Source organism: Pocillopora verrucosa, chromosome 6 (assembly GCF_036669915.1).
Source record: "Pocillopora verrucosa isolate sample1 chromosome 6, ASM3666991v2, whole genome shotgun sequence".
Taxonomy (NCBI): Eukaryota; Metazoa; Cnidaria; class Anthozoa; order Scleractinia; family Pocilloporidae; genus Pocillopora; species Pocillopora verrucosa.
This window is the reverse complement of record NC_089317.1, coordinates 8,118,964-8,181,384: the sequence shown is the minus strand read 5'-3', so window position 1 is coordinate 8,181,384 and position 62,421 is coordinate 8,118,964. Positions and strand designations below refer to the sequence as shown.

At 37.6% G+C, this 62,421-nt stretch overlaps 5 protein-coding genes across 5 annotated transcripts; 3 read left to right on the top strand and 2 right to left on the bottom strand.

Annotated features, from left to right (window-relative positions):
• Positions 1 to 3,301: 3,301 nt before the first annotated feature.
• LOC131799873 (putative glycerol kinase 5) lies at positions 3,302 to 19,930 on the bottom strand. Its single transcript, XM_059117563.2, has 19 exons — positions 19,870 to 19,930; positions 19,529 to 19,671; positions 17,283 to 17,376; positions 15,687 to 15,762; positions 15,355 to 15,448; positions 14,366 to 14,455; positions 13,877 to 13,918; positions 13,503 to 13,578; positions 12,887 to 12,948; positions 12,490 to 12,563; positions 11,260 to 11,320; positions 10,300 to 10,426; positions 9,440 to 9,544; positions 8,649 to 8,699; positions 8,045 to 8,088; positions 7,524 to 7,627; positions 6,456 to 6,518; positions 5,037 to 5,170; positions 3,302 to 4,493 (listed from the first exon to the last, which is right to left on the bottom strand). Exons 2-19 carry the CDS (start codon positions 19,658 to 19,660, stop codon positions 4,342 to 4,344), a joined length of 1,581 nt encoding a protein of 526 aa, XP_058973546.2. The 5' UTR covers positions 19,661 to 19,671; positions 19,870 to 19,930; the 3' UTR covers positions 3,302 to 4,341.
• Positions 19,931 to 19,978: 48 nt separating this feature from the next.
• Positions 19,979 to 22,488, top strand: LOC131799881 (uncharacterized). The gene is made up of 2 exons (XM_059117575.2): positions 19,979 to 20,414; positions 21,335 to 22,488. Exons 1-2 carry the CDS (start codon positions 20,057 to 20,059, stop codon positions 22,222 to 22,224), a joined length of 1,248 nt encoding a protein of 415 aa, XP_058973558.2. The 5' UTR covers positions 19,979 to 20,056; the 3' UTR covers positions 22,225 to 22,488.
• A 50-nt stretch (positions 22,489 to 22,538) lies between these two features.
• On the bottom strand, positions 22,539 to 31,219 carry LOC131799891 (NF-kappa-B-activating protein). Its single transcript, XM_059117584.2, has 11 exons — positions 30,973 to 31,219; positions 30,489 to 30,536; positions 28,811 to 28,891; positions 28,465 to 28,517; positions 27,833 to 27,938; positions 26,740 to 26,804; positions 26,540 to 26,590; positions 25,660 to 25,738; positions 24,619 to 24,768; positions 23,841 to 23,903; positions 22,539 to 23,731 (listed from the first exon to the last, which is right to left on the bottom strand). Exons 1-11 carry the CDS (start codon positions 31,122 to 31,124, stop codon positions 23,626 to 23,628), a joined length of 954 nt encoding a protein of 317 aa, XP_058973567.1. The 5' UTR covers positions 31,125 to 31,219; the 3' UTR covers positions 22,539 to 23,625.
• A 65-nt stretch (positions 31,220 to 31,284) lies between these two features.
• On the top strand, positions 31,285 to 35,679 carry LOC131799900 (ankyrin repeat domain-containing protein 39-like). Its single transcript, XM_059117596.2, has 3 exons — positions 31,285 to 31,807; positions 32,468 to 32,674; positions 33,775 to 35,679. The coding sequence occupies exons 1-3, from the start codon at positions 31,589 to 31,591 to the stop codon at positions 33,913 to 33,915; spliced, it is 567 nt and encodes a 188-aa protein (XP_058973579.1). The 5' UTR covers positions 31,285 to 31,588; the 3' UTR covers positions 33,916 to 35,679.
• A 1,845-nt stretch (positions 35,680 to 37,524) lies between these two features.
• On the top strand, positions 37,525 to 60,334 carry LOC131799946 (uncharacterized). Its single transcript, XM_066167977.1, has 10 exons — positions 37,525 to 38,206; positions 47,748 to 47,801; positions 48,146 to 48,208; positions 48,604 to 48,978; positions 51,259 to 51,510; positions 52,046 to 52,150; positions 52,595 to 52,687; positions 56,090 to 56,290; positions 57,264 to 57,341; positions 58,059 to 60,334. Exons 1-10 carry the CDS (start codon positions 37,624 to 37,626, stop codon positions 58,223 to 58,225), a joined length of 1,971 nt encoding a protein of 656 aa, XP_066024074.1. The 5' UTR covers positions 37,525 to 37,623; the 3' UTR covers positions 58,226 to 60,334.
• The last annotated feature ends 2,087 nt before the right edge of the window (positions 60,335 to 62,421 follow it).

Genomic DNA, 62,421 nt, shown 5'->3' with positions numbered 1-62,421 from the left:
TCACAAAGTTTCCTTTTGTTTTATTTGAAAGTATATTATCTGCAGTATAATAGTAAATCTGATTTTCAGATCTCCACGTGCTTTAATTCCCGAAAGCCATTTTTAAAATTAGTTCCATTCTCACCATCGAGTGACCCAAGAATTAAAGCACCATTTTGGTCATGTTCAGCTTTGCGGAAGTGTCCTTGTGGAGTCAAAACAAGAAATTCATAACATGGCTCTGGAAAAGGTCAACATTTGATTTAGAAGCGACATGCAATTTTCTAGGAAGTTTCTATGCCTTTGTTTTGATTAACGCTCTCGTCAATTCTTTTATCTAAACACACACTTAACACATGAACTCGAAGTCTCACAGTTCAACCGCCTCTGACAGGTGTTTGTCAAACATGCATGAGGATGTATATGTCAGTTGACAAGAATTCCACTTCTATGGTGCCAATAAATAACGCTGTCTCGCTTACACTAGACTACGAGCAGTCCTTCCTAATCTGTGATGCCGTCGCGCGAGTCATAGACAGTCGGCCTAAAAATAAAATTGCTGTTGGCGAGTCGCGCGGAACTTTGAGCTTGCTACATCAATACATTTTCACTGTTTTTTTTCATTTAATTCGCGCGACGGACTCTGTCAAAAAGAATGGTACTGCTCTTAGTGAACGTTTACACGGCTCAATGTAGCCTGCAGGCCTGCAGAAAACCTCACAACCGCGTGCAGCTTTGGAAATCAACATATCCTGCTATTTTCGTGCCTGGATGCACTTCACTCGGACTTCACATAACTGACGTAAATAAAGTGACGTTCGTTCCTTGCATGAGAGTGTCTGGCAAAATTTGACCTTCAAAACGGACTGATAACAAAAATAAAAGTACACCAACCTTAGATGATGTTCTTCTTCACGTATCAATTTTTGACTCCGTGCAAACTGCGTGCTTTTAACTTCTTGAAAAGAAGTGAATATATGACATGACGAAAGAACCGAATATTTTATATCCGATTCACGGTGTACGTGTTACTCCAAATTACATCATTTCCTTCTATAAGTTTCATTCCACATATTTCTCTGATTGGTAAAAGGCAGTTAAATATTTTATCGTCCGCCTGTTGATACAAGCCTCATTTTAATCCTCTGCCAACATAGTTATTTGATAGACAGGTTTAGTAAGTCCACATGATTTACAGCTTTCAATACTTCGTAAATTAAGACAACAATCGGCGGCGATAGACCACCTCAGAGTCAGGGTCACACCACTTTAGCGGTCATATTCTAACTACCAGATATCCTGAATTTCTCAACTTAACAGACTGACATGTTTCATGGAACAATCATATTCGCTTTAGTGGGAGATGAAAGATTCTTTGGTTAATGGGAATCGTCAAACCTCCTTCCGTTTTACCTCAGCCGCCGATATACTATATCTTCGCTTTATCGCAATGTCTTAATATTACACTCAATATCTGGTTCGTAATGTTTATTTTTAGAATGAAGATATTGCGCATACTAATGTACAATAGACTTCAATCTGAGATAGAGTTTCCAATGAGCGGAAGCCATCAAGGTTTTACGACGAAGGGCACATTCTGCCGTCAAGAACTTACTTCTGCTAGTATGCGCGGACTAGAAATTGTACAGCGTATTAGTCATGTGAATGCGCGTGCGTTCTACTCATAGCAAAATTCGATCGCTTTCCACTATTAAAATTTAATACCTGTATTGTACGTAAACTTCGAGTCATACTAACTTCCATATAACTTCCTTGGTTTTTTTTTGTCCATGATTCAGCTTGAATACGCGAAATTGATGAAGTCATGCACATCGCGATTTTCTGTTCTCATAAATCACTCTTAAATATAAATATTCGCAGAACTTCCCTTTCGAAACTTATACTTAACTGAAAAAAGAAAAAAAAAAAAGATAGCCGCTAGACTTCCCCTTTACAATATTCCAATGATCCCTCCATGTTTTTAAACAATATCTCCTCCATGAATACCGCAAGTTTGTTGTGAGACTTAGAAGTTCTTCAAGAAATGCGCCAAAGCTGCATGTATTCCTTTAGGGTACTACGATGACAAAAATTACTGCTTACATCTTAGCAGTGAGGTCATTAAATATCGAAAAGGATTCATAATTGCTTACTCTTCATACTGTGCTGATATGAGCGGGTCCCAAATATGAAAGAATTTTATGAACCGCTTGCTTAACTAACTTGTTTGTCGAGTTTCTCGGTTCTATAATACGCAGACCCACCCCCCAAACGCAAAAACCCCTCCCCCCCCCCCACAAAAAACAAAAAAAATTCCTACAAAGCTGCAGAAGAGCTCAAAGGATCAATTCAATTGTAGCTAAAAAATATGCCAAGTAATTATCGCTAACCCTGGCCAAGGCCAAGGAAGACCTGAGGCATTCTACAGATTCCTCGCTTTCCGACCTGTTTGCCAATCTTGTTTCCGAGAGCGCGCCCCTTCACCCCAATGACGGAATATCGGGATATCCTTAGGTATTAGGTAGGTGGGGATTTGTTTCGGAAAAATAACTACATTTTAGTAAGCAAATTTGAGACGGACAGAAAAAGGAGCAATCTCTTACTTTGTAGGAAATGTACCTAAATTGTGCCGAATTCTGTTTTCTTATAACAGATCTTATGATGAACCTGATAAAGTTTGTTTCTAGAAATTAAGGGCGCAAATAGGCTTGAAAGAACCGAATTTGAACCAACTTGAAGAATACAAAACTTTTGTTCAACGAGAAAGAAAATTACCTTAGAGGAACAAGCATGGCGAAGTGTGAATAAGAAAAAAAAAACAGTAGAATGCATCACATCAGACTACGTCTTTAATTTTTCCGCGATACCTTGATCCCTACGTGACGCAAGGGGATAAGTTAAGTGATTATTCACCGGCATGCGTGCAGGATGCACGTTTCTCCGCTCGCGGGAAGATTTAAGACAAGTCGGGGAGAGGTTTCCCAGTGGTGTGACTTTATTTTCAATGCCAGACCCCTTGCATACCTCTCATCGGCTCTCGTTTGTTTTCAGACCTCTCGCCGGCTTTCGTTTATTTTCAGTACCAGACCCCTTGCATACCTATCGCCGGCTCTCGTTTATTTTCAATGCCAGACTCGTTGCATACCTCTCGCCGGCTCTCTTTATTTTCAGTGCTAGACTCCTTACTTCCCACAGCTAGGAAACGCTCGTGCTGAAGCACTAATTAATGAGGGCCTGCTCGTACGCGATTTTTTTATCACTGAGTGTGATAAGGAAATGACACCTTGTTAAGAGGAACATAGCAAAACCTTCCTAGTTAGTCAATCGTGTCATTTAATGCTCTGATCTGATTACAAATATATACATTAAATAATGATATAACTTATGGAGAGAAACTAAATAAATGGCACAATTCATTAAACGTATATTTCTCCAGGATGAAGTGTGCAATTCCCTGCACAATGCAGAAAAACAAGCGAGAACGTTGAGGACCGCTAAACAAAATAACACACTGTTGTCCAAAACCTTATATCTATTAGTAAAGCTACCTACGCATCTTTTATAATAGATATGACACTCATTACATAATTTTCCGAAAAATCAATACAACAAAACAAACCAGTCTCTGGTAAAAGGAAAGAGTTCAAGAAAATTCAGAAAAATTAAAACACTCAAACATACCCTCGTTAAGTTCTGTTGAAACACCCCTCCCCCTGCCACTTTTTTTCTTTTCTTTTAGGCGGTCCAATTTTACCATTCACTGAGGTAAGGAAGAAATGTTTTAACAGTTGTGACAAGGTTTGTCTGTGGAGTGACACAATGACGTGACAGAATTGTATTGCATGACGTGTTCTTAATTTAATGAAGTAAATCAACCTTACGTGAGTTTGAAAAAGTTCGAAATATTGAGTATAAAATATGAGCAGTTGGGCATAGAAAATGTCCACGATAAATTAATAATCGCTTCTTTTTCATATCCCTCACCGCCATCAGTGTAATAATTAAAAAAAAAAACCATGGCTTAATCTTCCCAAGATCTGATTGTTAATTCTCCCCTCGAGCTGCCAAACATTTCCTTGTAAAACTTGTCACGAGAATTTGGTGCTAGATCAAGATAACAACTTCTACTTTATAAGTTTGAGTATTCTCACTACCTGTTTGCTGAATAATGTATGAATATTATGGGGAGAAGTAACATGTTAATCACTTTTGAGAGTTCAAGGGTCAAATAGTTTATATAGCCTAATATGCTTCACTATAGCTACCCGCGTAACTCAGCCGCAAATAGTAACAGTTTTAATACTATAAGCTATTTACGATGAAATAAAACAAGACGAAATTCTCTGCTGTACCAAGAGAAAATCAGTCCCATTTGTACCAATTCATACTCCTGTGCAGCGCCTCTTTCCATTCGTCAAAATTCTTCAGGAATTTATCCCGGATGGAAGCTTTCGGTTGAAAGAGGGCCTGGGAACAACGGATTGCTTTCAACTCGTCACGTGATTTCCAAACTCCTGGTATACAAATGAAATATAGCAGATAAATAGAGTGCTAATTGATTGTCATAACCGCAAAACTTTTAGTTGTAAAAGAGGCCAGTCATAATAGAGGGAAGTGCGACACCGAACGAGCCAATGAAAATTCAGAAGAAAAACACGGGAACTGATTGGAGCGCGGAAAAGCTCGTGAACAAGTCGCGATTGGTTGCGGTTTGTTTCTGACTGTTGAGAAAATTGCACGAGTTTTCTGAGCCAATCACAGAAAAGTAAATGTAACGAAATCCTTGACTACTAACGGCAATAACAGAAAATTACTTTAACCTCAAACTAAGGTAGTTTTTTGATTGAGGTAAATTGGTAAACTTGCTATTGTATAAATTCGCGAGTTCTACACACAAGACTTTCTGGTGAAAAGTGAGGAAACTCTGAATATACAAATGAACAAATTTATGGCTCAATGAATCAATCATCAGTTAGCGAGCCTCGCACAAAAATTTTACTTGAGCCAGCAATGCGGGTGACATCATAGCTGAAGACTCTTCACATAACAAAACTTACCAGCTGAGAGACCAGCCAAGAAGGCTGCCCCTAAAGTGGACATGTCAGTCTGAGAGGGTCGGTCTATCGTCTGGCACGTTAAACTGCTCATTAATTCCAGTACAAAGTCGTTGTTAGAAATTCCGCCGTCAACTCTGTAAAGATGAAAAAAAGAAAGAGAAAAAGACGCATTACCCGTAGAACTCAGAAAGCTGAAAACTTTGTCTACATCACGAATTCCTTTTTCCCTTTTTTTTATCTCAAAGCTGTGTCATGTTAATGCAATTTCCAGGTGTTTCTGTTCAGAGGTGGAACCTCCACTAACAGACGCATTCCTTGTGCAGCCTCGAAGTAATGGTCCCAGCCACATAAACGTGCTCTGTGATTGGTCTAGAAAACTCGAAACAACCTCGACCAATCAGATGTTACTTGGTCACTCGTTTTCCCGCGCCTGAAGCCAGTTTTATGTGCTTGCTTTGAGTTCCGATGGATTTCATTATTATGTTCATCTCTTTCTTATTTTACGCTTCAGTTCATTTGGTTTTTCTTTTGCGAGACTCAGTCGAAAAGAGCTCCATCCTACGTTTTACAAAAAACTCACTCTTAAATGGCCATTTCCTCAACTTTGAGTGTTCGACAATTACAAGGCTGTAACTAAGGTGTGTGATTCTCAAACTGCCGGAAATCGCGTTTCTGATATTACTTATTGCGATGGGTATCAACCCTAGCAAATTTTTGAAGTTTTCCGCGCTCTTATTAGACCTAGATAATCTTCCGGATATCTTTCAGTTTCTACTAAACCTACATTTGGCGTATGACTTAAAAGGTCGCTTTCGCGCGCACAAACAAAAATCTCATTCAAAAGACCTGAAAACGCATTACTATGTCAGTTCAAAACAAAATAATTTCTCACGACTCTGAATGAAAAACTTATTTGTGACCATTCAACTTTATGGCAATGAATAGTAATTCTCAGATTTATTACACCCATTTTGAAATCACTGGTGGTCCTTGTAATCTGATTGGCTGTAATTGGTGCGATTTATTCCCGAATCGCACCATTTTTTGCTTTGAATCGCATCTTTTTCCCAGCCAACGAGGAGGCTACACTAAAAACAAAACAACCGATCAGATTTCAAGGCTTTTTGAAAGTAACCAATCAATTGCAGGAAAATGAAAGACAAAGAGTACCATGTGGCAAATTTTGCAACTTTTGTTTCCCAAACTCTTATTTTTTCCCCCCAAAAATTGAATGAATTTAATTTCAAACCGGCTCAGTATTGCATCAATAAAATATTTAACTGACCAAGTCCTGTATTTGGGCAATTTCAAAATGGATGTAATTGAACCTTGTGTCGTGCAATTTTGGTCTGAAATCATACTTGTGATTTTTGGTGACTTTCGATTTAAATAGAAATTTAAAATAAATTTACAACTTACTTGACTGAAGACATTAGTGGAATGTGCGTCTCTTCCACCACAGTTTCATACAGCTGAGTAAACCTGAGTGAATCGTTTAAACAACTTGATTATTAAATTTTCCAGTATGAAGAGCCTCTAAATTGGAATATTGTAATTCCAACCTTTTGGCTCAACTCTTAATATTGATGGTTGTTCCTCTTTATTACAAGTTCTACCTGAGAGTTGTGATAGTTTTTTTGAGAATTGCCAAATTTCAGTAGCCTGCTCGTGTGCGTCAATTTGATACTGTTCAACTTCAGGGATTACCCTCGCAAACTATAGGCATTTTCCCTTGCTTCTAAGGGCTGTCCATCGAAGACGCCTGAGAATCTTAAAGGGGGTAACTTTCTAGAGAAAATGTGGTGCTGCGTCGGTGGGAGAGTATAACAAGGTAATTTGGTATTATCAACTCAGTTGATAACGTAAATTGGCCACTGTAAAGAGTTTCAAAGCTGTAGTTTCGAGTTTTAGCCCTTCGTCAGAGCGAATGGAGGAATTGTGGGTTGTGTGCGTGTCTATATGCAGAAAATAGAGCTACGTTATTGGTGCGAATATGGTGACGAAAAAGCAAAAATTTCAAGTGCCGATTTGAAAGATTAATTTTTGTTCTAGAGTTTGGCGACTTTCCGAACTGCCTAGATGTAGGGAAAGGTCGAAAACTGCCTACCAGCCTACCACCCTTCCCTTTTTCGTTACCAGTGCGATGTTTTTTATCCATTATCTTGTTGGTTTTTGTTGATCGTCGCTACAACATTTTCACCTTTCAACAGAAATAGGAGATTAGTTGTCTAAAATCCTTCCGCTAAGTTTGGAATGGCCGGGCACAGATAATAAGCTGAAGTTCCTGTCTTTGTGTTTCACTACTTCCGTGCCTTGTTAAGTCGAGTAACACTTCTTGCCTGACAACTCAATTTATTCAACGCTTTTATTCACCCTAACTGCGAAGCCAGCAGATTGTGCAAATGTGGAAGAAGAAAAGCAAGAATCCTCGTCGCCTCCATATTTATTGAACGTACATAACAACCAGCTTTGCAAACTAACATTTACCTGAAGGCTATAGATTCCAAAATAGCTCTCATGATGTGAGCTTTGTTAGTGGTAGATTTTATTCCCATCAGTGAAACACAAGCTTTGTTGTCATTAATTGGAGCCTAGGGAGACAAAAGGAATAACTCAGTGGAAAGCAAAAAGAAAAATATAAGTTAAGGAAACACAATAAAAAAAATAATAATAAAATAAATTAAAAATTAAAAAAAATGGAAAGAAGCAATGTTTCTCGAGCTAGAGGTCAAAAGGGAGGTCACTGACTACATATATATGCATATATCTTACAGAACAGCGGGGTATTGTGACGAATTAAGGTCGGCATCCAATGTTTTTTTTGTCGCAGAACCCAAAGTTATGTCCCAACCAGAGCCAGCTATGATGTTAAGGTCGATGTTACATGTTCAAACAGAGAGTAAACAAAAAGAGTAAATACATTTCATTTGACAGGCAACATGCAGCACACACACAACCTTGTCAATCACCCACACAACCTAAAAAGCGAACACTACATCACTACTTACTTGTAATCCATTGAAAGCGGGAACAAAGTAAACTCCACCTGAAGCTATAAGAGAAAAACAGAGTAAAATTGAATTATTTGGGATGGTTTGCGGCGACGTGGGAAATTTTATGCAGGCGAGGTAGTCGAGTGGTCATGGAAAGAAGGTTTAGAATCTGAAGGTCCCAAGTGAAGCGAAAGCCAGTCCACTCTGCCACTGAACTGGATTTGTTTCTTGGCCGTCCCAAGTTATACTCCTCCACACGCTTTGAACAGGATCGCAACGAGAAATAAGAGATAAACGATCACTGTGTGAAAAGCGGTAGGATCTGGTATCACATTCCATGGAAATGTGCTTGGCAGAGATTGACAGAGAAAGGTTTCAAAACGTCGTAACTTCGTGTGCTTTGTAAATAAACACCTGGTTCGTCTTTAATAAATTTTGTTTTAACAATCTACGTTCTCTTTAATATTACGGTTAAAAATGTACATTGTACCGATTCAACACAGAGACGCTGAATGCAGCAACCAAAGCTTTTCATTCATAATTTCCTTAAGTTTATGAAGAACTCTAAGCAGAAAGAAACAAACGAACCATAGAGGTTAGTCTTTATTATTGAGCTTACTTTCTACAGAAAAAGCCATGTCGCTCGTCTGCGAGACATCGTCGTAAAAGCCTGCCGAGAAAGAAATATTTACTTCAAGAAATGATACTGAGCTGATGAGAAAGTACCTTGCATGTGATTCGTGATGAAAGCGGAGCGAACCGAGGCGAGATGGAAACGAAATTAATCTGGAATTCGGATATGAATAAGACTGGGCACTTGGCTCGCTACTGAGCGTTCGGTCCCGTGACGGACTGGATGGTCGACTGAAAAAAGATCTTATTAACTGACTGATTGTCTATAAATAAATGGCCTATTAACCAGGTGACTGCTGACTTACTGAATAAACGGTTGACTAACTGACTGATTGGCTACCCAACTGATGTTGTAGGAACGTATGGACGGACGTGCGGGCAGAAATATTGATGAACAAGTCTGACCGGCTGACTAACTAACTGTCTAACTGACGGATGACTGACTTCTTGGCTGACTGATGAACTGACTGACTAACTGGCTGACTGATGGACTGTCTGACCGGTTCTCTGACTGACTGACTGAATGACTGTCTGACTGACAGACAGACTGACTAACTGGCTGACTGTTTGACTGCCTGTCTGACTGACAGACCCACTGATAACTGGCTGACTGACGCACTGGTTGACTACCTGGCTCACTGACTGACTAAATGACTGACTGCCTGACTGTCAAATACAAAGGGTCAAACCAACAGACCAACTAACAAACCAAAGGATCACCCGAATACTGATAAACTACGCTAATTTGCTTTACAAAAATCGCAAAAAATTACCCACCCATGTTGTGGGCCCATTCCATGGCTGTTCCACAGCCTGCAGCATTGCCCTCTGCTAGATAAACAGTCTCCCCTCCTATCTTCCATCCGACAATTGGATAAAGTCCTATTGAGGGTAAATTATAAAATCATCACAAGTACAAAAAGATGCATCTCACTTTTAAGCCACGAAATTGCCAAAGTTTGGTGAGATATAATGTGACATGGACTCTGAAAACTGAGCCCTGAAAAGCATTCGGTACGACTTTGCCGCCCTTTTCCACTAGTTCCATCTAAAAGCTGTTCCTTTCCATTTCATTCCTATTGAACCAATTCTTAGAACCCTATAAAAATCTTGACTATACCATCACATTACAGTATTTACAGTTTTCTCGCAAGACTAGGTTCCTTGGTTAGTGCTCTGAAACCGTATGGGTGTGCGATTTGTCTAGAAAACTTGCACCACAACTTCATCTTGTCATGTACAAAACCAAGTCCAAAAGACAATCGGTTGTCCCCGTTTTTTCATCTTGGGTATTTGCTTTGAGTTCTAACTGGTTATTCGTGATGTTAACCGTCGTTGTAACTAACACGATGCTCGAAGTTATGGTTTTCACGCCCTTAAACCCTAACATCAATAAACAAATTCTCCATACTGTTCTCAATACATTTCCTAAGGTGCTGACGAGGAGAATTTTATTAAAAATTTAGAGCTTCTATCGTTGGTTATCATTTCCTTTTTTACGTGACCTTTATGTGTGATTTTGGGGATCATATTGTAAGGAGAAATTAGATGCTAGTCACTCTCAGGGGTTTTTAATAATCGATATTCGCTTCATCAGTCTTTCTTTCTCAAATAGATCTAGTACAGATCTATTGTACCTGCCACAGACGCATGCGGATACGGGCCTGTATTTATATCTATAAACGATCCCGTTCCCATTGTACAATTTACATCCCCTGCGTCAAAACAACACTGTCCAAACACCGCGGCCTGTTGGTCTGCAACCTTGAATGGTGAACACAAGCAAAAGGTAAAAAACCAAATGAAAGTTTGATCAGAAGAATAAAAAACCAATAACAAAACACACGATTTACCCTGTGAACAATAGCAATGTTAGGGGAAGTCAGTCTAAAAACGCTTAACCTTATCTTTCAGCGAGATTTACTTTCTCATATAGCTCTTTTAGTGCCGCGCATAAAGATGGGTTCAGCCTTGGTTGGTCAATATTTCGTTTAATATGACGTTTCAAGAGGTGTTTATAATTTTGCTGTCGAGCGCTTCTACCAGAGAAACCATTCTATACAATAGTAAGCTTGCTTGGCGAGGATGTCTGAAATACTTCGCGGTATTGACCGTCAATTCAACTTACTGTATTCCATTTTGACCATTAAAAAACAAAATACTTCTGAGCTATCTGGCTCCGATTCACTCGGTCCAGTCCGCTCAGTTGTAACCTGGTGCACCACATTTTGTAACAATTTATACTTTCACGTATCAACAGCCAGCAAAAGGGAGAAAAAAGCCCCCATGGTAAGGTCGATTTAATATCTTGTAAACGAGATGATACACTGAAAACCTATAGTGTAGCAACTAGAATTTCATTGTATGTCTATTTATTGTTAAGTAACTGCGAAATGATTTTATATTGTTTTCTTTCAATTGAAATACCGCTGTGATGCTGCCGTGAGGTTGTGTAAAAATTACGTAAAGCCGGTAACGATCTATTTCTCGCCAGTATAATCGTTGTTTTCGTTAGATAATTCTCATTGCTAGTAGTATTTACCTACATATAGTTTCTATTGTAAGAAACGGTTTCTCAAAACACAAAAGTTACCTACCAAGGCCCGTACAGGTATTGGAGCACCAAAGATAGCTTTATGACTCTCACAAATGAGACCGCTACAGTGGAAAAGAGTAGTCAAAAATGTAGGTTAAAGAATCAAATCAGAGATCAAAGGATGGTCCTGAACGCAATGGAGAAGTTGCCGAAATGATGTAAGGTGTGACGTTAGCAAGTATTGGATGGTTATTTAAGCAACCACTTGAGGTTTTTAATTATAGTCAGGGGCAAAACTGTTCTGTATTCACGAAAAGGGGGTAAGTTTCTAGAGAAACTGTAGTGCTGCATCGGTGAGGGAGTATAACAAGATAATCAAATTTTATCAACTGAGTTGATCAAGCAACTTGGCCTCCGTAAAGAGTCTCTACAGCAAACGTTTCGAGTGTTAGCCCTTCGTCAGCCCTAACACCTTAGAAAATCTCTACAGCGGCCAATTTATATTATGAAGTCAGAAAACCAAATTATCTTAATCTGCATTTTGTTCGCAACGTTTTTATGGCGCCAGCTTTTCTTCGAAATTAGCAGAAACTAATGAATATTGTTGTCTGAAAGGATTTCAGAGAAGATAGACATTTAAGATTTTTGTTGAGGAACGACAATAAGATACTTTTTTAAATTTTCAAAAAACAGTTTTTTTTCCAGATTATCATCATAACATTTCCAGTTGTTTTTGTTGCTGTTGTTTTTGTTCCTAAATGTGACCTGGCAGGGTATGACCAGAGTAGTAAAATATGTTATCGTTTTTCCTCTGTATGTAATACCGTGGTTTTATAACTATAAATAAAATAAATTTTCTTTTTGTATGTCGTAGCTTGATTGGTTCGCCCCTCATGTTCTTACAATATCAGGTTCGTCTTTTGGGGCTTGAATTTTAACGTTTCTCGTTCTGGATCGAGGAACTCCAAAACATCTTTGCGTTATTTTAGCCTAACAGTTTCGTGCCTGAGATGAGCAGTTCACTTTCCACTGAAGATCTCATCTTGGCTTAGTGCTGTCTTAGATTTTTAGAGGTTTAGCACTCATCGCCTATACTACATTCATTAAACTAACAAACACCAACCCTCGAAGGTATGAATCAGCGGAAGACGGTTAGTTTCACGTCAATAACCAAATTATGATAATTGTTAAGACTTTTCTCCAACCATTTTCCACTTCCGAGTAACAGGATTAACTTTACAATGAACCTAAACAGCATATTTAAGAAATTTAACTTTGAAGTTGAACTTACCTGGTATCAACTACTTTTGGAAAGATTGATAGTGGTACACTCAAAAGACTTGTCATTATTGAGCTCCATTCCATCTGCAATGAAAACATTTAAAGAGGCAATAAATGTTGGTGACAAAAAAAATAGACTACTTTTCAATTTAGTGTAGTGAAACTAAAACTAAAGTTATCGCGATCAGTCAAAAAAAGCTCTTTACATGGAAATTTTGTATCAGTGTGAGTATCTGAGCAATTGCGTAGGAACCCCTCCCCTAACCCAATAACAGTTAACTGATAACAAGGTCAGGTTAATATTAGGTTAGGGGAGGGGTAGGTGCGTATAGTTGTTCATACACTGACATTGATTCGAAATTTTCAAGCGTTAATGATTTCATTCAAAATCCCTCAAGTTTACTTACAATAAAAGGATCAAACATCCCAGTACCGCTTGCATTGGAGTAATCTGTCACATGAAGCTGACCTGATGATAAACACATGAACAATTAAAAGAAACAGTTTTCTTCATCTTGGTAAATTCTTATGGTAAAATACAATCTTTTATAAAAGCAAGTTACTTTTTAAACTAGTGCCATGGCATACTTAAATCTCTATATAAAAATTAGATTCCAGGGTGCTGAACTGCAAATCAGTTTGTATTTAAGCCCTTCTAATGCTGGATTGCGTATGGACCAAAAGTACATAGTTGAATTCATCATTTCTCTCAGTCAGTGCGTGCGCCAAGATTCATCAATTTAATGGCCCATATTTCGGTGTGCAGCCCGCTAACTTCAAAAGTTCATTAGCATTGAAATCTTCTTCCTTTATTTGAACCCAGAGATCTAATAATTATCTTACCAACCCCGTTTTCTCAGTCTGTACTGTATGTTACGGAACCTCGATTTTTCCGCTCGGATTTTTGGTCCATGTGCGAAGCGCTTTGATCATAAATCTAAGCGGAAAAACGAGATCCGTAACTTACAGTACGGATCTCAAAACTCGGTTAGTAAGAGGTATATATCATAATGTACGTAATACCTTTTGTTAGTTTCCAGATAAGCCAGGAGTCAATTGTTCCAAATGCTAAGTTACCAAGATCTGCCTTTTTAGCAAGCTACAGTGATTTGCACGCGAAAAAATAAATTAGCTGTCATGATTTGAAATACCACTAGCTGTTACAATACATTCTTCTAATTCGCATCAGGTTTTTTCCTTAAAAGTTTTATGTCAGCACAAAATGTATCTAATAAAGCATACAGGTGGTAAATACTGTACTCCGTGTACTCTGATTAAGTATTCTTATAATGAAGTGCAATCTCATTTGCGTCGACCTAGCACACATTTCCGAGAATTCAATGCAGAGTCTGATTAGCTGATTGTGCAAGGCAGCTGCATCCTATAAAGACACTTACATCTGGATGGGTCTTGAACAACCAGTGAAGCCTAATTGATGTCTGAAAACAAAACAAAAACGACTTAGTGGGGAACCAATTGCAACATAATTCACCAGTGTAGAACTTTTAAAGCATTAGGTTATATGTTGAAAATGAGAAGAAAATATGAGTGAAGGATCATTTGACATGTCTGCTTTTCCATCCCTGCTGTCGTCAAATATGTAATGTATTAATTAGGATCCAAACTCCTTCTATGTGGTTGTATTTTGGGACTGGAAGTACATGCGTAGTTGACAGCACGTGCTTCGTGATGCGATTTGGTTGAGCTCTAAACATTACAAAATATTTTCCAATCCTGAACATATCACTCGTGGAACAATGAGAAAGTCTTGACCAAAGAAGGTTGGTTTCAAGTGTGTAATTTTACTTTTCATAGAGCTGTTTACGTTTTGTTGTTCTGTTGCCTCACTGACTGTAACATTAAACGCACAAATTGATTTCACTTACATGTTGAGTTGAAAAGCTAATGACGCTTCCAGCCAAGTATTTCTTTTGTCTTGAGATCATGTGAAGAAATTTAGACCCTACATTCAAACTCTTTAAAGAGAAGTTTTAAAATATTAGTGTTAAACAGAGACAATATAACCAAAGGAGGGCTTGTTTGTTACACTACTCGTTCCATATGCATTTTGTCCTCGTCATCAAAGCAGTGCAGTTTCGGCGTGGGTTAGTCTAATGTCCCATTCACAAAAACAAAACATGTTTACTTAAACCGAGTTTGACTGACTGGAAATCACAAGCAAAGAACTTATACTTCAATTTGCTGAATTCGAAGTCAACAAATATCTGCTTATATCTCTATCTGGAGAAAACAATTTCAAACCATGTTTGATACAACAGCTTTAAAACGTGTTTAAGCTTTGGTGTACATGGCATATAAGCCTTTGATATTTTTGTTATTGGTTCTTCAGCAAGTTGAAATTGAATGACTATGATTGTGTCGAGGGAACTGATGTACTTGGCAATAGCGAAATTTGCAATTGCTCTGTGATTGGTCCAAAGTAAACTCGCTACATTCTCAACCAATCAGATGCAGAACTATATTGCTCATGAATTGGTCATCCATGTCTTCCTGCACTTTAGACAGTTTGCTTGTTTGAGTTGCCATTAACTCTTTCAGAAATTGTCTGTTGGTCTGATTGGCTGTTGTGATTGGTTTTTGTTATAAGAAACTCAATTGAAATGCGCTTTATCAGGATTTTTTGGTACTATTACTTATCAGAGGTTAAAATTCAAAAGTCAAAAAGAAGCAAAAGGTGTTTAGCTAATATAGGGAGCAAGTTTTTAAAGAAACTGTGGTGCTGCATTGGTGAAGGGTATCACAAGATATTTTGCTTTTATCTACTGAGTTGATAATGTGAATTGATCACTGAAGAGAGATTCTAAACCTAAATTTAAATGCTTTTAACAAAAAATTGGAAGCTCACATTACAGACCTTAAGGGTAAGAGATTTATTCCAACTCTCAACACAATGTCCAGCCCTCATATCCTGCCAGCTGATAAAGTTGTGGTATGGTTTACCAGTCTTTCTATGAACAAGGTACATGAGACATTCACTTTAATGTTTTGAAGGGGGGGGGGGGGGTGCAGGGGGGCCTACATTCCTCCCAAATGAAAATTTGGATCTTGTTTGAGTTAGTGGGGATTCATGTTAAACTGGTTCAAGTCAGCACATAATATTTCTTATGATAATTAAAAAGTATTATTGTTTTAATCAAGAAATATTAACATTATTATCCATAATCATAGATCATAAGATGTGATTACCTGTCCCAAGTTATAAATGTTCCTCTCATGGTGGAGATCCCTAAGGCTGTCACATCTTCTGCTTGAAGATTTGATGCTTCAAAAGGAAAGGAAAATAGATAAGTATTGTTTTGCAATCTAACTGAAACTGATTCACCTGTGAATAAACTAAAGAGCAAATGACTTGTGCAATTTGGGAGCCTGAAGTTAGATTAACAGAGCTCTCAGGTATCAGGCATTGAGCCTAGGACTCATGCAAAGAAATTCAGTCTCACCCTCTCACGCTGAAACTACTATTTCTGATGTATTAAGGTTTCTGATTTACCTTTTGATTTGGCAATAGCAAACTGCTGCATTAGTAATGTACCTGTAAAATCAATTATCTTTCTAGCTACAATTTGCTCCTTGTTCCCTTTGCATTTGCTTCTAACTCTTTCCAACAGTGGAAATTGTGCAGAGCCACTTTCACACTGAATACACATCTTGGCTATTTAATTTTTTTCACAGTGTTCCAGTGGGGTGTATGCCCTTATTACCCTGCTCCTCCTGGAGAGTTATGCCTGCAGCATCACATTTGACAGCTATACTGTTAAAAATCTGTGTCACTCTTTGGTAGCTGATCAACTCGAGAGCTCTGTTACATGACTCAGTACATCATCCAATAGTCTAGAAAGCTGGTTCTCTTTCTGATTAGGGCACTCTCTAGGCTTCAGGTGTATAAAAAGGTTGAGCCTTTGCAAGTTGTTAAAGCTCTTTAAAAGTGTCTGATGGCTTCGAATACATATCAGACTATGGTAAATTATAACAACAGTTTGTAAATAGAATAAGAGAGATGGTCAGTTTTGAGCTCAGTAAAGAATAGAGAAAGATGTTTTTCGTCTTGTCAGAAGCATGAGACAAAGAAAACATTCTGATTCCCCAGGAGGAATCAAACGTCAGACCTTTGGATTCCTTGCTCCAGAGCTCTACCACTGAGCCACAGAGACTGGTGAGTGAGGTCTATTACAAAGTTCATATGACACATGTCCTGCATTAACTGTTAGGATCAGCAATGTTGATAGCATCATGTTTGTAAATAGAATAAGATAAATGTAAGTTTTGAGCTCTGTAAAGAAATAGAGAAGGATGTTTTCCACCTTGTCATGACCGTGGGATAAAGAAAAAATTCTGAGTCCCCATGAGGAATCGAACTTCAGACCTTTATAAAAACAGTTGTTCAAGTTTGCTTAAATATACATCTCCTTGTCTTCCCTTTCTCACTGTAAGTTATACAAGGGGAGCCATTCAAGTCAAGGTGAAAGTTTGGTGCTTAGGTTGCAGCATCCAAGTGCCAAACTTTTCATGTTTCTCTCTCTAACGTGGTCATCTCTGCTTTAGCAAGGACCAAATTTAGTTCAATGTCAGTATCTGAACAACTGCTCACCAACCCCTCCCCTGACCTTACTTGTTATAAGTTGAATGTTGTTGGGTTAGGGGAGGGGTAGGTGTGCAGTTGCTCAGATACTGACATTGAACTCAAAATTGTAATTAAAGAAGAATGATTTAATCAATGCACTAGATTAAATATTCAGGACTGGTATAATTACCACAAATGTAGAGGAAAAATATTTAAATTACCTTCCATAACCTCGGTAATAACATCAACAAACTGTTCCCATAACACATCTGGGTCTAACTCAACCCCTCCTGGCTGGGGATAAAGAAGCTCAACCTAAAGGGAAAAAAGGAAAACTACTGAGTGAAGTTTGTTGAAGATGTGAGAGCTGATGGTTACCAGGCTGGGCTCTTGAGAAAGAGGTTCAGATTGGAAACCTAGCCCCTGTCATCTTGCCTTGTTCTTGGTATTGAAACTGAAAAAACAATTCATAGTGGATCCACATACAGTATAGATGGGTAGTAATGACATGTGACAGAGAATCAAGCGTGGAGGGGAGAGGAGAAGGAACGGGAAGTTAATCTGTAATGGACTAGCATCCCATTGACCCTTTAACTCCCAATATCTCATTAGTAATTCTCCTTACTGTCTGTCATACAGTTCTTGTGGTGTCAGTTTGGAGAATTTCGGTATTGGATCAATTAGCACTAACTTTAACCCTTTAACTCCCATGAGTGATGGAGACAGAATTTCTCCTTACAATATCAAAACAATAGCAACCAGATAAGTGATGAGAATGAATAAAAATATCAATTTGGGGATAATTAGTTGATCCAATTCTAAATTCTCTAAACTAACATAAGAATTGTATGGTTGGCAGTAGGAATGAAGTTTAATATTTCAGAATAATTGAGAAACTTTCCCTTAGCCCTCTGAGTCCTAGATCTTATTTCTAATCCAAGTTCCCATTTAAAGCCTATTTAAACCCAGTTCAAACATCAAACTTCACATGAGACACACTAAAATGCAAGCTTGGTCAACCTAAACAGGTAAATTCCAACCACTAGGTCAAACATCAAAAAGAATTTGTTGTATTCCATTCAGAGAAGCAAAAATGACTGATTTCGAAAATGTAATTTGTAATTTATTCCTTAAGTTTGATTCATGAAAAGAAATTGACATCTGCCCCACAGACAATCTTTAAACTTTCTATTCAAAGTACAGAATGTGTTGGTGGATCCACACTCAGCTGGACAAACTCAACTGATTCAAATGTCAAACTTGAAATGAATTCTCTCAGTCTTGTAGGTCTCATGTGAAGTTTGACCTTTGAACTGTGGCTTAGTTACCAAGCCTTTGAATAGGAGTGAGGCTTAGAAAAACCTTGTCCTGATAAAAGCAAGAAAAATGCAAGCAATTCATGATGCAAATGAGACACAAAAAGAGGCAAGGTTTGTGTCAAAACAAACCTCTGACTCCTACCCAAAGGATTTGGAACTAAGCATACAAATCGTAAAACAGGCTTTTGTCCTTGGTCAACATTAGTTTACTATTAATTGAAAAAATTAAGCTTACTCAGGGGAAACCAACTGATATCCACTATTGGTGGTAGTAAAGTGATCGCTTTGTTAATTTGAAAGCTGTGATCCAGCTCATATTTCCTAATCATCATCTTACATTTGACATACATGTATACCTAAAGATAAATCTACCTATTTTCAAATTTTGTTTGCATAAGTATCCCTTCTGCAGGAGAGACAAACTATACTTGACTTAAAATACCGATCTACTTTTCAGTGGAATACGTCAGGCTATTTTCTCTTCGGCCAATCGATGGATCTTGAAGAACCTGAAGGGGAAGAGGAGGACTGTTTTCTTACATCCATGCAGGACACACCAAGTCGAGACCTTTCTCTCTAGCGTTGCTCAAATTTCAGGCTGGAATTGGACAGACATGACCTCACTAACAGGGGGAGGAGAAGGGGAGTTGACAGGTTGTGGGCTCTAGGTTACTGATTATCCAGATTAAAATCAGATTGTAACATTCACCCACGAAGACATGAGACAATTCTCAAGGTATGGATAATTTTGAGCAAAGTTTCCGCACAGCCCCATACTATTGTAAAACAAATCTGTTTTCCTAACGGAAATGTATTGTTTTTGTCATTGTTTTCTCTGTTCAAGAACTGAATGCATAATGTAGGATGGGGCTGTGCGGAAATTTTACCTAATTTTGAAGCAGAGAATCTGATGATCATGTCTCTCCTTGTTCGGTCTCATAAAGAAACAACCTGTCTCCACAAGCAATCAAACAAGGTCTAAATAAAATAAGCCATAGCTTGAGCTTAAATTTGAAGAGAATCGTCGGAAGCTATGGTGTGTAAATTAATGCCATTACTGTTATTAGCACTCACTAAAAGAAATATTTGTGTCACAGCATAGGTTCGACAAGAAAAGATTTTGGCGGACTTCGATCGTTGGAACTTACCTTTCGTGAAGTGTGGTAAAGAGAGATTCCTGAGCTGTCAAAATGATGGCCAGCAATCGTGGTTGTTCCAATATCTATTGATATGATATTCACTGGAGAATGACTTCTTGATCGATCAAATGCCCTTGCCATTATTCTGCGATCTAATGTGGAAAGACCATAAGGTGTTATCGTTGGCACTCCATTGACGGGAATGATGTTTGCATGACTGGCCACAGGCACCAAAACAATAACCTTCCTCCAGGGGTCTCTCCAGATTTCAAACAATTTTTTATCTCTACCGCTTAATTTTAAATGTAAAATCTCCAGATTCCCTTCCCATTAATTGAAATATTTCTTACCTTTATGGATAAATGCATCGAAGAAAACAATATATGCTTCTCTACAGGAAAATGTTCCGGCGCGATTATCTTTTCAGGGGTCCCCTCCGTGATTGTTGTGGCATATCGATATGTAACCAAAACGAGGCTGTTTAAATTGGCGCGCCATTTTGAATCAACACAGCAACAGCTTCTCGCTTGAAATATCATGTCCAACCGTGCAGAAGGTTGTGGACAATGGCTCTCTGCAAATACGAAAAGGAGAGAAACTAAATTAGCTCCCCTGCAAGGTGGGAAAACGAAGAAAACGAAAAAGAAAAAAAAATTTTCAAATCTTGCTCCCAGACCAATCGTACAAATCTCTAGTTCACCCCTCTCGCCGAGAACGGTGAAAAAATTGCGAAATGCGAAGCAGACAAAGCTTAACAGGTTCTTCAAGGCAGATGGACGACCCAATTCGAATGGCTGTCTGAAGAATAACAGCGCTGCTTCGAACAGAGAAGACGATCTAGAAAAGAAACAGGCGAAGATTCCAGTGAAGAGACATCGAGATAATTCGTCGTCAGGTATATAAAAGCACCTTTGTATCAGCTATCTTACTAAAATATAAATCAGTTTATACACTTAGGCAACTCATAGGCATTTGACTAGTGTCCCAGGGTAAGAGATGTAAGGAATTTCACCTTGCCTTGCTGGGGTGGGGAATTTGAGCTGGAAGTGTCAAGTCTTTCTAGCTGAATACAAGCACCATATCTTTAAATAAGGAGGTGTCTAAAAGTGGAGTATTCTCTTTTGCATACAGGGGCTCAGAAGCTTGGTTAATAAATAAAAAGTTACCCTGGCTGATTTTGCCTTTTACAACAAATGGACCATCAAACCTGGAACTTGGGTGGGGAATTTGAACAAACCAATCTTCAAAAGTTCAAATGCTCAGGGTTGCCTGGGGAGGGGGGGGGGGGGGATTATGGAAGCCTCAAATTGATAGATGCTTCATGTTCATTCTGTCCTCTTACCGTGTCGGTGAAGTTGAGATGGGAACTGTTTTCTTTGAACAGTGATACTTTAACAAGATGTTGGACAAAGGTTAAGAGAGTCTACAAATATCTCCTTAACCATGGTTTATTTGAAATATGCATGTAACCAAAATAAGAGAAAACCAGCATTCCGAAAGTTTTCTTAGGCAATGAGTATTCAGGAAAGCAAAAGATAATGACTTGATAACCAAGTATGACCCAAAATGGTGGCTGCAAAGCATGCTAATTTTATGCTCGTCCTTTTGGGATAATGTATAAGCTCCATATCTGTGATTTTTTTTTTTTTTTTATTCCTGTGTTTAAAGAAGCTCAGACTCATGTCCTTTTCAATGGCTGGTTACTTCTTGTTAACAGGTAGCTGTTGAGCTTAGATTCTGTATAAAAACATGAAATTTTGATTATTTTGTAACCAGAGATAACATCACCACATTTTTTTCCCCTTGCCAAAACAGGATGCAGCACAGACATATTCATGACAGATGAGCAGCTCATTGACAGTCAAGAAAATGAAGATCACAATTCCACGGAATTAAACATCAGTGGAATTTCTCACTTGAGTGATCCAAGTGACATTCTTGATGATCACAGTGAAAATGATTTTCTACTCAGATCTGAACCAGACAATAACAGGGCTTTCTTTAAAGCTCACACACTAACTCCACCAACCAAGAAGCAGCGAACTTTGAATAGTGATGCAAGTTTTGAGGAAAGCAATAGCAAAGATAAGGCAGACTCACTCTCACTTGAACAGGAACCAAGCCAGTCATTTCATTTTTCTCAGTGGAAAAAGGATCAGGTGGCAAAGTGCAAAGAAATTCAGGACAGAGATTTCACCGAATACAGTTTCTATAACCATGCGGGCAGCATTACCAGTGCTGGAAGAGAGTGTTGTCACAACATAGACCACTGCAATGTGGGGGAAACATCCTCTGAGACGCCACCCTTTGAGTTCACACAATGGGCAAAACAACAGAATGATGCATGCTCCAAAATACAAAAGGAAACTTATTCTCCAGAGGATACACCTCAGACATCATTCAATTCTAGTGAACAAAGTGATTCTTTAAAATTTAGTTCAAGGAACTTGACCAGTCAGGCCTGTTCTGAATTTAATTTTTCTGAGTGGGCCAAGAATCAGATCAAATTGTGTAGAAATCTCCAAAAAACTGGAGATACAGGAGGAATAGCTTGGGTGGATGAAAATTGGGATGAATGGATTTACACAGCAGGAAAGATGCCATGCACATCACAGTTGCATAGTGAAGAATCACAATTTAAGTTTTCACAGTGGACGAAAAAACAAATGCAAAAATGTAGAAATATTCAAGAGAATAGTGAATAGAGATCACTTGACCATGAAATGAGTTCTAATGGGAAATATGAAACAGAAGCTCCTTAAAATGTTAAGAGGGTAAACTACTATCAACAGAAACATGTTGAAAGTCTTGCTTTTTTGCCGAGATAGAATCTTTGTAGATTGTCTGACTTGTGATGTACACTTCAAGAATGGTTTAAATTAAGAATTTGTGAATAAATGGCACATTTTTCTATTTGGGTATATTGTCTATCTGAGGAGAGCATTTAACCCTTTAACTCCCAGAAAGAATCAACATGTAACTTCTCCCTATAATATCCATATATTATCCAGTTAACAGGTAATGAGACTAGTCAATTTTATCAGGTGGAAATTGCTATCTTGATCCAACACCAAATTCTCATAACCTATTCACAAAGAAATGTTTAGTAGCTAGGGGGGAGAATTAAGAATCAGAGCTTGGGAGTTTATAGGATAATAACCATTTTTCTTCATTCCAGGTTTTAAGACCTGTCTGTAACCTACTTGTAATGAAAGATCAGCTTCTTTTTGTCTTTGAAATTGTGTGAGTTCTTATTCATTGCACTCTTTTGTTGCACTGTTTGAAGTAGGCAATATAACACTTGCAAAAATTCTGTACTTCAAATTCACAGTTAAACACAGCTCAAATTTGTAAGTATACTATTATACAGTCATATATATTTTACAATATCAGGTTATATCCTCTAAGTTGTATGTGCACTATATCCAGCCAGTCAGCTTGTTATCAATGACATAAGAATTGCACTTGACTTAATTCCACTTAAACTTACAAGTGAAACTTTTCATGGTGAAACCTTTGTCTGTATAAAGCTTTTACAATTTATCTCATAATTTAGTAAAATAGAAAAAAACAAAAAAAATCTTAAAAAAACTGTTTAGGTTACACCTGAATTATTTTTTTGATAGCTCCATCGAGTCAATAAAACAAACTGCAGCCTGGTTGACATTTTTACAACAAGAAAATTTAGTCATTATGACCTAGAGATTCCTTGTAACCTGTAATTTAGAATTGTCATACATAAACATCAAGGCCTCCATAGTACACACTCTATAGCCCAGTTGTTCAAAGGATGGATAATGCTATCCAACAGATGAATTGTTATCCAATAGATACATGTAGGTGTTTACAAAAAGGTTCTGTGCTATCCACTGGAAAGAGATTGATCCAGTGAATAGCATTATCAGCCTGAGCAACCAGGACCACAAAAGAACAGTGCATTGATTCTGAATGATGCAAAAGCATTTCTTTGGCTGTCTATGGGTAGGACTTTCTCTCATTTCCTTTTCTGCTACTTGTGTGCCAATATTTGGTATGTCTGCCCATCATCAAGCAACACTGGAAAGAGCAGTTGGAACCGGAGGAAGCTAAGATAGCTAGAGAAACAACTATTTTTTTTTGTTGATTTTCTGATGAATCATCTCCCTGAAGTCTGACAAGATTTTGTTTTCTCTCTTGGATCGTTCTTCATAGTTAAACATAGCCAATGCTCGCCTGTTAACAAGAAGTAAAAAAAACGTTACAAGGCAGTGAATGGCTGGAATCAAGAAAAATACCACCTGATGCTATGGACACAGAACAATCTACAGGCACATTCACTCACTTTTCATCTGCACTGTAAATCTGGTTCTCTTTTCTCAAACGTACAGCTTCCATGCGACGATGCCTGGAAGAGACAAACAATAAAAGTCATTCAACTCTAAAACTCAAACAGATGGGCAAGAGTTGCAAGCTTCCATGTTTTTTCTTTCTTTTTTTTACAGTCACAATGGAATTAAGAACTGTTCACTTTAAGTGGTATTCCCGAGAAAGTTTAGTTCCACCAGCCTATAAGCTTCCTCTTTATACACTGTGTTGGTGAAACTACATTCAGTGTGAGGTAATAAATGGGAAAGGTGTTGCAAAAACCATTGTTGGATGGTTAACTTGTATGTGCTGTTTTTTATGTAAACTTTTGTTGTTTCTTGTTTCACATTTTTTGGTACTCCACCAAGCAAGATAAACAAGAACTAGTCTTGTTTACTGCAACATTCATTCTCAGTAAATTTAAGTCTGTGGTCTAAAAGGAACTTATCAAGTAAAAGCAAAAGCTGACCAGCAAATTGACCAGTCTGCAAAGGATAATTTAAAAGAAACTATTGCAGACAAATCAGCAGCAATGTAAAGAACACAATAAACTTTCATGTACAGAGAGAAAACACAAATAGTGGTGACATGATTTGCAAAACCCATGCACAATGCTATTGTTCCAGAGTCCCTCTGGATAAAGTGGAGTGTGTTACTTTTAGCACCACTTCTTTTAGTAACAAGATTTTTGAGATAACTTTAGCACAGAAGGCTTTAAAATACTCTTACTTACTGATTAAGATACGCTATCATACCTGCTTCCACTCATCACATAACCAGATGATTCAAATGTAGCAATCTCATCACTCGTGAGCCCAATCTCACCACGGCGAGGGATTCGCTTGCCTTCCTTCACATACTGTGCCATTGCTTCACCCTCACCAGGTAGCAGAGCTCCTCCAAAGCTGTTGAAAAACAACAGAAAGAAATAAACACAAATGAATGCAAGATTTGTGATGGTGACTCAGATGCATCAAATTCATTTTGGTCTGTGAGCAATTGCTGAATAAAATGTGTACCTTTCTGAGTGAGAAAGGCCAGAAAACCCTCTCAGGACTACAAAAACAGGTAGATGGTCACTAGAGGAGGACTTGGGAGTCTAATGTCCAGACTCGGAGAGTAATGTTTGATTTTGGATACTAGAGTTAAATTTTGGACATCAGTGTCTTATTTTGGACACTGGTGGCTGAATATGGGCGCTAGCTTCTGGTTTTGGACAATAGTGTCCGATTTCAAACACTGGTGTCCCATTTGAAACTCTAGTGTTTGGGGTCTCTAGTACTGGCCCATTTTGATAGGAGTACTTACCAGTAGAAAAAATGTAAATTGGCTTCCTTCTAGCAACTTTTTAATATTTGTCTTGCTGGGGTCCACTATTCTTATTCATTACAGAACAGTCAATTAATTACTTAATAAAGGGGGTAAGTTTCTAAAGAAACTGTGGTGCTGCATGGGTGGGAGACTATAAAAAGGTAATTTTGTATTATCAACTGAGTTGATAACGTAAATTAGCCCTCATTAGTGTTAGCCCTTTTGACAAAGGGCTAACCCTAAAAACTTCACCGTGGCAAATTTATGTTATCAACTCAGTTGACAATTCTAAAATACCTAGTTACTGAATGAACTGGTCCAATCTCAAATCACATCATAATCTACAAGTACCTTCAGTTTATTTACCACAAATGAAGGTTTTATTGTTTTGTACTGGACACAATTCACAAGTTCATGATGTCAGTTGCACTATCTGTACTTGTGTGATGATAGTCTAGTTATTATCACTTAATAGTCTTACTCACTCAGTAATGTCTTGATTGCCTGCGTCTTGCATAAGTGGAAGAGGCCCAATGACACCATTGCCTCCCTCTTTATCTTTGTCTATGATGGCACAAAAGCAAATTAATCAAATGTGCCTCAACCCTTTGTGCCCTATCATCAATATTTATATTCTCCATACTGTTCTCTACACTATATAAGGTGCTGACAAGGAGAATTTCTTTTAACAATCTTTGGTTGGTGATCATTTCCTTTATTCTTGTGACCTTGATGTTTGATTCAGGAGTGATATTGTAAGGAGAAATTTGATGCTAATCACTCTTAAGAGTCAAAGGAAGAGTTCTTGCTTTCATTAGGAAAATTCAGGTAAGTGTTGAACTACTGCACTCAAGTGAAACCATTTCTTGAGACTTTTAATACAAGGGTTTCAAAAATAGGCAGGTAGTGGATAGATCTAAACATTTGTAATGCACTGAATTCCTGCTTGTAGCTTTTACCACTGATAATATTTTTTTACATCTAACATTACTGAAAAGGTCTTAATTCTTCAATTATGGTTAACTTCAAGGAACAGCAAAGAAGCCTAATTTGGAAAAGACCTCATTACATGCTGAAAAATGCAACTGCATGAGTCTAACCCTTCCAAATTTCCCAGGAAAGACAAGAACTCCTCAGGAGCGGGAGGTTCTCCAGGCTTTCAAAGCTATTCATTTCTACCATAATTATTTTATCAAGAACACTGCAAAAGATGAAATTTTTCTTCCTACTGAAATGACTCATTTTCTTTAGGTTGGCAATTGTTATCTACAATGTGTGTTGCAACAAAGTGAACAAATGGATAACCATGTGCTTCACAGACTCCATAATTGGACATTTTCATACATTTAATCATAATTATAATACCTTTTTGCTTTTCAATCCATGACTCTTGCCATTCCACATCAGCATCTTCTTCTGAAAAAGGAAACAAATTAAACTGAATAAAATTTCTCTTTCTCATCTGGCCCCTTTACCCACAGAGTATTACAACACCTGATTTAAAAAAACTGGTCAAACTAGATATTCAAACTGTGCATTGTTTTTATGAGTTGGGAGTACCTTACCTTCTGATTCATCATCACTCTCAGAGCTTGACTTTTGGCGAACCTTCTTCTTGCGATGCTTTTTACTGAATAGAAGAATACAAGTGAAACAAGTTGGAATCAAATTTAGTCAAGTAGTAACTGCTCAATTTAATGGGTAAATTTTGTAAATGAGGTGATCTTGGTGAAGAATCAGCCCAAAGTCCAGAAAACAGTGAAGACAAGATCAACACAGTTGTTTAATATTCTGCAAACTTCAACCTCATGCACAATCCAAATATGGAAAACTGGTCACATGACACTGGATAAAGGAAAACCCAAACAGAAAGATCCAGTCAGTAACAATCTTCACTGCAGCCATAATTTTCCAGCCAAAAATCATGTGCTTCACTAAAGCCATGATTTTTCTCATTATTTAACAGCACCATTAATAATTTAAAAGTCAGGTATTAAATGCACATTGGGACAGCTTGACTACTAAATCAGAGGTCTCTGTCAGATGACGATTGGTACAGTACAGCTCAGAGGTACTTGACCCAAAATGCATGCGAAAAGCACATTAAAAAAAGTGCGAACACACATGCAACTTCTCAAAACACACTCAAAAGATGTGCACAAAAGAAGTTCATGGGTCAAGTTCTGCAATACCAATACATGTAGCTCATACTGTGCAGTCAGTAGTGAAAGTACAATATGGAGTGAGAAAAAATGGTTTAACCCTCTCCACCCTAACCCCAGTATGAATACCTTCCATATTGTTCTCTATACATTCCCTCAGGTGCTGACAAGGAGATTTTGTTCAACAATCTTTAGTTGGTAATCATTGCCTTTATTCTTGTGACCTTAATGTTGCATTCAGGGGTGATATTGTAGGAGAAATTCTTACAATGCTAGTCACTCCCGGGAGTCAGAGGTTAATATCCATTTGATTCAGTTCTTAGCATGTGATGAAAGGCTTGTGCATACCAGTACAATGTATTGTATTGAGTGAATCTTTTTCCCATAGCACCTACCACCTACCATTCCAATAAACTTTAGTACATGTAATTGGTCCACTAAGAGTAGCACCAGTACTATTGAAATGGAGTTCACAACAAGAACTCAAGGTCCTTACCTTTTCTTTTTATGGCGACTTTTTCTTGATTTCTTTTTACTAGATTTCCTGTGTTTCTTTTTCTTTTTCTCCTCCTCACTGCTGTCCTTTTCACTTTCACTTTCACCTACACAGAAATATTTCCAAAATGTTAACAATTCTTCATATACATAAACACCAGCCTACAGCAATTAATGTATGTACAGCATCCAGCAATCAAACAGCATTCCTGATGAGGTCCAAGATGGCTTTATTGATCATTTATTAGTGAGTAGACTTAACCCTTTAACTCCTAGAAGTGATTAGCATGTAACTTCTCCCTATAATATCTAAACATTAACCTGCACACAGGTAATGAGAACACTCAAACTAATCAGGTGGAAGTTGTTATCTTGATCTTACACCAAATTCTCATAACCAATTTACAAGGAGAAGTATCGCAGCTAGAGGGGAGAATTATCAATCAGATCTTGGGGCTTAAAGGGTTGAGGGCTTCCACTAGCCAGGTTGTGGGTTGTAGCTCTAACTGACGGCACTGGAAGGTTTATGTTGCCCCTTAACTTCAAATCTTTCCATCTAATTCAGTTAATGTTATTTAATTGTGAAAGGGAGTCAGAGAAAAAAAATTACTATCTCTGGTTCTTTTTACTTACTCTTTTTCATCCTGTCTGCAGCTAGAGCCATCTTAGTAAGCTCATCATCAGAACTATTAAATACAAAAAAAACTTCATATTAGAGAACCTCAAAATTTACATGGTGTGATAGACACTAAATGCTCTCCTTCAATTAAAACTCTCCATTGAAATATATTTTTTAATTGTCAAGTATCCTATTGGCTTATTCCAATAAATCTGCCTCTAAAAAAGTTTTTCTCTTGTTTCAGAATACAAAGAGAGCTTCATCTATTTATTGCAGCAATGATTCACACAGAAACTGTGATGTGTACAATAATTCAAGCAAAAATATTTGTTCATTGATTAATTATTACAGTCAACTTACTCTGGTGGAGGTTCTCTTGGGGACAAACCCCAAACTTCTATGGCCCCAGTAGCACTGATCTCTTCACGTTCCTTTCGACGTCTGCAATGGTCAAAAAGCAACTTTTTAATAATCAAAAATAACATCATAAACATGGTTTTTGAGCTAACTCCTTCAACTCTTGCTGCAATCATTTCAAATCTTATCTGGTTGTTGACAAGCAAATTGTTAGTAACGCTCCTTGGGTTCAGTAAATTGCTGGCCATCACTTTCTGGCCAGTTTAACCTTTTCAGTCCCACAATCTCATTAGCAATTCTCATTACTGTCCTTTATACAGCTCTTATGACATAAGTTGGAAGGATTTGGTATTGGATCAACTTAAGATCTTCCAATCGATAGTTTTCTTTACTTCTGTCACTTGTCTGCCTGATATTGTATCAGTATCATAAGAAGAAAATCTGTCTTGGTCAGTTATTGATTAATTGCCTTAAGGTGATTTCTCAGCTTTGCACCACACATCCTGTACTGGGCATAAAAAAATCACATAATCTGGGGAATGAATGTGCACTCATTCTGAGATCACAGCATTGTTTTCCAATCCATGAGCAAAGTAAAGAGGTATGATAGTCTTTAGCTCTTGAATGAGCACAGTGACCTATACTTTTTTTGCATAATTTTGGTGTACAGTTTATCCCCCTTAAATGGAGGAAATTAAAAGAAAATTATTTGTAGGGAAAAAAAGATAATCTAAAAGTGTGCATGAAGCCCATTGCTTGAGGATGCAAATTATGACCTAGAAAGGAATGACTTGAGGAGTCAATGTTGTTTACATTTGCATAAATTTTCCATAAATTATGTATATAAAATTGTTCCATATACTCGAGACTTCCTTTCTATCAAGTTTTTTTCAAGTGGTACTTTAAAAACCCTTGGTTCCAGCTGCAGAAAAATGTACTGCAAACCAATGAAATGACGTTGGTGATTATTGCTAGTACAGGCATAAATGGGGTAAGTTTGGCCCATTATATCTCCTAAACAAGCACGGTGACCTATCTTTTTTTGTATTCTTCAAAAAATTGTTCAATAACTTTTTTTTCTGAAGAATCATCTTACAATGATTCAACGATACTTCCACAGGGAACATGTTAATTTGCAATTGGTACAAATGTACTCTATAGACTGAGTGTTTGCAAGGCATGAGGATAGGATGCATCTTTTGTGACACATGATGAAGTAAGATATAGGAAATTTACTAATTAACAATGTTATTCATCTAGTCATGAGCACAGGACAAAACTGTCAGAGAATTCTATGCTCTGATGCTCCATCACTGAGTGACAGAAAATTCTATCTGTGGTAAACTACAGTTCTCGTTAACTCAGTAAAACAGTGAAATAAGTACTCTCATGATAAGATGAATCCCAAGCTCTGGGTTCATTGCCACTGAGCTACAGAGAAGTATGGGATTCTCTGAAGCTTAGAGGAGCAAGGAATCCAAAGGTCTGCCATAATATTCCACATAATAACATTGGGACTCAGGTTTCTTTACTTGTACCATGCTTATGACATGAGAAAAAAAATCATGTTTCTTTAATTCATTACAGTGCTTAAAATTTACCATCTTGCTTATTAACTGTTTACTCAGACTAAATGAGAACACATATTTCCTGTATGAGTATATCGAGATATGCAACCCACCTATCCATGAAGCTCTCCGGTGTTGGTTTCCTTTTTCTCCTGTGATGCCTGTAGTTAAAGCATAATAAATTTGAATAAGGTACATCTTCCTATGCGTCAGCCAACAGATCTGACAGACTTAACATTCATTTCTCCTCATGTCACTTCTTACTTCAACTGGTGTTTTGAAAGTATTAAATGCGTTAAAATGATTTAATTGTCAACTTTACTAAATATGTTGGTTGGATAGAATGAAAGAAGATAAGATTTTGCAAGATTTTAAGCAAATATGAATCAATTCAAGGCGAACTCCTCACACGAAATGTTGATGTGTAAGCATTATTCAGTCAGGGCATTACATTCGAAAAGTATCATAGTCGGTTGAATATAAACTTCACAATTAGCTTTAGTTTAATGCGAGTAGCATTCAATTAACTACATCGCCCTTAACCTTAGTTGAATGATTATGTCTTACCAATTCACTTTAAGTAAAGTTATTACTTACATGTTTGAATAATAGCGCTCTCTGCTTCGGCTTCTCTCTCTGCTTCGACTTCTTGATTTTGAGCGAGATCTAGAACGCGTATAGTGATTATTTTGGTGGCCATATGGACTACGGTGTCGATTTAAGACACAAGTCTCTCCATATCTTGACATTTTTGTCTGAAAACTTGCAAAATCTGTAGTGACACGAACACGAATTCACGATGATAGCGATAGGAAAATGGCAACGAGCTTGTAGGTCCAGGGCCCACGCGGTCCTTGTTTTGGCGTCATGTAATAACTCTCTCGAAACGTATCTTTATCATTTCACAACACAATAGTCACATTTTGAAGAAATGACAGTTCATCTTCTTTTGAGAACATTTTAAAGCATATCACTATCGAAATCATGTGGCTAGGTCCTGTTGCGTGATACAAATCTTTTTCGCAACCTTATGAGTCACTATCCATGTTACTTTACACAAAGTAGGAGGCAAGACAACATGGCGATCCATGTGAAGTAATTGGCTAAAAGCGAACGAAGAACGTGATTTATCGCTTATACAATCTAATTTGAGGCAGCGGAGTCTTTTTTAAATCTAATTAAAAACATTTCAGTCGTAAATATGTCTTAATTTATGCTCTTAACCATGGAAGATCTCTGTAATCATGTCAACCGCGCAGGAAAATGTGGTTGTTCATCAACATCATCAACTTATGCTCAGTCTCTCTCTGAAATGGACTTTGAGAGAGGAATATGGCAAGCTGCGCTGGATGGTGATGTAAAAAGAGTTAGGAAATTTTTGGACAAGGGAACAGACCCTAATTTAAGGGATGGCTCGGGATATACAGCTCTGGTAAATCGTGTCCTTAAAGCGCCGATCAATTCTAAGCTTCAATGTCCCTCCCCTCCCCTCCCCTCCCCCCCTTTCGGGGAAACCCACGAGCATCCAACTGTCGTCAGTGTGCAGAGATGGGTAGATTCCACGCCATAATAATAATATTAAAAAATGATGTTATTTTCGGTCGTTGGTTATTGACGAATCCCAACCCCACCTCCATGTAGGGTGTCTCATGAATGTAGCTTTCACAATGTTTCCTATTTGCCTGTCCCCTGCAACTTCACCTGCCTAATCTAGTTGTGAAATAAAAGTTTAGAAATGATCCCCACAGGTGAGCTGCAATGAAAGAAAGGAAAAAGGCTGAAGAACTGCCACCTTCTTACCTTGCACTACTTGGCTGTTTCTGCCAACTCAGCCAGGAAGATAAGTGTCAGAAGCAAAAGCAAATTTTGGAGTGTTCTTCATTTCCATGAAGGAAAGTTTGAGAAACATGGGTCACTTATACTGTTTAAAACTTTCTGGTTGTTCTGGGTGTCTTTTGTAAAGGAAATCGTAAAAGCATTTTTTTTCACTCAAACCAAAGTCATTGTACCTTGAAAACAGATAAGAGTTTGGCAAAGAATTATTCATGTGATTTATGGGTTATTTACCTATGTCTGTTTTCCTTCTTCACAGCATTATGCCAGCCGCAGTGGCCATGAAGAGGTCTGTCAGTTGCTCCTGGAGCAAGGAGCAGATGTGAATGCCCAGACAAAGTCGGGCAAAGTATCATCACTACACAGAGCAGCATACTCTGGTCACATGTCAGTGGTGAACCTGCTTATCAAATATGGTGCTGATCTAAGACTTTGTGATAGTGATGGACAAATCCCTTTGCACAAGGTGACAATGAAACTGTTGTGGTTTGATTTAATTTAAAAGTGAGTTTCAATATTTAGGTGCAATTGCTCAGATTTCAAGTGTGCTGGGCAGTCAAAGAGGATGTGATGTAATCCTTGGCTAAAGAGAGTGAGTCAATCTCCAAAATTTCCTGAGTACTCAAACTGAAAAATAATTGTCACGTAGCAAAGAATATTCAGACTCCCATAGGAAGTTGCCTGCTGGCTCAGGTTGGAGAGCACTGGACTTCCCTACAGAGGGTTGAGAGTTTGAACCCCAGACCGAACCAACTCTCAGGGTCTTAATAAAAACAGCTGAGGAGAAAGTGCTGCCTTTGCTCTGACAACTGCAAATGGTTAGATGTTCTAGTCTTCTTGGATAAGGACAGTAGAGTACATCTTCTATCACCTAGTTAGCAGTGGATTTAAAAGAATGCATGCACTTCACACAAAGAGTAGCGAACACATCTCCCAGTGTTGTGGTCGGACCTTGTGTCCAAATATTCCTATATTGAGAGCACCTGCACAAATTTCCCTCCAATGTAAACTACTCAATACAGTCTGGCTGTGGCCCCCTGCAAAGTGTTTTAAAACATATTTGAGCACTTATGATGGAGAATGCACTATAAAAATACATCATCATCATCAGTACCATTCCTACCAGGCCTCAATCCCAAAATGCAGCCTCTTTATTATCAAAGGCATAATGAACATCTTATTACTCTACCTCCTCAAACAGCAAAGGACCCACACTTCCAGGTGCATTCCTTGGGACATGCACTCCCTCTTACTGTCTTCAAGATAGCATAGAGTCATTGGCAACTAACAACATTTAAAAGGGGAGAAGGGTGAAGGAATATCTAAAACGTTTTTAGGGAGAAGTGTCCCAACTTATTATGTTTGGGAGAGTGGGTTGTACTTTGGAGTCAACTTTATAGCAACTAAAAGTAACTAAACTTTCCTTGCTCTCCATACAGGGTCTCTTAAAGATTCGTGATAAGTAGGACTCCACTTTCTATCCAATTAAACAAAATAGCTGGTTAGAGAATCAAATGCTTAATGTATGAGCTTACATTACTATTTCTTCTTTTTCCTAAATTTCAGGCTGCTGAAAAGTTGCAAAAAGAAGTTGTAAGATTGTTTGTTGAGTTGGATTCCAGTCTTGTAAAAGTGAAAGATCAAAAGGGAAGATTGCCTTCTGACCTGGTATCCTTGAAAGAACTTGCCTTGTTAAATTTGCTGTAGTTACAAGAAACAAAATTTTTCTGGTACCCAACTTGTTCTTAACTAGGTGTAGTCTATTCTTAAGATATGGTACTGCCTTTTCATGTTGATTTTCAAGAGGTTTCTTTCCATCTTTCCATTTTTTAGGATAATAGACTACAGGCAGTCCCTGCTTTTCAGCAAAGTCAGTTGTGAAATTAAAAAATTAAATTTCCTGATGTGTGGCACAGAGCTCTGGGAGTGACATGTACAAAAGTAGGACTTTTCTTTGTTTGCCTTACTCCCAGAGTTCCACTCTGCATGCTTAAATCATGTTTTTTCTGCATTTTTCTTGGCTGGTGCAATGGACTTTGCCTAAAAGGAGGGATTGCTCATTGTCTATCATGATGAGTGTAACCATGCATTGTATGCACTTTTGACAGTGGTTTTGTAAAGAATGTTTTGTAAGGGCTTTGTACCTGTATATGCTTCCGTGATACTGTGACCACCAGACAGCTGGGATGTGGTTGCCTTGGACAAGAAGAACACTTAAAGATAAATTTGTGCCAATGAAGGTTTGAACATGTCCTGAATATAGTAAATGTCGATCAGTTTCATAGAACTATATTTTTAATAACACAAAATATTTCAAAACATTCTAATTGCACAAGAACTATGAGAGGTAGAAGTCATGTTAAGCAGGTTGTTGGTACTAAAGTAAAGGGTGCAGTTCTTCATAGAATAGGATCAGGGTTTGGAACCTGTGAGCAAAAATCAATCAAGAGTTCATAATCTGAGAATATTATTAATTAATCTTTGTATGTCACAATTGACATCTTTTCTAGACAAAGATTGGGTAACAACAAATATTTCTTGTTGGAAAAAAGCTCTTAACAAACTCTTCCATTCATCTTTATCTTTTACTCATTTCATTTTTATGACTGAAGACAGAATTTTATCACTTTTGCCCTTGTTGGCAGAATTCTGATGACACTGCATGAGGGATTAGTGCCATGAAATTATACTCAAAGGGCCTACTTTTAGAGTGATATGTTGAAAGCTGAGGACGATGTATCACTGCAAAGTCTCAAAATTTTACCGATGTTTGTCTGTAGTAACACTTAACCCTTTGCACCCTCACATCAAGATGTAGTTTCTCCATACTGCTCCTCGTATATTTTTTGGAAAGGAGAATTTGCGTGACAATTGTGAGCTTCTTTAGTTTTGATCATTTTCTTTATTTTTATGACCCTTATGATTGATGCAGTAGTGATGCTACAAAGAGAAATCAGACCTTAGACACTCTGAGGAGTTGTAGGGTTAAGGAACCCTCACGGTGTTGTTAAATCATCAAAAGTGGTCTTTGAAGTTCAAAATTGTTGGTATAAATGAGAATGAATTATTTAGTGTGAAAGAAAACTGTCACAGACAGGGTGTGGACAAAACATGGGGTAGGCCATGGTGTAGGTCATGGCCTAACCTGTGGCCTACCCTGTGGCCTACCCTATGGCCTACTGGTGGTCAGATTTTTAAAAACATAAAAATAAAATCAGTAAGAGTCGAACAAGTACGCTGGCGTACAATTCTATGCCTCTAAAAAGGGTATACTAAAAATTCACTGACACGATTTTCAATGTCCGAGAGAACGAAACAATGCAAATATTACAGCACTCAGCCTTGAAACATCCTAACTCTGTCTTCCCCACCCACCCAAGACACTATTCTGAGGCAAGTATTTCCAAGGTTTGAAATTCCCTTTGGTTCCATTTGACCGTAAGTAGTGTTTAGAATTCGTATAGGTAATCACATAATTTCGAGTGCAATTTGGAATAAATAAACACGAGTAAATTTCTTGAAAGATTACCAAAATTGCACGAGCCCGTAGGGCGAGTGCAATTTGTGGTCTTTGAAAAAATTAACAAGTGCTTGTTTATTCCAAATTGCACGAGAAAAATCATGTGATTACGTATTAATAATATACATGGAAAAATACGAGATGGCTCATTAAAATTAAGCATAAGCAAAGCGTGCACATCAAGTGCAAAAATAATTTATTTAAACCGTGCGTTCGGTCAAAACAACCGCGTACGATCAAAACAATAATATGCAATGATATCTTCACATCTTTAAGGCGTAAAAAAGTTCAAAGTCTGGCTAAACAGTTCAAGGAATTGTTTAGTCTGTGTCCGAAAAAGAATAAAAAAGAATATCCATACAACTACAATGAAAAAAACATAAGATTCATCTTTCTGATCGTGAAATTAATACCATTCGCACTGTTATCGTAGCTGCGTTCCCTGGCATCAAGTGAATCCAACATGGCGTCTTTCTTCACAAGCACTTTGCATCCATTTGAATTTTGTTCTTCAGTCTCACGGTAGTAGTGTTGTTCAATAGATTGCATAGGGTATATGCAGTTTGGTTTCAGATTTCAGATTTTGCTTTTTACAACGAGTTAACGTTTTCAACTAAGACATTGGCATACTTAGCATACAAGGCATTCGATGCTTTCATGGCTTTCAAGCGTTCACGATTCAGTCCGTTCCAAAATTACCGCTCAATAACATCTTTTTGTGTGGATTAGCCGCGAACAACACGACTTGTGTATGCGTCTATAAGTATTTTGAGCGTTTGCGCCACAATGCTCCAGATGATCGTAATCCAAACACATTGAAATACTAAACGATTGACAAAATAGTTTTATGGGCAAAAATCTCGTGTTCGTCATGTGACCCGGCCCTGTCCGTGCATGACAACGTCAATCATCATCAATATAGCACGCGTGATCAGCATGTGAACACCTCATTGGATCACAGTTAGTTGTCATGGTGACAAGAAAAAAAAAAGACGACAAAAAAACAAAGGCATTTTATGAGTGGGCTACCACAGGTATCCCAGTAATTATTTCTGCTGCCCGTCCAGCCTTGACTTGGTGCGCCACGCGTGATAAAGGTGTGTTGGACCACAAGTGGCCCAGGCTCACGTCTCGAAAAAAAATCCAACGATTAATTCATGAAAGCGTCACGCGTTGTGTGACTCGGTGTTGAGTTGCGAGAAGAACCGTTGAAAATTTGAACGCGTTATAACACAGACAACCCAATCTTACGTCTCGAGAAAAAGCCAACGATTAATTCACGAAAGCGTCACGCGTTGTGTGACTCTCTGTTAACTTGCAAGAGGAACCGTTGAAAATTTGACGGAGTACGGGGAACGAAATATGATCGATTTACAACGGTAAATATTTGAAATATGAACATTTTACACGTAAAATCAATAACTTATTCACATCCTGTGTGTCAGTTTCTAGCAAATTCTGCCGTTTTAGGTCTGCTTTACCATCACTGTTATTCCAGTCTTGACGTTTTGAATAACAGTGATGGTAAAGCAAGCTTAAAACGGCAGAAATCGCCAGAAAGTACAACGGTAACACAGGATTTGAGTAAGTTTTATCGATTTAACGTGTAAAATGTTCATATTTCTAAATATTTATCGTTGTAAATCGCCCATATTTTGTCTCATACTATTCCTTATAGCGTGTTCAAATTTTCAACGGTTCTACTCGACTTAACACCGAGTCACACAACGCGTGACGCTTTCATTAATTAATCTTTGGATTTTTCTCGAAACGTGAGCTTGGGCCGCCTGTGATTAGGCGTATTAAGCTCAGTTTCATTATGTTGATGAGCAGGGTGCGTCTTGATGATCATTAATTTTCGCCAAAGTAATTTCATTCCCCCTTAACCAACAGCTATGTCTGTTGTCGAATACCTTCGACTATGGCATAAGTGTAACACGGAAATCAATTGGCAAACTGAAAGTGAGTGGTTGAAACTTCTTTACAAACGGTATATTCCTGATGGCTCGGCAGACGATGTCACGAGCGTTATTACGTTGCTTAACAGGCTGGAGGAGCGGAAATTTATTGGGATTGATCGTCTCGGTGTATTGAAAGAATTACTAAGAGGGATAAGAAAGTGGAATCTCCTTCGAATATTGGAGCGATTCGAAATTAAGAGAAAGGACTACAGACAGTTACTGGAGCAGATAAGTCGTACACTCGAAGAGTCCAATGAACTGCCACGACTCATTTCAATCTGCAGAAGACAAAATCTGATAGTTCGTGAAAGCGAAGAACACATAGAAAATGTCAATGCATTATTCACAACGTTAGAACAACAATGCAAATTGGGGATAGAGGACCTCACTATCCTGAAAACCATAGCAATCGAGGTGGAGAAACCAGATTTATGCAGACTATTGGAGGAATTCGAGAAGAGGAGAAAACAGGAAGAAGATGCCGAGTGGTGGGACGACAACATACAAAGAGCAGGAGGTAAGGGACAGCTTCCAACTGAATTGCTTACTTTCGAATAGTTTTTAATAGTTTTCGAATAGTTTTTAATAGTTTTCGAATAGTTTTTAATAGTTTTGGTCCTTGAAATCGAACAGTCTGTCGATCGAATTTTAGGTTCTTGAGCGTTACGTTAATTATTAGACCTCAGGTTTAGGTCCGTTCAACCGATTTTCTGAGAAAATGCTGAGAGCTGTAAAATCAGTAACTAAGCTGGCGAGAGGGCCTCCTCTGTGTACTTTAAAAAAACGGCGAGACGCTGGCAAGTGAAGTTTGCTCCAGATAGCATGAAATTTTTACATCCTCTGTGCCTATTCATGCAAAAACTTACCACGGGATGAGACTCCGACAAGTAAACAAATGCTTGAAATTTTTCTTGAACTGCCTTTAACTGATATTGTACCACTTTAGAATTAAAATGTTCTGTTGAGCAATACTTGTAGGACATATCGACATTTAACATTATCATTTACCTTTCGAAAAACCGAAGAGGATAAGGTACGAATTTCTGGAATTTACTTAACCTACATATAGTTAATTCAGCATACTTGAATTGTTGTTTGCTAGAATTTACAAGCAAATTGCGAGGCTTTGCGTTGAAACTTCTGAAATGTGTTGCATTTCAAGGCAAAACCTCTATTGAACAACATTTTGGGATATAGTATATAGATTTAGCCAAGCCTAAAAGCGGAGCTCTCGTTAGTTTATTTCCCAGCCCTTTATACTGAATGACACTGTAATAAAACTCTTCAACACTGGCAGTGGAGGAGGGATTTAGGGACCAGTCCCGAGGGGTGGGGGGTGGGGGGGGGGAAAGAATTGACGAGGTCTGAAACCTGGGGACGATGTTCAATCAACTTGGAAAGCGATCAAAACGCCTGCTAGTCAGCGGTATTTTCAAAAAGCTTAAGAGCTTCGTTGTTGTTCCTAATGTTTTGAGCAAATTTTCGAAGATAGCTAGTTTCCAAATCAGTCACCTAAGTGTTACAGGAGAGTTCCCTCCTTTTTGAGGCTATCTTCAGCTTGATCATCCTATTACATGTGAAAAAATCAAGTGTTACTAACATATCCAAATAATTACCTGGAACAAGAGTTAATTATCACTCTTTTAATAACCTGCTTCTTTTAATTGTGCTCCAGAAATAATAATTGGTATTGAAAAGAAAGGAAGAAAGTTCTTGAAACATTCTATGTTAAATGAAATTTTGTTGTGAATGTTAATTGCAATGGCAATGAAAACATCTGTGAAGCTATAATAACAATTACCTTTTCATGAAAACAAACCATATTGAAGCAATATGATATGAATAAATTTAATCTCACCCAGTTTAAATGTAGAATCCAAAATCTAATTAACAAAATATCACAAATAAATCATGCCACCACTTTAGTGTGATTTTTTTTATGATGTGTGCTGGTACTTTTTCTTATGGACATCTAATTTTAGTATCTATCTTTTACCAGCTGACATCTGAGAAGAATCAAGTCTGCACTGGTAATTTGACACATTGCAGGCAAACTCTACAACTGATTAAATTTTATTTTATCAAAAACATGAAGGGTAGTAGAGGAAATTGGCTAGCACAATTTGAGTTTCCCTTTTTAAGTATTTTGTGATGTTTTTGCTATCATGTGGTAAAATTTACAGTTTCCCTCATCTCACTGCCTTCTGTTCATTCGTTTGTTTGCTTTCCTAACAATCATAACCATAAATTGTTGCCAACAAATGCAAGGAGCATATAAAATGTGTACAGTTATTAACCCTTTAATCCCTGAGAGTGACTAGCATCTAATTTCTCCTTTCAATATCACCCCTGAATCAAACATTAAGGTCATAAGAATGAAGGAAATGATCATAAACTGAAGAACCTCTTGATTGTTATACAAATTCTCCTTGTCAGCACACTAGGAAATGTATGGAGAACAGTATGGAGAATATGCATACTGAAGTTAAGATGTAAAGGGTTAAAGATGTCATGTAATCAGTTTTATGTATGTATAGTATTTCTTGAATATATGATTGTGGTAAGTGCAAGTGCCTAGTAAACATTCTATGGTCTTCCACTCTTCCACCTTGAAGGGTGTCTTGTGTGCATAGAAATTGAAGTTCAGTGCCTTTAGTAGTCTTTTTGGTGCAGAGATCAACAAAGAACAGCAGCCTTTTTAAATCTTTTTTAAGACACCTCTTCAATGGTAGGTACACACGACTGACATGTAAGAGTGAAGTTAATGTCAAGCATTAAAGTATGATTGTCAATTTTCTTTTCATTGCTTGCAACCAGCATATTTCTATCAGCTTTGAAAAATTCTGTATTCCCACTTTCAAAGTGAAGCATTTCCCATGAAAATTTAAGCATTAAAGATATGTTACCAGCAACAGGTTTTTCCATCATAAGTGTTTCATAACATCAGATTCTCGTCACATTTTTTTTTAGTATATTTAAAGCATAAGAATGTTTTAATTATTACCATAATATATATATTTTGGCCAAGCCTAAAAGCAGAGCTCCTATTAGTTTATTTTCCAGCCCTACGTTACACTGAATAAAAACTGTAATAAAACTATCTATTGGCAAGTCTTTGTATTATATTTCAACATTTCCTCAACATATAAACACTATTACAAAGTAATTAGTCAGGGAAATGGAAAACTTGTGGCATATACACCATGTTTGAAATGCCATGACCATAGTAAGCTAACAAGATTGAGGAGGATGTATGTGGGAATAGGCCCTCTTGTCTGTGTCAATAATTTGCTAATCACTCCTGTTGGCAATGTTTTGATGAGGTTGGGCTATCAAGGCAAAGGAACTGAGGATTTTAGCAGGCAGTGACTTTTTTTCAAGTCTGGAAACTATCATCATGAAAGCCATACTTGTGCCCGGTAACTCATTCTTATTCTGATAAACTAGTTTTGAGAAGGATACAATATTTTATAACAAAAACTCGATGCATAGGTTGTGCAAAAACCTTTAATTTGACTATACTTTTATAGCCAATGGTAAAATGTTAGGAGGGTCAGAGAAAAATAATCTGCCATACATCTGCAAGATTTGATGTAATTATTTTAATTACAAGAAAATTAACTCATACAAAGAGATCTAATAATATTAAAAAAATGATAAAATTTGGTTGAAAATTAGAATTCAGCACAGGCTAGATAAACAAGGTTCTTAGAAAAAGAAATGTGTATTAATGAAAAAGCAAAGCAAACTTTCTTTACAACACCTGCCTATATGGCATGTAGTAAAGTCTTTTGAAGTGGTCATAATCCCAGTTTCATATGTTGAAAACACATGCACATGCACATGCACATTTCCTGTAAACCTATGGTTTAAGCCTGTGATGACTTCGAAATTTTGATGCACACCTCAAAAGGAGAACAAATTAATTTCATGTTTCTATTTATTCAGTTTAGGTTAGTGAGGTAAAATTGAGTCAAACATTCAAGATGTACGATGACATGTTCAAGAAATTTTCACAACTAATTTTAAGGTTAGCTTACCTGGAACAATCATCTTGAACTGATGATGCCCAACAGAACTATTGGTGGGCAGGCTTTCCTTTCTTCATTAAAAGAAATAATGGTGTTATCATCTTTCCACAAGCTCAGTGGAAAGTGAGAGTGATTGAGACTGATAGTGTCTTTGTTACTTAAATAATTATCCAGAGCCAGGATAAAAAGTAAGACACCATCTGCAAAACTCTCTTACTTTAATTTTTTAACCAATTAAGCTAAAGCTTTACATTCTTGCTTTGTTATTATGTAGATGCCAATTACTAACTTTTATGCATCAAAATACAAAAAAAATGTTCTCTTCATCTATGTGCCCTGAACATTACAGGGGAGGAGGCAGGTTAAATTAAAAACGTGAATTAAAATAAGAGGGCCCCCATTAATTTTAGTCCTAATCAAAGGAGGATCCTTGTTTTTCCAGATTTCCACCCTTTTAAACTCACATATCTTGTGACCAATTCCTTATTTCAATGTTCAGTTTGGGTAGGACCATTGGTAAGACACCATGCATTAATGAAAGCTTGAGCTAGTGTATTTAATGCAATCTAAATAGTAATATTACATGTTACAGTATGGTAACTTACACAGCAAAATTATATAATCACACAATTCCAAACAAAAGAAGTTAGGTTATTGACTTGCCTGCTTCAACTTTTGAGGGCTTATGGTACTGAGAATAGACATGGTAAACAGCTACAATTAATACAAAGTTGAAAGTTTGAAAGCTAAAAGATGTACATGACAATCATCAGACCCTATGCATCCTAGCAAAAGAAGGTTCATCTACCACCATACCTTCTCCCAAATGTTCATGCTTACAGGAAATCATTTATTTTTGTCTCTAGGTGGTACTGTATTTACAATAGTTCTGCCAACACAAATGTATTTTTCTAAAGTTGTCTCATAGTACATGACTGTACAGGTCAAGCGGAAGGTTCCTGCAAGGGGACTAACATTTCAATTACCTCAGCAAACTGTAATCATCAGAATTGCAAGCCATGGTGTATTTACCAAGTGCTCAAGTTTCCAAATTAGTTACCTAATTCTTACAGTGGAGTTCAATCCTTTTTTAGGCTATCTTCAGCTTAATCATCCCGTTACATGTGAAATCATCATATGTTATTTTCATATTCAAATAATTACCCGAATCAAAAGTTATAATTTTTTTTTAATAACCTGCTACCTTTAATTGTGATCCAGGAATATTAAATGGTATTGAGGAGAAAGGAAAAGTGTTCTTGAAACATCCCATGTTAAATGAAATTTTGTTATGAATGTTAATTGTGATTGCAACAAAAACATCTGAGAAGCTATAACAATTACCTTTCCAGGTAAACAAACCATAATGAAGCATGATATGAATAAATTTAATCTCACCCAGTCTGAATGTAGAATCCAAAATCTAATTAACTTACTGGTAAATAGGAAAAAGCTCAATGTGTTTTTCCTGCCTCTATCATTCCAAATATCACAAATCAATCATGCCACCACTTCAGTGTGATTTTTTAGTGATGTAAGTGTGCTTTTTTATGAACAGCTATTTTAATTTAAGTATCTATCTTTTACCAGTAAACATCTGAAAAGAATGATGTGTACACTGGCAATTTGACACGTTGCAGGCAAACCCTGCAACTGATTAACCCTTTAACTCCCATGAGTGACCAAGGCAGAATTTCTCCTAACAATATCAATACAACATCAATCAGATAAGTGATGAGGATAAAGAAAAATATAAACTTGAGAAGAATTAGTTGATCCAATACTAAATTCTTAGAACTAACATTATAAGAATTGTATAGTTGACAGTAAGGAGAATTACAAACTTGAACTGGGAGTTAAACAGTTAAATTTTATTTGATCAAAAACATGAATGGCAATAGAGGAAATTAGCTAGCACAATTCAAGTTTCCCCTCTTTAAGTACTATGTGATGTTTTTCTATCACATGGTAAAGTTTACAGTTTCCCTCATTTCACTGGCTTCTGTTCACTTATTTGTTTGCTTTCCTAACAATCTTAGGTATTGTTGCCAACAAATGTGAGGAACATATACATGAAAATGTGTGTAGCTAATAACACTTTAATCCCTGAGAGTGACTAGCATCTAATTTCTCCATTCAATATCACCCCTGAGTCACACAAGAAGGTCATGAAAATAAAGGAAATGATAATCAACTGAATGACCTCTTGATTGTTTAACAAATTCTCCTTGCCAGCACATAAGGAAATATATAGAGAACAGTTTGGAGAATATGCATTCTGATATTGGGGTGTAAAGGGTTAAAGACATCATGTAATCAGTTATATATGTGTAGATTACTGCTTGAATATATGATTGCATTAAGTAGAAATGCCAAGTAAACATCATTCTGTGGTCTTCTACTCTTCCACCCTGGAGGTTGCCTTGTGTAACACAAAAAAAACCTTTTTTAAGACACCTCTACAATGGTAGGTACACACAACTGACATGTTTGAGTGAAGCATGTCAAGCATTAAGGTATGATTGTCAGTTTGCCTTTTATTACTTGCAAACAGCTTACTTCTATCAGCTTTAAAAACTTCTGTATCCCCACTTTCAAAGAAAAGCATCTCCCATGAAAATTTAAGCATTAAAGACATAAGCTACCAGCAACAGGTTTTTCCATTGCAAGTGTTTCATATCATCAGATTCTCATCACATTATTTTGTTACCGGTACATTTGAAAGCATAAGAATATTTCAATCATGTTCTCTTTCGCGGTCCTCTCGCCGTATTCTGCCTATTTTGGCGTCCTTTGTAACTTTCTTGCGCGATTTTCTGGACTCGCTTTACGCCGTTTACTTGTTGCTTTCTTTGGTCGCTCTGTCTCTTTATATCCAGCCTATTTTCAATTAAAACCCTCTCTCCACGAACTTGAATTATAACAATTTCCTCCGGTTGACAAAGCTTAAACTCTGCCGGTATTGTTGTCTTAAGAGTTGTTTAGAAATTGCAAAATACTGAGAATTTTTGTTCAACTACATCCTGACCAGTTTGATTTCCCGCTCAAAACGCGGGTGGCAAATTTCATCTACGAGCTCACGTGAAGCCCTCGTGCAATGCCTAACCGTGTGCCCGCAGTACGCTACACTGCAGCTCGTCGTTCGAGTATGCGCACTTTATCGTCTTCTGACGGTGTCTCTTGGCGTACACTAATGGGGTATCCAAGTTACGCACGAATCGCGCCTGCGCATTACCTTCTCCCTCGCCCTTCAATTACATAATGGCTAAGATAGTGCCCGTGGTACGGTTGGCCGCGCATGCTAAAAGTAGCACCTTGTACGGTCGTACGGTCGTACAACCAAATTTTTCGGCTTGATGGGTTACTACTATTTCGTATAGTTATGGGCCTACGCTGGAGCTCCGCTATAATTAAATCTCCCATTTAAATCTCCAATTTATCGAGAGTCAATTAAGTATAGTTTCCAAAAATCGTGTAGAAAGTTTAAAAGGTGCTTCACTCGTGCTACATATATGGATTTATCGTTCTTATTACTGATGTAATCCCGAGATTGTAACTCAATTAATTCAAAAGAAAATATTCAAGCAGGTTACAGAGATGTTCACGAATATTGTAAACTGATAACATGTTAACAAAACTTCCCTAAATTATGGTGCCGATACGAATTTGTCGTTCATAACCACTTATGAAATTCTGAGATTGTACCTCAATGAATTCAACAGAAAATATCCAGGAAGGTTACAGAAATGGGCTCTCAAAAACTGCTCTTGAATTCGAAATCTGCAAACAACAATTATTTACGCTGACCATGTGCTTACCAGCGTGCTTGTGAGCTCAAATTGCCAGGACCCCGTTTGATTATACGATCACAGCTTGGACGCTTCTTGCAAAATTTAATGGCTATCAATTTCAGAGATTGATTCTTCAGTTTCCAACTGTAAGAAAAAATTATCGTATCACAAGCATGTTCATCGTAACCCGAGCATTAAGTACGCCTCGAGATGTTGAGCGATGAGAAAGTGGCTCCATGTTTTGTGAGAGAAACCATTTCTTGAAGTTCGAACGAATCGAGTAGAAAGCATGAAAACAAAGCGCTGAAAAGTACCATGACCAAACAATGAAATTCACTCCTCCCGCAGTAGGATTAACACCATTTAACCCGTGAATTTCTTTGAACCACACATTTGCGCTCGGTAATTTAATTCTTAGATGTTTGGCGGGTTCTCACATGATTATAATACACACAATATACACTCACAATATTGACAAAATCAAAATACTGCGTCAGACTTAATGTAAACATGAACATCGCTGACTCAACTCCATTATATTTCAATTTTTGGAAAGGCTGTTACAACGTTCTAGGGGTAAAACAACAAATCTTCTACAAAGCGCGATTTTAAGATAAATAATGTAAACCATGCGATAGCTAACTCAGGAGAGAATGATAGAAACTTTCTCACGCCGTTCGCTATCATTTGAAAACTTTCTAGGCAAAACACTTTCCGTAAGATAACTTCTTTTCCCATAACATCACGACTGTATTAATCATTCCAAAAGACAGAACAAGAAATAACGTGGAGAATACGAACACTTTGAAATGTTACTCGAGCGATGAACCGGCGCGAGGGTTTTGACGCAATGAATGCCATTGTTTTACGGAAACGGGATTTGAATTATAAACTGAAGCTAGTATCAAACGAAGATTGGCAAAAAAGGTTTAAATTTTTCTGGGCCTTAGTGTGAGAGAAAACCACTTTTGTGGTTCGCTTCTCTTTGTTGATGATCACTTTTCAGTCTGTTTTCTGGAGTTCTTTGTATTTCCTTCTCACGTTACTCTTCGCTAGATATTCGCCTCTTTACGTATCCCTTTTCTTGTTCTCTTTCGCGTTCCCCTCGCCGCACTTTGCCTATTTTAGCTTCCTTTCCAACTTTCTTGCGCGTTTTTCTCGACTCGCTTTACGCCTTTTACTTCTTGCTTCTTTGGTTCCTCTGTCTCTTTCTTTCCAGCCTATTTTCACTCAAAACCCTTTCTCCACGAACTTGAATTATAACAATTTTCTCCGGTTGAGAAAGCTTTAGCTCTGCCGGTATTGTTGCTTTGCGAGTTGATTAAAATTGCAAATACTGAAAATTACTGTTCAACTACATCCTAACCAATTTGATTTCCCGCTCAAAACGCGGACTGCAAATTATTCGCTCATGCGGCTTCACATCTACTAGCCCACGTGAAGCCCTCGCACAATCGCACCTGCGCATTACATTCTCCTTGGCCCTTCCATTACGTAATGGCTAAGATAGTGCCCGCAATGCAGTTGGCCGCGTATGCCTAAAGTAGCACCTTGTGCGGCCAGTCGTACGGTCGTGAGTCCAAATTTTTCAGCTTGGTGAGTTACTACTACTTCGTATAATTATGGGGCTACGCTCGTGCTGGGAGCTCCGCTATAAATACTTTGAATACTAGTCATTGTCCTAAAGAATTGTCCCAAAGAATTGTCCCAAAGAATTGTCCCCTCGCCGCGAAGCCTCATTTGATTTCAGAAAGATCGCTTTGTTATTTTTCAGCCGTAATTCCCATTGCGTTTAGGAACGAAATATCGTTAACTCTATAGCTAATTTCGTCGCTTGGAAGGTCGTACTTCTCATTGTTTTTTCGAAAAAAGTATTGTCTAGCATATCTACATTTCATCTTGAGTTCTAAAAGGTATATCCCAATCGGGATGGAACAGAAAAACAATGTTGAAAGGTTTGAAAACTCGCGGTTAAAACTGATTTACTGACCCACCCCCTGTTGGTTTGTCTTTGATTTCCAAGTAGGCTACCGTTGGGAAAAAATTTCATCAGTAACAATTTGCCGACTGAATCCGATTTGACTAGGGTAGAATTTCGCGAAACCGGACGGAAAAATCCCTAAGGCCAGACAACAAAAGGCCAGACAACAAAAAAAAATTTTGAAAAAATTTAAACCATAACAATAGGCAAAGTTTGATATGATTAATTCAATGATTGATTTGTTTCACATTCCAGTTGGAGCCGCTTCTGTTCTTTCTCGTGGAATGATTATTGTTGGAAAAGTAGGAGGTAAGACATTGTTAATTTCGTCGCTTGAAAGATCTTAATTATCAATGATTTTTCGAAAAAAGTATTGTCTAGGATATGTACATTTCATTTTGAGCTCTTAAAGGTATATCTCGATCAGGATAAAACAGAAAAACAATTTGAAAGGTTTGAAACTTCGCGGTTAAACTCGACAGGAATTTGCAGCATGAATTTGCAGGTGAAACTGCACACGTCATGATATACATGGTACGGCCGTGAGTACATAAGGATTTTTTTTCCTGGTTGCTGTGTAGAAATTAGTTAAGACTTGCGCCCATGGAATATTGTAATTGTTAATTCAATGATTGATTTATTTCTCATTCCAGCTGGAGTCGCTCTTGTTCATTCTGCTGAAATAATTGGAGAATTGATAGGAGAATTGATAGGAGGTAAGACAGTGTTGGTTAATCTTGCTGAGAAGTAGAGCCTAATTATGTGGAACCTAGAACCTGAGACAGTAAAACCCGCCGACACAGAGCAAGACCTGTTGAATACCTTATGTCTATGGTCCATCCACTTCTCTTTATTCATGAGCCACCTTGTCGTCAGTCTCAGTAACGTATAACGTTCGAAAATAGCAATCCACTCTACTTAAGTCTTTGCTAGACTCTCAGTTACTGGAGATAAGCAAAGAAGCGGGAAAGCGAATTACGCGAGAAGTCTGTGAAGGAGTGCTCTCCTTAGCCAACTCTCCCCAAACGTTTGTTTCTTTGCCTAGCTCCGCTTTTTCGGTGGACTCCACAAGCGGCTGATGTAAACCCTGTGATTTCTACATTTTTTACAGCTGTTACAGCTCACTGTAGTTTCCGCGATCTTTTTGATGCTACCGTGCTCGTCGGTGTATGGAACATCCTTTACAATTGTCGTGACGTGGAAGAATTTTCCAATGCTATGAACACAGTTGTTCTTCCATCGCGAAATTCCTTGCGTGCAATTCGTGAAGGATCGATCCGATTTACGATTCAAGCAGAAAATGTTTTCGCTCTTGACGCACTATGGCAAAGTTATCAGGATAAAACACTACAGACAAAGTTACAAAAGTTTCTTGTTACTGAAGAAATAGAGAAGCTGACAGGTGGTGAAGTGAGATTGACTGTGGACATCGACGAAGATGAATACAGAAATGCCAAGTTGGATTTAATGATATCAGGAATAGAAGGTAATTTCACCTGAAATAGTCCCGCCATTGTGCATGACTCCTTGTTCGAGATGAATTAGAAACGTCTCTTGTTGTATCTTATAACGGTACGAATCACGGCATCTAGAAGATGTGATTTGAAAATTAAAGTTGTTGCATTACGATCTATCTAATATTTTTCCTCGTATACGATTTATTGAAACACATCACGAGACTGTAAATAAACCAGCTCGTACATAACCATCCAGTTCTATACTCTAGCTGATGTTTCTTGATTTAATCTTACCTTTCGTGAGATAACAGTATTCGCTTGAAATTGTATTCAATTTTGGCGCGAATGAAGAGGCAAATTTGCATGTTGACAAAGGACAAATGTACGGTTACATCTTTAGCCAAGTGGGGTTGGGGGAAGTTACCAGGTGAGCTTTAAGGATAACTGTTTTTCATTAAGTTTTTTCCGCCCTTCTCCAAGACATCATGCACTACGCCTTATCATTATTGCGTACGGGTTGATTATATCTACATGAGCTAGAATTCCTTTGTTCTTTTGGAGGAGAATCGATTTTAATACTTCTAAATTATTTGATAAGCGCTCTTTGTTCGCAAACGTACTTCCTTATCGCTAACATAAATTGTTTTAAGTCCAGATATTTGGGTTTGCAAAAAGATCCATGGTGCAATAATTGAAATTGTAGACTTGGTATAGTTCATCTTTTTCAGCCTGATCTGTCGCGTGGGTTTAAGGAATACCTGTGAATCGCAACATCACTTTTTGTGTTTGTTTGGTCGACCGACAGATTGAGCTGGGAAAGAGTTGTTGCTCATAATGGATCAAAATGTCCAACGGGTTGTTCTTTCTCTTCACGTAGCAACAGCCTCTCGATTTATTATCCAAATGACAACCGCAATTCCTCCGCGAAAAGAGCACTGTGATATAAAAATCATTGACTTTAAACGAGTCGATATTTCTGTTTCTAAAACTGATTCGAAAAGTAACTTTGAGTTGTGCTCAAAAATGCAATTTTCAGACAACTTAAGAGCAAATGTGGCCAAAATCGAACTTTTTCAAAATATAAAGGTAACAGCCAAAAAATCAATTCGGCTCATATGCTCAAGTTAGGTAGGCCTTAGAGAGAAACAAATTTCCTTTGGTTGAATATCTCTTTGTTTTCGGGAAAATCGATAATAACTGAGTTCCGCAAAAATCCCGCCTATAAAGCTCAAAATTTCAGGCGAATCTCGGAGCGTCGCAGGAAGAAGAGGTATAAATATAAATCTGTGGGACGTCGGCTAGTTAAAAAGTTTCAGTGAAAATTGTGGTTTGGACCTTTATACAGCTTTTTTATAACTTTGCTCTAATGCACATCTGCAGTAATGGGCTATGCCCTTTGGAGATCTTTCGCTTTATCCATCTTAAACAATAATTTAAAAAATACCACGATTCATTTAATCTTGAGATTTTTAATTATGATCGGGGTTTAGATGATTGTTTGCTCTTGTTTCACATATTTAAAACTTGACCTAAGTTCCCGAAGCCACATGTTTTACAGTCCAATGTACTATTTTTTGAAGAGTTGTCGATTTCAGTAGACCTCATTTTATCCGACGTAAAAGTTTAATTAAATCGCGCTGAATCATTTCCCAAAAAAATCCTTTGTAGATCGAAAAGAACTGCACTTTGCCTTCCAAAAGCCAGATTTTCAGCTAATTATTTTGTGTGGCACATAGGTACATAACGGGTTACTTTTAGCCTATTTTTTTATGTAGTCAGAAGTTCGTTGGATAAATTCAATTCCCTTGTGTAAATAAATCGTCAAGGATTGCTCAAATTGCCGACAAAATATATTTTGATGCTGTTTTTTAAGATTTGGTACTTTTTATCGGTCCAGATAGTTTTTCAATTTGTGACGCAACGCTCCGAGACTCGCGTGAAATTTTGAGCTTCAAAAGCGGCATTTTGGTGGAATTCAGTTATTATCAATTTTCTCGAAAATAAACGATATTCAACCAAAAGAGGTATGCTGTGACTTATTTCCCATTGAGACTTAATAAACTTTGAAATATGGGCGAAATTAATTTTTCAGCTGTTGCCACCAAATGTTTGACCATTGGTGACATTCGTTCTAAAGTTTCACTTACCTTTTGGGTTATTTATCACTCCGATATATATGATTTATTTCCGAGAGCTTGATGATCATCCAAGTGAGGAAGAATGCTCAATGTCTCAATTCTCTTTTGCAAATAATGTGGAACCCACCGCTTCATTCAGCTTTATATTGCTTTTTTGACTATAAATTTTAGAGATGAAACTTGAAGAGAAAAGAGGATTAAAAGAACGGGCAAGTTCTGATTCAGACCTTCTGATAGGTCGAAACTTGACCACAGCCAATGCAAAAGATCCTTTTCCAGAGAGGGAGTTTTTACCATTAGACAGAAGAGCGCGTGTAGAAGAATATTTGGATGGTCTTCGAGAGACCTTCACCGAAATGACACTACCTGACAGCGGAGTTGGGACTTTGAGTCGTGCCTCTTCTGAATATGAATTTGACGAAGGTGAAAGTGATAGCTAGTCTCCATTGAATGATAATTCTTAATAGAATAGGTATGAGTTGCCGAGAACTATAGCTCGATTCTCGCCGAATTCTTACCATTGAATGTCTTTCCCTCTGGGCTTCGCGAGTCAATTGTGATGTAACCATAAGTGTTCATGTCAGATACCCCAGTCTCAGAAACCTTGCTTTCGTGTAAATAGTCTTGTTGGTTACTTGGGGAAACGCCAGAATCGTTACAGAACTGGCCTTTTTACTTTGATGATAGTTGGATGTAAAGACTGTCTCGAAAAAAATGTAGCCCAGGTATGAGAGCACATCCTTCAACACTCACTCGAACACGAAGGACAAAAGAAGCATGTGGCGCATGAGGAATCGAGTCTCAGATATTTGCATTCCGAGGCTCAGATCTACCACTGAGACTCTGCATTGAGTTTGGCCATGAAGTGGTTGGAAACTTAGATTTCTTATATTTCTTTATCGATTTCTTTGCTGAGTTCAAAACTTATCATCTTCTTATTCTGTTCATAAATCCTCAGGAGACAGACTTGAAAAGCTCGACCAGGTTGAAGGGTTAATCAAAGATGTCAGTGAGAATTGGGACAGCATTCAGGAAGCATACAGAGATGCATACCCGTCCGAAGGTTATATGATCAATTGATTATTTTCAACGAATTAATCATACTTTTAATTAGTTGATAAGATGATTGACTTTTAAAGCTGTTACTATCACGGACAATACAAGTTTTCTTTTGAAAAAAATACACACGAACAAAGGGCTATCTTGATGAGGGTTTAATACTGGTTTAATATTCTTGTTGGATTTCGCCTGGTGGTCATGTGTGGCTGTTCTAATCGATAATGGTAGTGAGTTCCGAAAGACAGGAGCAGTATGAGTGAGGCACGATCCCCAAGCGTAAAGAAGTTGACTCTTGGAACGAACAAAAGACGAATAGAAGAGCATAGTTAGCAGCTGATGACAATAGTTCGTTAATATAGGGTGGACTACGACTGTTTCACGAATTGAAGACCATTCTGTTTGATATGAATTTGAGACTCAGAAATATTACATCCTCAATTTTTTCCAGGACGTAAATATCGTAGCATAGGGAAAGAATTGGAAAAGATCAGAATGACTCTAGGAACCTGGAGAGACATGGAAAAAGAGTGGATGATTGCAGGTCAGTCTCATAAAAATCGAATGGTTGACTCTAGAACCGTCACCATTAGTTAATTTAGGGATAGTACTTTATTATGACAGAGTGGCTATGGGTTATACTATGTACTCATCGATTCATTGGGCGAAACTGACCGAGAGCCAAATATTTACCCTTTCAGCTTGATCAAACTTAAACAGTAAGCATTTAATCATATGACCACCAAGTGTTGAAAATTTCAAAACTTTCGTTTCAACTTAAAAAGGACGTACTTGTGTTCAAAAGAAGGGCGAACTGGACGACTGATATATAGATTTAACTGTAAACACTTTTTTCCAATGAGTCAGAGCAAGAAACTCATAATTCACTGAGAAGCGCAACTCATTTCCTCATTTGTTTTACTTCAAGTTGAAGTTCACAATTTTAAACCGCGTTGTTGGAAAATACAAAATAGCCGTGTGAGTAGCGGGCCGGACGGTTTTTCCGGACCGGCTTTCATTGTGGTTTTCTTTGGGATTGCGTGCATGAGGCCGTCATGTGATAATTCTACGTGTTACGTAGCTGACAGCGCCCGTGGGCAAGACGAAGCGATTCCTGGCTGGCCGAGTGGACATAACAGGTCCATTTTACCCGCTTGTGATTTCTCACTTTAATCCCACCCTAGTAAAAAAATTGGGAGCTTGTGCAGCTTTCTAATTAATTTTAATCAATGTTTTTGACGTTTACCCATCAACAGTGTAAACCTATTAAATCAGCTGTTTTTTTCCAATTTGTCAAGTAATATCCAGCGCTCAAAAAAAAAACGATTTATTCTTGATTCTCATTGAAGTCGGCGAGATCTTTTTGCTATACAATAAAAAAATCCTTTATTGGCCAAACAGTCAAAGCGCCCCCATTTGGAATTTGTTTTTTAATCAGTATTGGCGTAATCATTAGCATGTGTATTCTTACTCAGTGGCCTCCACATTTCATATACGTTATATTGTTCAGCTGAAAAGTCAAGTTAAAGGTCAAGATAAGTGGATATAAGTCTCTTTCATTGGCTGCGATCCATAAAACGCACAAAAAAAACAAAAAAAAAAGAAAGGAAAATCGGCCAATATCCAGCCATCTTGACCTTAAAGTGGTCAATAACGCGTATGGAATGTGAATGAGAATGAGTTAGAATAAACCTGCTAAAAATCATGGCATTACTATAGCTCTTGCAAATTAGGACACTCTTTATGAATGATATTTTACAGTACGTATCGCTGTATATTTATTTGCCTTTGGATCTGAACAAACACAGGCATGGTGCAGAATGGCCGGTTTAATATTCATAACGCATTAGCAGTGCATTAGCATAACAGCAACGCGATGGAGCGCAAAATTTGAAAGCCGGTAATCAACATTTTAAAGGAAATGGCGCCAGAAAAAAACGAACACCTAACTTTAATTTTCATTCTAAATGGGTCTCAGTTAGAAAAGTCAACACTTGTAGGCTGCAAAATCAAGATGGAAGTACACTTATTTAATCGAGACGCTAACGAGAAGGACACGACTTCTAAAAACTATTGAAAATTTGTGTTAAAATGTGAATGATTTTGTAACCATTCTACCGTATGCGACAATTCAAAACTGTTCAATTTCTATTTTAAATTTCTAGTTTCTGGTCCAACTTTTTATGAACTTGTAACTTTCAAAAGTTTCTTTATAAAGGAAATACAGATACTAAGCTTAAATATCAAGAATAGCGGAAAAGGATTTACCTGGAATTTGCGCTCGCTGTATTTCGTATCACATAATGAGCAGAAAATGAGCCATTTTGCTCATTAATATATATGTATTCAGCTTCTCTAAGTTCCTGAATCTTGAAATTAGAAGATCCTCGCAGCTAAGAACACTACTGAAACGAGTAGTTGTAAGTAGGACCTGAAAAAAAGTTTCAGGCCCGTACGGGATTTGAACCCATGACCTCTGCGATACCGGTGCAGCGCTCTACCAATTGAGCTAATAAGCCAACTGGGAGCTGAATCTTGTTTTAGCGCCGCCTGCGCCGCTCCCTTGGGTGTTCACTAATGGCTAAAATGTACTTTTCAGTCTGCCGGATTTCGTTGTGATCTCTGACGAACATTTACGATTGCAGCCGACTGTCAGAGTTGTAAGCTATCACCAGAGAGAGGAAATATGTTTGGGGCTCGGAGTGGTGATTCAATGTGCAGATAGATATTTGACGTTGTAACCAGCTTGCTCATGTTCTGAGTAATCTTTCAAATCCTGCACAGTGGAAAGAGAAAGATGAGTGCTGGAGAATTTCACTCATGAGACAGCTGCCAAATCCTTTTGGAATAACTAAAATAATGATAAATTTTTGAGCATCGGTGAACGCGTTTATCGTTGTTGGGTTTTAAACATCGATTTGAATGAAACATTTCAGTGCTCATCATTGAAGAGAAAATGAACGTAAATCAGCGTGTTAGGCCGCTGAGAGCACGAACAGAACGGAAAAAAATTTTGCTCGCGCCTTGTGGCAAATAATGTAAAAGAATTCACATCAACATTTCACGCTTAAGGACTAATTGATATTTTTGTGGCTGTGTAAAAAGTCAAGCGCCGCTGCGAAAATTTGAGGTGCGGCCAAAACTATTTCAGCCACCAAATTTGTCTAGCACAGGATAAAAGGAAACAATGATAGAATAATATTTTTAAATGACAGTATTTTTGTCAAAAAACGAAAAAAACAAAACAACAACTACAATATTTACCAGTCAACTTTGAATATGAAGGTTTTTTTTATCTCCATTTAGGCCAGTCAGTCTGAATTAGCCAGCGGATGAACATGATTACAACCAAATTCTTATTTCGTATTTGGTATGGCTCAGACTTGCACTTTTTCAGAACTTGAAAGCTTACTGTATCGGCATAGCAGAATTAAGAATTTGTTCATGCTTAGCGTGCGTATATCGAGTTATAGATGCACGCGGGAAGTTTGGAGAGCACAAAAAATACGTAAGAGTAACTTGAGGCGCAGCCGAGAGCAACCCTAGCTTATTGAGTGCTCTCCAAACTTCCCAAGTGCATCCATAACTCGATATAACAGCGACAATGACCAAAAAATGCTCACGTCATCTTATTTACGCACGGGCATGCGTAAATAAAGATTTTGTTCATAGCGGCTCAATAGGACTTACATAAGGCAAGCATGTGCGCTATGTTAACAGCCCCTTTTAAATTTCATTCATCCCTCTTCTGGCAGTTGATTCATTTGAACTTGGAATTAGGCCTCTTAGAATCAGTCGGCCTTTTATTGGAATAAGTCTACTGATTTAAAACACCTAAAACAGCAAACCCTAAGTTGGGCAATTCACCAGCAACCATCACATTTCAGTATCGTGGTTAATTATTATGTATTCGTAAATATTGTTTTTCTTTTTTGTTACATTGTAGAACCTATTTTGACATCGTCAAGCAGTGCTGAAGCTGTTATACAACAATTGAAAAACTCTCTACAGCTAGATCAAGGCTTTTTCAAAAATCCAACCAGAGAGGACGAAAGAGCTATCCGTGTCTTCGCAAGAAAAGCCAAAAATTTAAAACGATTCGACGTGTTTAGTTACTTAAAAGAGATCACACCACCAGGAACAACAGGTTTGTTGTTTAATATCATTTTCTTTAATCCTTCTCAATACTTATCAATTGATTTTTGAGCAATCATAACCATGATGCCTTGTGAACAAAATAGTCAGAAGGCCTTTAACATCAAACTCTTTTTAATCCGTGAAATTTAAGTAGGAAACAATTTGCATAACAAAGGAACACTTTTAAGTTTGCAAGACATCTTTGGATATTGCTTATGTCATGTTCAGTTGCAGAGTAATGTCCTTGTTACTATTTGAATCTAAATTTGAATATAAGTTATCGAGTTACAACGTTATATTACGCAATATAGATTCGTAAACTACTTGAATAAAATACAACGGAAGTATGGAAGGCAAACGTGGTATTTTGAAGTAACCCAGGATAAACCAAAACAGAAAATACCTTCCGTTAAACTAATTTCGCACTAACTTGCTTTTAAAAGTTTTGAATTAAGAATAGGGGAACCATTTATAGAAAGGAAAATTCTTTACCTGGCGTGGCCGTGACAGTTATCATCTATTCCTCTGTTCCCTTGAAAACACACAGCCTTCTGTTTCGAAGCAGTTGTAGAGCATGAAAGACAATCGAAATGTTTAGAAAAAAAATGACTGCGGGAAAACTGGGCTACCGATCTTCTCGCCAACTAGCAAAGAAAAAAGTATCAGTTGGGTTAATGATAAATGGTGCAATTATTCCGTTTCGCTCAACCAAAGCTGAAAAGAGAAAGTTAGTCGCGAAAAAACAACGAAGTTCAAAGTTCTTAGCATCACATCGAAAAAACGTGAGCGAGAGGCAATACACGTGATGAAAGAATAAACAATGATAATGGAGGGGGGGGGGGGGTCCTCATGAATTCCATAAATCTTAGTTGCGAATCATTTGACTTGTGTGGTCGAATCTTTATTACGATTCTATGTTTATGTTTGAAGCCATTGAGTCAAAGTCAGTATTTATTCCTAAGGCGATTCTTCTTTTCTTTCAGGTCCTCAGTTACCTGAGAATATGCTCATCAAGGAGATGCCAAGAGATAATGCATATACTCTTTCAAAATCTTTGAGAAGTAAGTAACCTTTTGTGAAATAGTCGTGAAATAAGAGCCACTACAAGGAAATACATTTATTCAATGGCCTGTGGTATGTCCCAGGCTATCCACCCTCACGGTGATAACAACTTTTTTCGAATCCAGCCTGGATTAAGGTGACCCAATTTAAGACGTGGGTGCTTCCATCTGCGACCTAATGGTAACCGGCCGAGAGACACATTCCCTTTGTAGTCACTTTTATTGAACCAGTAAACTTGTGGAGTCACCCCGTATCATGTAATGGAACCCTTTGCACATTTTTTCAGTCTCATACTTTGTATTGCTTCTTTGTCTCTGTTCATCAGGAAAACAATAGTCGCAAGGCGTTTTAACAACACATAAAAAACTATATATCACCAAAAAAATTATTAAATTTGGTCTTCTCGTTTAAATAAGAAATATTGAAACAGCAGAAAAACTTCTGTTATCACTAATGAGTCTGGAATAGTGTCTCTTCTTTTACAACTACTCTACCAAAGTAGGTTGAGTGCATCACATAGACCCGTACTAGAAATAAAACCATACTGCAGATATGTTATTCTTTTTTCATTACAATGGTCCATGAGGATAATCCTACTAGCAATTCATAAAGTAGGTCACTCATATAACTTGATGGTCTAGTGGGCGTTAAATTATAAACAAGTCATATTCCACGACGCACAATTAAGATGAATGTTTGTTTTCTCTATTCCAAAGTTTTGGGTGGAGCGAATAAACTGGGTTTGAGACCAGAAATGATGAGACGCCGAGAGGGCACTTCCGTAATGGATGCTCTCGCCAACCGACACGATTTAAGAACAGTGGGTGAGCTGTATGACTTTTTATGTGAACATGGGCTGCTTTACTTTGCCAATTTTCTTTGAATATCTCAACGCTACCAGCCCACGTGGATCTGTCGATCTCATGTTTTCTTACTCTATCCTATGAGATGATGAATCAGCTCACCCTCACCACAGGGAACAGATGATTTGCTGCTAAAGTCAGTCATACTAATTTGACATAATTATCTATTCCTATAATTCCTCCGACTGAGTCAGTTAGGTAGAGTTGGTTATTATAAAAAGTTATGTTAGTATCGGAAGGTAATTTAATATTGCACATAATTAAAGTTGGCATTAAATTTTCTCTACATACATAGATACATCAACTTTATTTATACACGACGAATGATAAAAGCTAAACGCTTATGGGGTCGTATGTTTAGTTACCTAATAAAATTAATAAGAAACTTAATAAATAGCTTAAGGCTCTTAACAAATACTAAAACCTCATACAGTTGTAATATCTTAAAATCCTAAAAAATATCTAAAATCCTGATTGTTAAAATCAACTGTAGAAGCTGATTCTACTTTAAAAGTGAACTCTGTGAAATCTTTAATTTTTCTTAATCTAGAGCTGATAGTTCTACGTGGCTCAGAAGTAATATCAGAGTTTTTCGATGTGATTGCATTCCAGAGGACTGCCCCCCCCCCGTAACTAATAGATTGCTGTAAATAACCAGATGTAAATCTAGGTACAACAATACTATCCGTTCCCCTAAATGCATAACACGACACCCTCTTGTTAATGATACTAATACATAACACTTAAATAGAAATTTTCCAGTACACTCTCGGGAAGAGATCTTGATTTTCTCAGCAAGTTAAGCTTGCTTGCGAAGCTCTTTTTCACTTCTGACAAGTATGGTGACCATGTCAGTTTGTTGTCGACCGTCACTCCTAGTAAGCGCGATTTTTCAATCCATGTTATCAAGGAGCCCGCCATAGAAACAGGCGGAATAGGTCCGATATAATTAGTCATGAGTATAGCCTCGCATTATTTAGAGTGTGGTGTGAGCCTGTTCATGAGACACTGACTGGGTCCCAAATTCTACTCTCATTAGTAACTTACGTTAGTTTTCTAATCGACGCTAGAAATCATTACCTATAATTAGTATTTTAAATAGTGCTTGTCTTTAAAATGGTAGTAGCAGTAAAATCTCACGTTTACATGGTGTTTCCATCGGGTTAGAACTTACAATTTTTTTTGAAGGAATTAATTAAACTATCTACGCTAGCTAGAAAAACCGAAAAAAAAACTGTAGTCAAAGTCAAACCTGCTTTTCAAGAATACCGTGTATATTAATGTTGTACTAAAAAAGTAGACGATCTCAGTTTCAAACATGAGTTTTCTCAATTTCATTTCAAACTCACTTAAGGAGTTGGATCGTTTGGTTTCTTTCGGGAAGCTTTTCCATAGCACAGTCCTGCTAAAGCTTAAACCTCGTTTACAACAAGCAAACGAGTTTTATCTTTGACCCGTTCATATATAAACGAGCTGTTGTATTTTCAAACCATAGAGGTGCGAGAGTTTGTTTTGCGACCAGCAATTATCAAGTGCGAGTTCATGGACTTATTTGACCAAAAGAGAGAAAGCAGATAGGCTTTATCATTACACTAACATTCCGGTGAAAGATTATTTGACGGGTCTGGTGGCTTCAATTCTCGGCAAAATTTTCAGAACATCAACGACAAAACGGCTGAAAAAAATAAATCCAAACCGAATTCATTTATTAAGGCTGCAGTTGGTTTCAATATTGTTTGAGCGGTTGAGGAAAAGCTCAGAGAGTCGCAATTGGTATATACATACATATATGAAATATGTGTTTAATCTATTGTGAAAAAAAAAATATATGTATATATTTTTTTTCCACAATAGATTAAACATATTTCATAAAGCCTTTTTCGCCAAACAAGTTCTGATCAGAATAATAGATGTTCTCATGGCAGATAATACCTAAACTATATATTTGCACTTTTTATCAGTCGCCGATGAATAGTGTGTGAAGTTTTCGACGCGCATGGAGGCTTTTAGGTCAGAATTTGGCAGAATGTGAATAAATAAATCTTGACATTGGGATTTGCATCCTATCTATATGATAATCCTTATATCAATGACTATGAAGAAATTGTAACGATTGATTTGAATTTGCAAGAAATAAAGATTAATTGTGGAACAATTGTTCTCATACATTTGAGAGAGAAATTAGTCCCCATGAATAGCAGTGCATAAGGGGAAACGAGAGTCAAATGATGATTACACCCCTCCCCCCACCGTCCCGTCATCTTATATGAGGGCCACACGTCAGCGAAAAAGTCTGTCATCAACTTAGGCTTTCAAAATGGTTTATCATCCCATAATAGCTCTTCATGCTCACGTAAGTGGGTATATCTTTAGAAAAACCTTCGTCGGTTTCACCGCCGATAACATCGGGACAAAGTTTTCTTTTTGCTTCAATGAATTTGCTTGTGCTCCTGGTTGGAAGTCTTATCTTCAAAAGAGTAACCTCCTCAACCCTTTTATGATAAACATGGCAGATCCAGTGTTTCAATGACCCTGGCTTCGCTATGGTTGGATATATCATCGGGCTGAATGTGGCGACATCAGTATTTATTCAAAACTGGTGAAGTTGTCAATATTAATTTATTTACCATCCAATGCTGCTTTGAGCTGCCACAGCTAATAACGGTGAGGCGGAAAGGCAACTAATTAACAAATAGATTCCAAGTTGCCGTGCGTCTGTAGATCAATAGATCACAGATGACGTCAAAATGTGATAAGAACAATGATGTTTTTACCACATTTTGACGTCCTCTGTGATCTATTACTGAACAGACGCACGGCAACTTGGAATCTATTTGTTTTATATAATAGAGAATTAAAATATACGGAAAAAAGGTATAATGATGACGTCATCTATACGTCTGTCCTCCAATAGATCATAAGTGAGAACCAATCAGAATGCGTGCATAACTGAGCTCATTATATAATGATAGATAGAATTTCATAACAAAGTTACATGAACGTTAAGCTTCATCAGGCATGCGCGGAATTATTCTAATTTCTTGTCTCGTTATATCAGCTATTTTGGTTTCTTTTTGCCGTGACCAGTGAGAAATGTATTTGATTCTTTTAAACTCAGGGTCTGCTTATCTTTAAGGAGGCTCGAAAGGGTTTTTCGTTGTTGCAGTGTTTGTGAAACGATGGCAGGTTACAAAGATGTATATTTAATGGGGCGGGCAAACTATATGTCTCCTTGCAACTCTATTGCTGGGCTATACTTTGAGGGTACTTGTGACGTCATATCAGTTACCATCGCAACGCACAAGGTCCACAAAAATGTCCACTAAATTTTAGTTTTTGTAAATTATCTGAAAAACTAATTTGGTGACCTACCATTTTTTTTTCTTTGTTGGAAAGTTCCCTAAATTCTTTAACTTTCCAGACAGTATGGAAAAAATTTATCTAGTAGAATTAAATTTATTTAAAGAAAATACGATTTATGGCTTACAAAAAATTCTACTGGATAATTTTTCCCGAAACTTTTATATTTGAAGTGCCATCGTGAATGGTGCGTGCATGCAAAAAATCAAGATAGGTCACCGAACAAAATTTCGAGCTTGAAACAAATGTATTTCGCAGATTTCATTTCCGGTTCGCGCAATTTCAAGCAACATTTAACTTCCAGTGTGCTCATTTTGATTCATTCAGCTGACGCGTGCATCTTAGATATGGTGTGTGTAGATTGGGCGCGCGCGTGCATCTAAAAACCCTTTCCAGCCTCCTTAACAAAGTTAAGGTGGGGTTTGTACCAGAATATTATGATTTGCCTATGCTAGGAAAACACTGTTCCTCAGATCTCCAGTTCGTTGGTTAAGATTGTCAGGGGATTTCATAAGCGGAAATTGGAAGGCTCTGAAGAGTCACTTTTCTGCATGAATCGTTATTTTCGAGAAGTTTTAATTCTCAGCTTGTTTTATGTGTTTAGATAGTATACATAATTTTTCCAAGTTTTCAGTTCTGTTGAAATCTGTGCCTTGATTTGGTAATAAAAAAACAAAGACACAACTCTTCGCACACCGAATACCATCTAGGCCGTCAACTAACGCGACGAAATTGTTCTGTTTTGGCCATTGGCAGATGATATCGCGTTGCTTGGTTGTGTTGGTGATCAGTCACGTAGAACTTGTCTCTGCTCACTTGATTCATCAAAAACGAAGGGAAAGAATGAAATAAGGAT

What these genes read in the sequence shown, in the direction of transcription:
- LOC131799873 (XM_059117563.2), bottom strand. Translation starts at nt 19,660, where the DNA reads ATGGCAAGGGCATTTGATCGATCAAGAAGTCATTCTCCAGTGAATATC. An exon ending in TGTTCAAGACCCATCCAGAT is followed by an intron (nt 13,579 to 13,876) that starts GTAAGTGTCTTT and finishes AAATCACTGTAG; the next exon opens with CTTGCTAAAAAGGCAGATCT. An exon ending in CTTGGCTGGTCTCTCAGCTG is followed by an intron (nt 4,494 to 5,036) that starts GTAAGTTTTGTT and finishes TTTGTATACCAG; the next exon opens with GAGTTTGGAAATCACGTGAC.
- LOC131799881 (XM_059117575.2), top strand. Translation starts at nt 20,057, where the DNA reads ATGTCCAACCGTGCAGAAGGTTGTGGACAATGGCTCTCTGCAAATACG. An exon ending in TCGAGATAATTCGTCGTCAG is followed by an intron (nt 20,415 to 21,334) that starts GTATATAAAAGC and finishes TTGCCAAAACAG; the next exon opens with GATGCAGCACAGACATATTC.
- LOC131799891 (XM_059117584.2), bottom strand. Translation starts at nt 31,124, where the DNA reads ATGTCAAGATATGGAGAGACTTGTGTCTTAAATCGACACCGTAGTCCA. An exon ending in TGCAGACAGGATGAAAAAGA is followed by an intron (nt 27,939 to 28,464) that starts GTAAGTAAAAAG and finishes ATTTCTGTGTAG; the next exon opens with GTGAAAGTGAAAGTGAAAAG. An exon ending in GAGTGATGATGAATCAGAAG is followed by an intron (nt 26,591 to 26,739) that starts GTAAGGTACTCC and finishes TTCCTTTTTCAG; the next exon opens with AAGAAGATGCTGATGTGGAA.
- LOC131799900 (XM_059117596.2), top strand. Translation starts at nt 31,589, where the DNA reads ATGCTCTTAACCATGGAAGATCTCTGTAATCATGTCAACCGCGCAGGA. An exon ending in GCTCGGGATATACAGCTCTG is followed by an intron (nt 31,808 to 32,467) that starts GTAAATCGTGTC and finishes CCTTCTTCACAG; the next exon opens with CATTATGCCAGCCGCAGTGG. An exon ending in GACAAATCCCTTTGCACAAG is followed by an intron (nt 32,675 to 33,774) that starts GTGACAATGAAA and finishes CCTAAATTTCAG; the next exon opens with GCTGCTGAAAAGTTGCAAAA.
- LOC131799946 (XM_066167977.1), top strand. Translation starts at nt 37,624, where the DNA reads ATGTCTGTTGTCGAATACCTTCGACTATGGCATAAGTGTAACACGGAA. An exon ending in GATAGGAGAATTGATAGGAG is followed by an intron (nt 48,209 to 48,603) that starts GTAAGACAGTGT and finishes CATTTTTTACAG; the next exon opens with CTGTTACAGCTCACTGTAGT. An exon ending in AATGATATCAGGAATAGAAG is followed by an intron (nt 48,979 to 51,258) that starts GTAATTTCACCT and finishes TATAAATTTTAG; the next exon opens with AGATGAAACTTGAAGAGAAA.